Below are 72089 nucleotides of genomic sequence, written 5' to 3'. Positions count from 1 at the left end.
ATCAACCCCCAATAAACCATTGATCTGTATTGGCCTTGGGTCCTCATCTGTTCCTAAATTAATGACTTCTAGAGGATCCTGGACTTCTGGTGGTGGCTTATCTGGTTCTGTACATAAAAATTTGACCAGCTCCGGGCTCTCGGGCAAGTCGTCTAGCCCATCCAGATCATATATGCACTCGGCCATTCGAATGGCCCCATCCAGTTCTTCACTGCAAGATTCCTCCTTGCTTTCATGTTGGCTGGTTGAAGTTTCCTCCTGCCATTCACGCTCTTCTCTGTCCAAGAGCTCCATTTCTTGTCTTCTTCCCTTCCCGTATATCAGCAGTCTTTTAATCAGGGATCTAACTGCCATTACCTGATCTCTCTTCTTTTGTCCACTCATTGATGGTGTAGGGGATTTGGGAGGATACAAGGTCTATCCCACTCCTCTCTAGTAAGGAGCATTCCTTGTTCTAAAAGCTTTTGGGCCGTCACCTTGGTAGGGCGGCCGTTCTCGTCAGCTCCTGAACACTTCAAGATTCCTACATTGGGGTTGTAGAAACTTGCTTCTGCAATATTGGCTGTGGGGAGAAATGGCCGTGATTCGGCCTCTACCATCTCCCAAAAGCCTGGTCCTTCTACGCCTGCCTCATGATAGACAACCACTTGTTGATGAAGAGTGGATGGTATAGCCAAACCTTGGTGGATCCAATCTCTTCCGAGTAAGGCCCCATAAGTGGAGGTGCAGTCCACCACAAAGAACGCCAGCATTATCTTTTTAGATCCCAGATCCACCTCTAGAGGCAATATTCCATGAGTCTTAGTGATAGCGCCTGAGAAGCTAGAGACTGTGAGGTCTGTGGGAATAAGATCATCCGTACCTCTTCCCATTTTCTTCATCTGCTTGGCCGGTAACACATTAACAGCTGTTCCTCCATCAATTAGAATTCTTTTGAAGGGCACACCTTCCAAGTGGGCTGTAACGTATATAGGTTTCAGATGATTGGCCAACGAGCTGTTCGGGCGGCTAAACACCATCTCGTCCGTGTAAATCCTTAGAGGACCACCTTTGGATGCTTCTGAGGATTCAGCCTTGCCTGAGCTTTCTTCTTCAACCACCTCTATATTGACATGTGCCATCATTGGCTCAGTTGTCAAGTAATCACCTTCCATAGTAGCGGGTTGATCAGGTCTGGCACCAAACGTGGCGGACAACACATATGTCATGTTGATATGGAAATTATTAGGCTCGGGCGGACCTTCTTTATTGTCCCCAATCTGGTCCATAAATTCATCCAACCAGGCCATCGCATCAGCTGGAAGTAATGGTTCTAGTGCCCCCTCCTGTTGCTGTTGATTCATGCCCGCATACAGTGTTTGTTTTGGGACTTCACCAAAAGGATCCACCAATGGCAGAGAAGGTGGTCTCCTTTCAGATGAAATATTTTCAGCATGGTTAGGACCTGGCTTCCACCCAGGAGTTGGCATCATGATTAGATCTTCTTGAGGTCTCCTCAAGATCCTGTACTTCCCGGGGTGTTGGCTTTGCGTCACGTGATTCCCCTCGCCTTCCGTCTTGTTGTCGGCTTTTTCCACCTCTTTCTTACTTCTCCAACGGAGCTGACCACTTCCTCCAGATGCTGTTTTCTCCAGCTTTTGATTTTTGGAGGCTTCAGATGTTGTGGGGGTCTTTAAGGAATTCATGTAGGCTTTGTGCTGCCTTTGAACCCTCCTGATCATAGAGGCTCCCATTGGTTTAGCAGGTTGTCTGTTCTTCCCGACTACATACCATTTTCGCCCGAGGTGGGCAGTATTTCCTTTTCTACTAGGATTGACATGCTATCAATCTTCTTGATTTCCCTCCCCCTCTGGCCACATTGAGGATGATCTACACTCCGTCGTATTTTGGCTTCCATGTCTTCCGCTTCATCAGAAACCTCATGGTTTCGAAATACCTCTGACAAAGCTTTGGGTTGGGAATCACCTCCTAGTCGTTGAAAGACGCTTCGGGAAGTGTCTTTTTTCGTTGCCTGCTTAATCTTTTCGCGGCTTCTTTTCTGACGTCTTATTCCTTTCTCCTGATTAATTCACGGCCAATGAGTACTCCAGCCGGGGGAATTTCAAGCTCACACTCGCACTGGCACTTACTGCACATGACCATCCCCTTGATTATGGCTGCTTTAGGATATTCGGGTGTTTTAATCACCCCTCCTGTAGGTTTTTCAGCCAATCTCTTCTCTTCTGGTTCCTTTTGTTGGAAATGTGCCCTAAAACCAATCATATGATGATACTTTACGAACATTTCACATGTTAAACTAATCTAGTTTAATATAAAGGGCAAAGATTATTGTTTGAGCCGTCTCATATAAATGTTATATGCTTAAACGATAAAGTCCAAGGAGTATGTGATTGGGAGAATGCGATCTAATGAAGTTAGATTCATGAGACCATTCTTTCGTAGACACATCCTAAATGTTCCTGATCATAGGATTGCCAATTGGGCATTGACAGTCCGTCAAGATCGGTACGTGCTATGTCTTCTCTCAGGGAGAGTGACTAGTCTCGAGTCATTGGTGTGTGTGACATCAAGACAAGTACGTAGGTGCTCAATAGGGAATGAGTTCACTGAACGCGATCAACGAAGAGTTCTCATACTCATGTCACATGAGAACTCATGGTTGGGATAATGCAAAGTAGTCCTTTGACCTGAGCCATCATAGTTGTCTTGTGGTTAAGTCCTTGATCTTTGATTATGTCAAAGTCACTCCATCAGGAGGGTGTCCACGGCATCGTTGGGGTTAAGCCACTTAGCCATGGAGGCAAGTGAATGCGCAACAAGGGATCTCTAACCTTCAAACTGTTTGAGGGAGAATACTCTATGATATGATTTAGAATCTCTGGCCAGAGTATGAATGGGATTTGGGAATGCGTTCCGAATCACATTCAAGGAAATCATATAAGCACACGAATCACATTGGATAGTAGACATGAATAAATAAACTATCAAACCAAACAATGTGGTCAAGAGTATTGTATTAGAGAAAGACCGTATTGCATTTGTAATCCCAAACTGAATAGGTTTTCTCTACCTCTTCTGATTAGCTTGGGTAACCATGATATGCTGCAAGGTGTCACTCATGGTTTGTGGAAGCCCTAAACGTGTGTAATCGCTAAAGGGAGAATTGAAAGTAAGTTTCAATTCACAATCGATATAAAATGGTTTTAATCGCCCACTGCCTCGCTAAAAGGAACCTAATGGATCGCACACCATAAGAGGTTGAGATTGGAGATTAAACGGAGATGAGTAAGAATGATTAAATGGTTTAATCATTTATTTATGGTAAGGATTAATTAATATGTTAATTAATCAAACGAATAAGTTCGTTAAAAGACCTCGGGATAGTTTTGGACGTTTAGGCCCAATGGGCTTCGAACGTCAAGCCCATTGACTTAAGTTGTATGACAACTTAATGAATAATGATTCACTAAGACCCAAAAGCCCAAACAACACCCCATGGCCGGCCATTTAGAGGAAGGGTAGTGAACTTGCTTTAATTACAAGTTTGCCACTCAAATGAATAAAGGTATAAATATGACTTTATAGCCTTTTATTCATTAGGGTTTTCTTTTAGAGAAAATTGGTGAGAACTTGTCTCTCCATTTTCTCTCTAGGAGGCCGGCCCCTTGGGGGGTGCATCTTGCAATCCCACTACTCCAAGGTCACTCATTTCTTCTCCAATCTCTCCTTGGTGAAGAGACTTAGAGGTTCCCTACTTTGGGAACTTGGAGAAACCTATTCTTCCATCCAAAAATATAGTTTTAGATGCAAGGAATGAAGGCCCTCTCTTTGGGTGATTAGCCTTTGCTTATGCAAAGAGGAATCTACAAAGGTATAAATCTCAACTCACTTTGTTTTGAGTTGAGTTTTGGTTCACCAATCTACTAGGCTTTGAATTTCTTGGTTAATGTTTTGTTTTTAAGTGCATGCTAGCATGATTCCGCCTTTAATTGTTAATTGCATGCTTATTGATGTTGCTTAAATGAACATGTTTTCACAAAATATTCCTTCAAGTGGTATCAGAGCCTAGGTCTAGTAGTTGGTGAATCCTTTTGGGTTTTGTAGTTCATAGTTTGTGATTTAAAAGTTGTAATATGTTACAAGCTTTATTCTTGTTTCTTTGAATGTAAATTTTGTTAGAAAATTTGCCATCTCAAATGTTGTAGATGTAGTTCATATGAGCATGAATATTGGAGCTAAAATTTGGTGCCATGACTTTGGGGATTTTCGGCCAAATCCAAAGGGTGGATTTTTGGGTTCTTGTTTGACTTGTTAAAAGTGTTTTCAAGTGACTTTTGGAACCCCTATGTACCCTAGTTTGGTTAGATGTTATTTCCCTAAAGTTTGAATGGTTTTGGAATGTTTTTGGGTGAAAAATGTTCATGGAAAATTTTGAGTTTTTTCATGAGTGTTCTTCATTGTTCTTGACATTTTTGCCAAGAACAAAAAGGTTTGTGTTTTGATTCAAAGTTTTGATTTATTTCATAAAGTCTTTGTTTTGTGTTTTATCAAATGTTTTAATGTGATAGAAATTGTGTAAGGTGATGGAAATGGTGATAGGTGTGTAAGAAGTACTTCTCTTACACACACATCACTTGCATGACTTTAAGTCACATTCCACTTGCATGAATTTATGTCACAAATTCCACTTGCAAGGCTTTATGAAATTGTTGAAAAAATTTCTAAAATTTTGTGGACTTATCTCCACTCCCTTTCCCTCTCTAAAACCGGCCCTCCCTCAAGTGGGAGTACTTTTGGGTCTTTTATGCAATTACATAAAGTTTTGATACTTTTGTGTATTTGCACTTTGGCCCAAAAGTTTACGTTTTTACGTTTAGGTCCAAAAACGCTAAAGGACAAATTGTTTTGCTCCTTTAATGAAGTTTTTGCATTGATTAAATTTTGGGTTCTAGTGTAATTACATGAAGTAGTGGACATTTGTGTCTTTACAAAGTGACCCCAAAAGTTTTGCAATATAGCCCAAAAGTTGAGGTTAATTGCTTTATGGCCCAAAAGTTGTGGTTATTGCATATTGGCCCAAATTAGATAGAGAACAAAATTGTTTTGTCTCTTTAAATGAGAATTGGATTTTCATTTTGTTTAGCTCCATTTAAATCAATTTTATGGATACAAAAACCAAATGAAAATGTTGCATTCAATTTAATTAGTTAAAGTGTTAATTAATTAAAGGGTGATTATGAACCTAAGCCTAATATAATTGAGCTATGTGAAAGGCCGTTTCAAATTTGTTTGAACCATGGGAATGTGTAGATTAATTTTGGTTCTAATTTGATTTGATCAAATGTTGTAAAAGGGCTTAAGCTCTTCTTTACTTTAAAGTAATTTATTTTATGCAAATGTTGTAATGAGCATAAGCTCACCTTTACTTTGAAGTACTTCTTTCTTGCTTTATTTGATATGCATGAAAATGAAGTAGTTGGGTCCAACGCCCCTAAGACAACACGCCTTAATGTGATTAAACGCGTAACTAAAATCAATCACCATCCCTAGACCGAGATTCAACACAAGGCTCGTGTTGAATCTAAACAAAGGTTCATAGTCATCCTAAGGCCCTAAGGCAACTATATTGTCCATCAAATGAATGCAAAGGTTATGTTAGTAGTATCATATACTCTTGCTTTAAAAACCGTTTTATAAGCATAGTGGGAGTATTATATACAACTAAAAACAATCATATGGACCAATAGTTGTAATAGGACCAAAATAGTTTTAATAGAGATTAAAATGAATATTTATATGTGATGAGACCTAAAACCCTCAACCAAACCAATATTAAGTTGAAAAGCGTGAGAGTGCTTTGAACATTCTTTCGTGGCCTTCCACCGTGGTAGGCTTCAATCGTTTGTGACTCATACAAAGTATTCGTCCAGTTCTGGGGTTGCAAAGTATGTGCTTACATTCAGGAGAAGCCTATAAACATATGATGAAGTGAAAGTAGGCAACGAGTATGGCCAATATGGAGTTCTTCTGAGGCCATTCTTGAACCCCTACTTGAACTAGCATGGTGGGAATGACTTAACTAAGTGCAATGGTGCCAATATGGAGTTCTTCTGAGGCATCATTCTCTAGAGGCCAAATAAGATGGGTACTTGCATTAGTTGCAAATGAGTAAGCGTACTCTCTCATTATTATTGTTGCTAGCCAATATGGAGTTCTTCTGAGGTGGGCTTGGTAATGGTGAGCCTCCCATAACCTACTAAGAGTTTCATCCAAAACTCTCGAATTCCAATGAGGGATATGGAATTTGCCAAAAATAGTGGGTGGTGCTATTTGATTTAAAGACCCGAATCAAATGGCTTAAAATCAATCAATTTATATTCGTTATGTATTTGTTTACCAATATATTTGCAAACGTTATCCAACACTTGACAAAGAAAAGCCGAATGCTTTAGTTTCCGGACTTGGTAACACAATCCCAAAGATTGTCTTAATGGATTGTATATGTACCTAAATAGTCTCATCCTCACAATCTTCCTAATGATAATGTATCATTGGAAGAACATGTTAGAAAAGTCTATCATGAAGAGAACAGCACAAACCACCAATGCTTATTCCTTCGTTATATGAACAAAGGAACTTACGAAGATTAGCATAATGACAAGGACACTTTTAGTGTTATTAGTTCTTCACTTACAAATCGTTGTATGAAGAAATAATAGTTGCTTTGAACAACCCTTAGTCAATGCAAACACTAGTGCTTGTTTCTTTGTTAAATGAACAAAGAACTTGAGAAGAAAGCACAAAGGCATGGACACTTTATGTGCCATGATTCTTCACTTACAAATTGTTGTATGAAGAAATGAGAGTTGCTTTGAATAACTCTTGAAAGTTTGTAATTATGTTTAGAACATAATGGTTGGTTGACAAAAATAGTGCATCAACATGGACTTATGATGATTTTAAATCATTGAGTGTTGAAGTGTTAGAACACTTCTAGAGACGGGAACTAGGCAAGGACTTCACCTTTGTGTCCCTATCCTAATCGTTCACTAAGTTTATTGTAAACTATGTAGTGTACAATAAACACATGCTCTCCAAAATGTTTGATGTGTATAACACAATTGAAATAAGTTTCAAGAGAGATAGTGGGAGTTTAGGGACCTTGACTATGGTAGTCAAAGGAGAAGTCAAATGAAGAAAGCGAATTAACTCCAAGGGAACAAACTTTCTTTATGAAAGGATGGACATTGGAAGGGGTATTTGCAAGAAATGTCTTGCAAATGTCAAGAACACACCTTTCGAAGGTGTTGTAAATTGTTCTTGAATAGTTCAAAACAGTTGGTTCTTCTACTTGAATGTTTGATTCCGTATTAGTAACTATGTTTTACAATCGTTGTAAAAGTGTGGCTAATAAGAAGTAGAAGATTAATGAGAGAAGAGAAAGTACTTCACATTCGGAAAGTGAATAAAATATAGATTTCTGCGAAAGCAGATGGTACTTACTTCCTCATATGAACTACCAAAGAAATTGGAAAAACCAAAGATTGTCTTTACATTCCAATTTTAAGGAATTTAATTCCGTCACTATAGTAGAGATGGATGAATGTTTTGTTTGACAAAACATTGTTCTTTATTAATCAATGATTAGATTATTGTAATCTAATTAATAATCTCTATAGTAGAGATGATATGGTAGTGTTAACTGTTTAGAATATAATGATGCTTAAAAACCCAAAAGGTTGCAAGGTAGTGACTAATCCCAACTAATTTGTGATTCCTCTAAAAACATAAGTTATGAGTGGGTGAAAGATAGATACTTTGGATCGTTAGATCCGGATCCAATACCTTCTTATTAAAATTGTATAGAGGCGAAATGTTCGAATCTTTATTCTTTTGGAAAGAAGAAAGAATCACAAAGTTGTTGAGGTTAATTCACTTAGATGTTAGTGGCACTTGTCCACAACATAATACTACTCATGTTGTATGACATTCACCGAAGATCACTCTCGGTTGGACTATAGTTTATTTTGAATAAACACAAGTTCGAATACTTTGCAAAAGGTTTCAAAGAATTCAAGAAATGTAAGTTGATGAGTAAGACATCTAAAGTATTTACATCCTTAGATTTGATCCAAGGAATGGTAACACTTTAGAATAGTTTTCTTGAAAGATATCAAGGAAAATAGCATCATAAGATAATGAATTTTCTCCTTTAGGAGAAGAACGAACTCGAATAAGATTTAGTTCGTTAGATGTTATCTATTACCCATATATAGGATATATACTTCTAAAACAATATGATTGTCAATTAGAAGATCTTCCAAATTTTTCATGACTCCATAAGATGTAGTTGGAAAGAAAGACAAATCTTAAGCATGTTAAGATTTGGGGTTGTGAGCTAATAAGCAATATTTGTTTGATAACAATCTTGTGGGATATCCTTAAATTAACTTTTGGATATCGCTTCTATAAACCAACTAACAAATATTGTTTTGTTGGGTAGTTCATTGTAATCCTACAATGTGATTTGCCTAAGAGCAAATGAACGATTGATAGAACTCAAAGAATGGTTCTTTGAGAGACAAGAAAGTAATCAACAAATATAACAACCTAGTTCCTATACCATAAGCTCCAAGGTAGTCGAGAAGGATTTATAAACCGTCTCAGTTGAATGGTTTGAACTTTATGACTATGTCATAGAGTTGCACCTCTTAATTCGAAAGAAATAAGAATGAAAATCCTTATGACTACATTGAGTGCATATACGATATATACTCATGGGAATGGTAAAGTACCATTTGACCCGAAATAATGAAACCTTCATAAGCTAATTGGTAGCTTAAGGTGACTACAATCAAATAGAATGGTTGACTTTGAAGGAACCATTTTTGACGTAGTCTTAGTTTCAATTAATTTGAATATTGCTAGCTACAACTAAATGGTGATTCAATGTTTGGACATAATATGGGTTTCCGAAACCATTATTAAGATAGTCTTGATAATATATGTCTAAAACTATGAATCACAAGACATATAAGTTGTAGAGATCCATCCATCATGGATCTTAGCAAGCTAGTGGGAGCTATAAGCGTCTTATGAGAGAAAGGTCAAATCGTTTGATTTCTCATAAAGATGTAAATGAATCTTTTGTTTACTAGTTTTACAAAAGATTAGTGGGAGTTAATCATATTCCTAAATTTGTATATATATATATATAAATATATATGTGATATATATGAATATATGTATGATATATTAATTTTGGAAATGAAAAGAATATTTCTTCGTTAAAGTTATGACTTTAAGCATTCTATAACAATAGAATGTATATGGGAGACATGGTCTATATACATGGGATGGAAATCTATAATGATATATTTTAGGATATAATTGGATTATATCAATCCCTAATAATAGACAAAAGATGCTAGGAAGTTTCTCATATGATGATAAACTTCAATTAGAAGGATGACTCTAGTGTGACTAGCAAGTTGCCCTTCTCAAAGGGAACGTAGTCTTTGACTCCCAAAGAAATAATGCGTAAATAGAATCCTTTATGCATACGCATAAAGGTGATTTATGTATTTCATATTGTATGAAAAACATTGATATGAGTTGTACCTAGAACAGGTACAAGATGATATCAGTGCAAGCCCAGGATCAGAACCATGGCAACTGTCAAGTGAGTCCTTAAGTATTTAAGAAATACTAAGGGATAAATTCCTCAAAGATCGAGGAAGAATTAGAGTAACGTAAAGGAAGCGTAAATGTATTAGATTATGAATCTAATCCATCATTGGATGTTTCTTCATTATGAATGAAGAGATAAACATATATCTCTTTATTATGACTAAAGAGATATTTGGATGGAAACATTAAAGTAATGACTTTAGTGTGTTCCATTATGAATGCAAGATATATTGCCATATAGAAGTTTGCAACAATGTTGTTTGGATGGGAAAGTTCATTTATGAACTCTCTATTCGGTTCCAACCAGAAAGTGTATCTAGTGTATCGACACTATGACACTAATGGGGCGATAGCTCAAGCCAGGGAATCAAGGTCTCATCAAGGTCCGAACTCATATGAGAGACTGAACCACATGATTGAGAATCATGTATAATGGTGACGTCGTTATTCTCAAGGTTGCTTCTATGGATAACATATAGATATCCATTGTCTAGGCCTACTACTCAGCCATTTATGAAATGACTACAGAAGAGGTATCATCACTGATGACCAAGCTGATTGGCTCTAGTGCAAGTGGGAGATTGTTGGAAATGTGCCCTAAAACCAATCATATGATGATACTTTACGAACATTTCACATGTTAAACTAATCTAGTTTAATATAAAGGGCAAAGATTATTGTTTGAGCCGTCTCATATAAATGTTATATGCTTAAACGATAAAGTCCAAGGAGTATGTGATTGGGAGAATGCGATCTAATGAAGTTAGATTCATGAGACCATTCTTTCGTAGACACATCCTAAATGTTCCTGATCATAGGATTGCCAATTGGGCATTGACAGTCCGTCAAGATCGGTACGTGCTATGTCTTCTCTCAGGGAGAGTGACTAGTCTCGAGTCATTGGTGTGTGTGACATCAAGACAAGTACGTAGGTGCTCAATAGGGAATGAGTTCACTGAACGCGATCAACGAAGAGTTCTCATACTCATGTCACATGAGAACTCATGGTTGGGATAATGCAAAGTAGTCCTTTGACCTGAGCCATCATAGTTGTCTTGTGGTTAAGTCCTTGATCTTTGATTATGTCAAAGTCACTCCATCAGGAGGGTGTCCACGGCATCGTTGGGGTTAAGCCACTTAGCCATGGAGGCAAGTGAATGCGCAACAAGGGATCTCTAACCTTCAAACTGTTTGAGGGAGAATACTCTATGATATGATTTAGAATCTCTGGCCAGAGTATGAATGGGATTTGGGAATGCGTTCCGAATCACATTCAAGGAAATCATATAAGCACACGAATCACATTGGATAGTAGACATGAATAAATAAACTATCAAACCAAACAATGTGGTCAAGAGTATTGTATTAGAGAAAGACCGTATTGCATTTGTAATCCCAAACTGAATAGGTTTTCTCTACCTCTTCTGATTAGCTTGGGTAACCATGATATGCTGCAAGGTGTCACTCATGGTTTGTGGAAGCCCTAAACGTGTGTAATCGCTAAAGGGAGAATTGAAAGTAAGTTTCAATTCACAATCGATATAAAATGGTTTTAATCGCCCACTGCCTCGCTAAAAGGAACCTAATGGATCGCACACCATAAGAGGTTGAGATTGGAGATTAAACGGAGATGAGTAAGAATGATTAAATGGTTTAATCATTTATTTATGGTAAGGATTAATTAATATGTTAATTAATCAAACGAATAAGTTCGTTAAAAGACCTCGGGATAGTTTTGGACGTTTAGGCCCAATGGGCTTCGAACGTCAAGCCCATTGACTTAAGTTGTATGACAACTTAATGAATAATGATTCACTAAGACCCAAAAGCCCAAACAACACCCCATGGCCGGCCATTTAGAGGAAGGGTAGTGAACTTGCTTTAATTACAAGTTTGCCACTCAAATGAATAAAGGTATAAATATGACTTTATAGCCTTTTATTCATTAGGGTTTTCTTTTAGAGAAAATTGGTGAGAACTTGTCTCTCCATTTTCTCTCTAGGAGGCCGGCCCCTTGGGGGGTGCATCTTGCAATCCCACTACTCCAAGGTCACTCATTTCTTCTCCAATCTCTCCTTGGTGAAGAGACTTAGAGGTTCCCTACTTTGGGAACTTGGAGAAACCTATTCTTCCATCCAAAAATATAGTTTTAGATGCAAGGAATGAAGGCCCTCTCTTTGGGTGATTAGCCTTTGCTTATGCAAAGAGGAATCTACAAAGGTATAAATCTCAACTCACTTTGTTTTGAGTTGAGTTTTGGTTCACCAATCTACTAGGCTTTGAATTTCTTGGTTAATGTTTTGTTTTTAAGTGCATGCTAGCATGATTCCGCCTTTAATTGTTAATTGCATGCTTATTGATGTTGCTTAAATGAACATGTTTTCACAAAATATTCCTTCACCTTTGTAATTCTTTCTTTTCCTTTCTCAGCCCATGTCATATTGATCATATTTACAGGGACTTCTGAAAAGGGAACTGCAGGTTTGTCTACCACCAGCTTTTCAGGCGGGCTGGTTTTAAGTCTCTTTCCCTCGGGAGGGACCAGGTCTGTTTCTTCTCTGAAGCCTGTGGAAGCTTTCTCCAACCTTTGCAACATTTGTAGTAACATAGTTTGTAAGCCTTCTGGCATCTTGACATATATCTTCTGATCAGGGGAGTCCCACTGGGCGTGCCAAAACTATGTTCGTGGCAGGAATTTCCGTCGGGGATGTTTCCTGGCTGACGAGCACACAGCTCCCCTGGAGGTTGGCGCCGGTTGAGGGCTGCTGTCGGGCTTCTACTTCGCTGTCGGGCAAGTCTCGTCGGGCAAGACTCTTCGGGCAAGGCTGAAAGAGAAGGACATCGTTAACTTTGAGATGTGCCTTTGTGGGGCCTTAGGTGTAGGCCTTGAGGCTCACAATCAAGGTTAACATTTAGGTGCTCAGGCGTGCCACTGCCATCTTTAGCATGGCAGATGTAAAATAGCAGTCGTGCTTTAGTTGTATGTATGTATGTATCCAAGAAACCGTGTTAGTTATAACAAGTGCCTTTGTGGGGCCTTAGGTGTAGGCCTTAAGGCTTCTCATAAATAACTAAACCAGTGCTCGAACGCATCATATTCATTCTCGTGATTGTAGGAGTTTTCAAACTATTATACTTCTGATTACCCGAATCCAAGAAGTAGGATGAACCCAAATAGGTGCCTTTGTGGGGCCTTAGGTGTAGGCCTTGAGGCTTCCCATCATAGTTCATTCTTATAATTAGACTCTTTAGGTCGCTGAACGGAATGAATCCAAATGGATGCCTTTGTGGGGCCTTAGGTGTAGGCCTTGAGGCTTTCTATTAGAATCCATCCATGCTCAAGCGTTCTATGATAATCATGGCATAATAGAAAGAAAACTAGAAGGTAGGTTGATTACTTGCGCCCCAAGTAACTTCAGACTTCTCGTTTATCAAGGACTGTCGTGGATGGGTTAAGTCCACATAAGGTTCTTTTTTATGCCTTGAGGCCAAGGACTTTTAACTGATCAGATTTACATGCCCGAGGGCTTAGGACTTAGATCTGGTTTGAACACTGACGATATATTCAAATCGGATTCAAGTACTGAGAAAGCCTCTTAATAATCATGTTGCTAGAAATAACTTGCATATAACTGGAAGTATACAACATATTGAAAAGACAAAACTAAAGCAAAGAAGGTCGGGCAAGGTTAAACCTTATCGGGTAAGGTTGCTCATCTTGCAGGTCCCTATCTTTGTAGTTTTGTCAAATGTCTGAAAGCTTAGAGGGGTAGAGAGAGAGAGATTACAAAAGATGAATCGATACTACAGCAAGGTTGAACAAGGTAGCAGAGCTATTAAAAAAGGTTGAAGAGAGGGTTATCCCGAAAAGGATGGAGGTTTATCCCGAAAGGGATGAAGGTTGACTACAGCTTTGTTTTGAAGGCAAATCTGGCTTTGAGCAGAGTTTGTGCTTGCATTTGTTTATTTGATTGAGTGTCCTTAATCCTTGATTTTCTTTCTTCTTATATAGACAACTCGGCTTGGCCTTTGATAGCAGCAGCTTTGCCCGAATGCGGTTTGAGGGTGATGACTCATCAGCTATTTTACATGTAATGCCACCATAAAGTACTTTATGGGCTGTGTAGCTGACCAGCCTACACCACTTGGCCTTTGGGTAGGTAAGCAAGTGGTCTTCATGAGCTGCATCAAGTCAGAAAAGGCCTTCTCCTGCCTTCTGGGCTTCGGCTATCTTCCCTTTCGGGCCTCCTTTTGAGCCAACTCCTTTCTTGAGCCCAAAGTTCAAGTTTTGATCCAAACAACTTGGAAATGTTTTTGCCAACCTGTCGATTTTTGTGCCCATTGTTGACAGATGCATCACATCTTATTAATCTCCTTTTTGCTAGTTTGATGGGATTTGGATTCTCTCTTGAGCTTAGGAGGTTGAGCCTCCTAAGAAAAGCATATGGATCATTGGATTTTGATTCAACGATTATAATTATTATAATTTTTAGAGGACATTTCTATTTATAGCCATTGAATCAAAATTCAACGGCTCGTATGCTTTGCGCAAGAGGCTCAACCTCTTAAGCTCAGAGAGGATTCAAATCCAGTTTGATGGCACTCTGGATGTTGCATTGTTCACTGTCAATAATTGTTGATTTTTTTTAAGTGATATATTTATTAATAAGATATATAGAAAAAAATTACTTATATAGGGGAAATATATTCATGTCATACATTTTAATTTTTTCAATTTGACATTAGAACTTGTCAAATAATAGAAAAAATTACTTATATAGGGGAAATATATTCAAGTCAAACATTTTAATTTTCTCAATTTGACATCAGAACTTGTCAAATAATAGAAAAAATTACTTATATAGGGGAAATATATTCATATCAAACATTTTGACATAACATATTGCTAAACTGTTAATCCACTGAAGGGTACATATAATCGTGCATGCTAGTTATTAGGCACTGATAATGCTTCATCTCATTTTGCGTCACTAATGTAAATGAATATCAATTGTTCTTTGTTTCAATGATGACTTATTGATTAGTATATAGTTTAACATATGTGTGACCATGTGAGCCTTATATTTTGACATGTACCAATAATCTATTGCAACTTGCAAGTTTAAGATGGCCAAAATGCAGATATTTTAAGCAAAAACATACATGTTCTGCAATTTGCAAGTCAATCAAGGGCTAATGAGATGGATGACCTTTGACATCCATTATAATTCATCACATAAGTAATATTTATATTAAGTTGCCTTACTCGTTATGTATACTAACAATTATCAAAATGTGAATTATTGGACAATTATGGCCCACAAAACTCCTACTTATAATTCCCAGATGACAGGTCAAAGCTTTCATCGCTTCTGATCGCAAACTATACGATTTTTTTAAACATTTACGGGTCGGTTGCTCGAAATGTTTGATGGATACACACAAAATATAATTTATTATGCAACACTTAACCTTTCAATTGCTCATAGGGTTCTCTGAGGTTGTTGTTTTTTATTTTTTTATTTTCCTAAAGGGGCTTTGGACAACGCGATTTGGTATTGTTTTATTGGAATTTGTTGGCCATGCGTCGGAGGGATCTGTAAATGTGGCCCTTATTGTTTGTTTAAGAGATACGAAAAAACAGTTGTGTTTTGGCGGCCATGGCATATTATAAGAGCTTTTTTGTATTTTGATAAGAACTGTCTATGATAAGTCCATGCATGGATTTGTCAGATCCTACAAGTGAAAGATAATGAATGTTGCCCGATATCTTTGTTAGTTGGTCTTCCATCGATAAATCCAATAATTCCACGTCATCTGAATTGATATGTATTTCTTGAATAAGAAAACAATGAAACATATAATTCCACTTATATTTTTTTATATCATTATATATATATACACACACACACACATAGATATGTCTTCAAACATATGAAATGAAAAGCGCATGCAGGTTATCCAAGATAAATAAGGGCTTGTGATTGAGTAGAATAATTAAAAAGGGGAGAATAATGGTGGATGATGGTTTATAATTTAATTAACAAGGCATTATAGACTTAAACGGATTAGCACTTGTCATATTTGGATTCATTTACAATCTAACTATTGGATCCAAACGGTATTTAGATTATCAGATCTAACTTCTGATTCACATACGATATTCATCAAATTCGAATCTTTATCGATGTTCATTTATTTCGAAATTCGAATCATTATGTCTAAGCTCCCTTAATCGTAATCACTCCTAATCGGTATTGCTACAAATCTCTCTAACCTCTTGGTATTGTGTAGTGTGCCCCTTGACATGCGTGACCTCTTGGTTACGTTGACATGCTTGTGCTATATACGTCCTTAATGATTTCTTAATAAATTCTTATTACCTTAAAAAACAAAAAAACAAAAAAAGTCAGTTACGCAAAGTATAATATTTATGAAGTAATAATTTGGATCATAATAATTATTATCGGACTGGATCAACTTAATCCATTTATAATCGGATTTTCGAACCGCTTGAATAAAACCATTTGAGTAGTTAGGTTTCGGTTTCGGTTTCGGTTTTGAGTTTTACACTAAATGGATAAAACCAAAACCAAACAAAAACAAACCGCTCGAACTGATTTTATTTGGATAGTTTGAATGATTCAGACGGTTTTTCTTGCACATCCTTAATTCCTTTTGCATAAGCACATGACCAGCCAGTTTGTGCATTTCTAAATGCATCTCAAACATTCACATCTAAAAATAGAAAATATATATGATACAAGAAGAGCACACTTACAAGGGCTAGGACATCGTGCATACTATTGTAACCAAATTTGAATCATCTTCCCGTCGATTATAGTAGTTTATAATATCATTAGAATCATCTTCCCGTAGATTATAGTAGTTTATAATATCATTAATAAAATTTAAAACCAATCTAATAATGGAAACCCATCCATAATGAATGTATTACAATAAACCTCTTACTTCCCCCATTTTGCATGGATAGGTATAGACAGTAGGAGTTGACTACTGACATTACCAAAACAATTGGAGCACAGAATAAAACAAATGAATTATATGCATGGGAGATGAGGCTTCTAGTTTTAGGTCAAATACATATATATTACCAACAATTGAATGCATGTTCCTGCAAGAGTTGCATATATCATTCAACCATATGATATGCAAATACAAGGAGAAGGCTTCCTTATCTGTATAAAGCAGGCATTTTGTATTCACAAATGCAATCAAATGATCCTAATCACTTCAAATAAACAATTCTCGCATGAGATCATAACCTAACCAGCAAACTCCACAGTATAGCGAGTCTACGCTGAAGAATACATCAAGTCTACAAAGAAATCGGAAGAAATCAAACCTAATTTCATAAGCTTCTGTGAGGAAATAAGTATCTTTCACCGCTAATGTAGGTGTATTCTAGTGTTCAATTTCTAACTGCTGGTGGTCCCACTTCTTTGAACTGGTTTGTAAAGCACAACTGAAACAAATTTTGAACGAAAGCGATGAGTGAACCCAAGTGCGACCACAGAGCGCGGGGTCTCCCGGTTCTCAATGTAAAGATGGTTGAGTGTCACATTTTGCGGTGCTGGAAGGGTTCCGGCAGTGTCTGCACTTGCTGGGTAGCTAAGTAATGTCTGTTGCAGATGTGGAGGGACAAGAGGTGGATCCCGTGCCTCGTCTTCATTCCCAGGGTACACGTTGTTGTAACTTGCATCGGGTGATCTTAAAACTTCGAATCCTGCAACAGTTGCTTCATCCTGCACATAAAGTTTTAAGGTTGCCCTATTTTATTTGAGTAGAAAATAAAAACATTAAGGTTCCGAAGGCTTACATAATCATCACCAAATGAGTTGTTCATTTTGAAACGGGAACTAGCAGACACAAGATCATCAACAGAGGAAGTTTATAGACTAATAACCTGAAAGAAAGTAGTTTACTTCCATGAGAATCATAGATACACAGAGGAAGGTTATGAACAAATAGGAGTATAATTGCACACCAAGAAGAAAGCCAGGAAATTCTACCGTTTACTGCAAAATGTTAAAATCCAGGACAAACAACACAATGGCTATGGAACCCATGTATATTACCCAATTTTCACTTTCTGATACCAAGGAAATTCAATCTGATATAGCTATAAAGAAAATTAGAAATCCCAATTTGCATAGTCAAAATCCTTTCAGCTTTATATACAACATGGTGTTAATCTCTGAACCATATAATTTATTTTACTTTAAATGGAGCCACAACAAAATGAAACTAATGGATAATTTTGTAAATTATAACAAGATAATAAGACTTGCTCTGCGTCATTTACCATACAACTTCTTTTCCGATTCCAACTTATCACAAGGCAAAAGAATAGGAAGCTGGAAACCAAATCTCGGAGAAAAACAATCACTAAAATTATAGAGATGTAACCAGGAAGCCTCAGTTACTTAATGAGGATTAAACAAGTCAGAGATAGAGTGATAAGGGGAGGTGTGGGTTGGGGGTGGGGGCGGTCCTAGGATACGGAGTGTTGAGGGGCGGGGGCAGTCCTAGGATATGGAGTGTTGAGGGGTGGGGACGTTGCTGGAAAAGAGAAGCGTTAGGTTGGTGTTTTTTTATTAAGTTTTAGTTTTATTTAATCATAGATAAAAAAGAATGTGCCCTTCAAAAATATAGTTTAGGACATAAAAGCTAACAGAACTAATGGAACGGACCAACATCAACTGGAATCAAGTTGAAGGATCAGAGTAAACTACTATTCGAGTTCAAGGACGAAAATGCAACTGAAGGTATAAATCAGGAACCATAGCTACAACTCTGCTGTCAACTTCTTTACATAAATATAAGGTAAGTTATAAAGTACAATAATAAAGACTTTTCTATAATAATAAACCACAATAATATGTGCATCATTTCTTCCATCCAGAAGTGGAGAATGCCTAAATTAAACAAATAAAGCAAGGCACATGTGTCCATCATTTGAATAGCATGAATTATGAATACATATAAGATTTATGGATAGATAGGGTTTAGAAATTAAGTTTTGAGGAACAGGATAAAGGATTTAAAGGAATAACCCAATGCCTCAAGGTATCTTGTCCGATTAGTAAAAGAAGGATGAAAACAAAATTAGAGGACATATAAATAAAACTTTGGTGATCACACCCATGGTTTACTTGGCTCAAGAAACCAGGGAAAGAGGGGAATTATGCCCCCCAGAGGAGCTTTACCTCTTATGAAGGAATTTTCTTTGTTGAACTCTGAAACTTTGAAACAAAACAGACCGCTGGCATTGGTACACAATCACACCCACATTTGCAATGGTAGTTACAATTTCGAACTTGTGGAAATTTCTATAGCCATAAATCCTAATTTATGAAAGACCAAATTTGGAAACAAATCCGAACTGAAGAAAGAACCCCAAGGTCACTAGGACATCCCATCCAAGCAAATACCAGATAAAAAGAAAAGTGAAACAACTGCATATTAAAAGTTTCTTTGTGTTAAAAGAAAGAAAAGAACAGTAAAATCCCCTTTTCAGTAAGGTTTCTCATCATCAGACTTAACCCAAATCAACACTTGAATCTATCCATTTCTCACCCTCTAAAAGTCTTCAAAGGATGCAGCGATGGACTTCGCTCATCACTGGCACTGCTTCTGAAATAGTGAGGAAGGGAAAAACTTTAATCTTGCTACATAGAATATTCTACAAAAGAAATCACCACACATAGGCCTTCTCCAGAATGCGCAAATTTTGAAAAGACAGTGTATGAAAACTCAGAAAATCATACAGATAAAAAATGAAATGAACTGGAATCAGATTCCAGTCATGAAGAGTCTGCTGTGGCCCCACTATTTCTGAGCTGATTCAACTTCATAATTTTGTCTGCAAAGACTGAAGGTGCATGTCTCTTTCAGCTGTTTGGCTTGACTGGCAAGCTGCTATCTCTTAGTTTTGTTGTGGGAGAGCCTCATAGTTGGTTTTCATCATTTTTATTTTTTATTTTTTTGTAGTGGTCTCCTTAAACATTGCTTCTGTTTTGTAATTTTGTTCCGTTTGTTTGTAATAAAACGTCTCATTCTCAATAAAAGACAGAAGGTGCATAGATGCCAACTTTCAAGAGCTTAGCCCAACTATAAATGTTACATACAAAATTTCAATAAACAAATAACTGTAAGAGTTGATCATAAAAACATTCTTCCCTTAGTCAGATAAAAAGTCTTAAACAAATCTCTCACTAGCTTCTTATATCGCCCAGGTACAAAGCATTTCTGTGTTGTTTTAGACAAAATTCATTGATGCGCAGTAGGCATTGCCTCAAACGTGCACTTTAGCAACACATATTCATTTAAAAATAAGTATATAAGGCCTAGTTTCAGCATTGAGAAAGCTTTAGTTCAATTAGAAAACTCTTAAGCAGTTAAGAAAGGGAAAAGCATTTACTTTTTCTACTTCTTTTGAGATACAATAAAGCAGTTCTTTATAAAATAGATACAGAAGAAACTAGACTAGACATTCAGTGGTTGCATTAAGCTAACACAAGTAGATCGCAATAGAAGGAATGAAGGATGCAGAAAAAATGATGGAAAGTTCATAGAGTTATACAGGGACCTTGACAAAGAGAGCGCACACAATACTCAAACAAACACACAGGTACACTTAACCAAATAATATTGATAAGCAATACACTACACAAAAATCTACACAGATTTCCATATGAAATCTTCTAGCTGACTGCATCACATTGTATATCCTGCCATTTTCCCTTTCATATTTTATTATACTCTTCATTACCAAGTTACCAATGATGAAAGACTCAACATTAAGAAAGCAAAACAAAACTTATGGAGCAATTATTCTAAACTATTACCCCAAACCCTCCACTTAAATCATCTTTATAGCGTAAATATATGACAAAACACACAGACAGTAAGCTCATAAACAACAAGGTATTCACTACAATCTAGAATTCTTGGTGCACACTAAATACAAAAATTTTGAAAGTCCTAAAACTTCAAGGCCAAACATCTAACACAATTTACAATTGAAAAGACATCTTTGAGCCGAAATGAATGCAGAACAAACACACAAACTCACACACAACCGCCAAAAATAGAATTCCTTGAACTAAAGCTAACCTAAACATCCTCAGGAATAGATGCTTTTCTCTAAGGATGGAAACCATTTTGACGTGGCGTTTTCAAGGGTATGCATGCGAAATCGAATAATGGCATTTCCTTTTCTAGTTCCGCCATACTAGCATTCATCGGCATCTATTGTTACAAATTGAAAGATGAATCTTATTCTTCCTCTTGTTTTAACTATTTTAACATCTACGTCATACATTATTTCTTATATATGAATTGCAAAAACGAAAGAGGAACCCTCCTGCTGGGTTTATATCTCAATACTATCAAAGGGGGAAAATCCATAAGATTAATCGACCACACCAAATATCAATATGCTAAAATTACATTTCCAATAAGAGACTTACCTGATTGGACTAAAGCTCCAACCTTTAATCACCAATCTATAGCTTCTCAGTGCCACTTTCCTCTTGAAACCAATATGCAGAACAATCAATCCACAATAAGTATTTTTGCAGGCCCAACACTTAATCTGAAAAAATCAGGCAAACCCAGACAGAATCAAAGGCAACCCATCAGATATTTTACCAAAACCGAACTACCCAATAATCTAAAGGCTGCAAATTTCATGGTTAAATCCTCAAAGTAAATGAAAAAACATTAAAGCAGAGCAAACCCAGTTTGGGAATAAGTTCAATTCAGTCGCATAAAAGAAGACCCACAATGGGATTTCGAGGTAAAAGCAAACTAGAAAGCATCCAAGAAAATCTTTACCAGGCGAACAGAGAAAAGATTGAAACTTTATAGTGGAAAAGTTTGAAAAGCGGGGCGGGGGCTGTTGGTTGGAGGAAATGGCTGCAGGAAATCCAGCTCGAGGGACTTTCTTCCAGGAGGTTCCGCTAGGAAAAACAAAAATTTCAAAACAAAACAGAAACATGCTTTTCTTGGTTTTTTCTCTCCTATTTTTAATACGAAAAGAGAAATTACACTACAAAACTTCTTACGATGGCTATTCTCACTATCTTATTTATTATTATTAAAGTTTAAATTTTAAAATTTGTGTAGTAAATAGATACAAATGTCAAACTTTAATTACCACCAATTGAGGTGGTGAGCAAAATGCACCCTCGGACTTCACCCCAAAATTTAGAAGAAAGATAATGCTAAAAAAACTATATATTTAAATCATATTTTACAATCCATATAACGTGATTGTTGACAATTAAATTATTGATTATTAATAAGAATTTAAGTTTGATTATTTCGCAACTTTTGTTCATTTCTTCGTTCCTTTTTCTATTTTGCAATATAAGAAATATCCCCATATTCTAAATAACACAGCTTTGAAACTTTTCATAATTGCAAATCCAAAAATTCAAAGTGTTAGTGTCTAAGGAGTCTCCTATAGCCCATTACGTGGTGTTCCGATTAGCAGCTTAGGAGGCTCAAGCTGTATTAAGCACGGTCACGACAAGCATGTTATGGACACTGAAACATGGCCCTATGATCCGGAAGTTTCAACACACCATTCGACTTCTAAAAAATTATACAACGTAAGGGTTGTGAATTTTTCAAACTTGGGCTATATACCATTCAAGGGAATAATTGAATGAGCGATTCGAAAATTATCCGAGTGATGTCTCTAAACTTCAATCTCGAGTACAATTACTTCTATCCCGGACCAGCGTACTAAGTCAAGTGCATTATGCAGCACCCTGTGTCTAATGTAGTTTCGAATGAGGCATCCAGACTAGAAAATTCTCAAGAGGAATTTTATTCCAATGGAGCTTGGAAGTGCCTTAACTAAGCTAGCTTTGTGTAGTCCGATCAAAATCGCCTAGGTACGATGCATAGGGTATGACAAAAGGATTCCAAGGGTGTTTCCAACCCACATGTAAGCGGCCAAGTTCCTAATGAACTTTTGTTTAAGATTCACTAGGGACGAACACACAGTTCGAACTAAGAAGGAATCCCTTTCTTGGTAGCACATTGCAACTATTAAAATCCATAAACCCAAAATAGGTCAAGGTGAACAAACAAATGGGCATAAAGCCATGATGAAAAGAAGTTCATAACTACACTAAGAATCGAAGACCATTCCAGGTACATCCTAGCATTTTCTTATCCTTAATTCAATCAATGCATTAAAGCAAGTTCGGAGTAAGGTGGTACTCTGATTATTGCAATCAAAATCTTTATAAACATAAAGTTTGGGAAGAAATTTTTTTTCGAACAAGGGCATCTTAGAGCTTTGTTCCGGCCTACAAGCTTACTAGTGTTTCTCTCTGTTACTTACTACTCCGTAGTTATTCTACTTCAAAAAGATTGTCTAATTGAACTATATTCCACAACGTGAAAGTAAAAAATTGGAAAGTCCTAAGTAATATACCTTAACATGCTTAAAGATATGAGTATAACTACTTAACAAAAGAAATAATATGTAGGGAATCTAGTGAGATTAAATATAAATTCAAAAGCAACCTAAGTCTCGTGACTCGGGCAAAGTGTTCATTTTTAGGAAAAGACAAGCGCCCTACTTGGTAGAAAATTGTCTAAAAACACTGAAAGTAAAACCTACGACAACGTTCCTCCATCCGAGTCAATCTCCACAACAACAACTTTTCCTTTCATCGCGGCAACTAGGTCTTCTGGGGCATTGATATTAACAGATGGCATGACTTTTAGATCTTCCCTAAGATCGAAGCTGGACCCAGTATCATCGGAATTCCAATTCTGAGATTTCATCCTCCAGGTGAGTAGGGAAAGGAAAGGTGGCCTTCTACACTTCGGCCATTATAGGGCGAGTAACTCAACCATCCTTATGCTCCTGCCATGCATAGTCGGTAACATACCCTCGATCGTAGCACTCAGAGTATCTTAATTCGATGCTTCCTGGACAGTTGAATGAATCTTCACTAGCTCCGTCTCATTCTTGTCCTTTGTTTGCTAGAGTGCTTAGGCATGCGCATTCTCCTTCAACTCCGGCTAGCGGCGTAATATCTCTAATTCTAATTGGAGAATGGTGCAATCCACATCCAAGGAACTTTGTTCTGCTACTAACAACACCCGCTCCGCCTCGGCCATGTCTCTCTCCAATACCTATTCCTCCTCAACTCTTGCTATAGCTATAATTCCTCGATGATTATAGACAACGTAGCCTTAAGGTCATTCACCTTAATCTCCTCAAAGGTAGCCTGATCAATCAACTTGTTCATTTCCACCTTGTGGGCTTCTGTTACAGTTTACTGGTTCGCAAACACCTTTACCAACTCTGCAGACCTCTCTTGCAGTTGTCTCTCGAATTGGGCCTTGCCTTCCTTATAGTTATAGGCCACTTTGAGCTAGCGAATTTTCTCCGTTAGCTTAGAAAATCTGATTTTGTCCATACATAAGCCTATTTGTTACAAGTGTAAGAGAATTACGCAAGCATGTAGAAAACTAAGTTTCACAAAAAAAGAAATGAAGAAATGGATAACCACATATTGGCTCTCATGTAATTCATGATAAAGTCCTTGAAGGATGAGCGAACTTCTCTGAAGTCTGTCGGAACAACGACTGCTCGGAGCAACACTTGAGCATGTTTTGTGTTGTGAAGTCTACTAGCATTAGCAAGAAGTGCAATGCAATCCTTCTAAGCGGGCTTAATGAATATAGGAGGCTGGATTGATCGTTCAACAACGAGCACAGCTGTAGAAGAAGAACCCCTCACTCCAACAAAAGTAGAGGATGACCTAGCCAAGCTTCTTATCAGGCGATGTAGAGGAATTAGAGCAGGATGAGGTCTAGGAATAAGAATTTCATTTGGAATTGAAGATGTAATAAATTGTTGTTGTTATTGCTGATGTTGAGGCTACTCATGTTGTTGTTGTAGTAACTGTTCTTGTAGCTGTATTGGTGATTGTCGAGATAGATGATCTTTTTATTGATGTTTCTGCTGTTCTGCAGCTTTGCAAACCAGGTTCACATAGGGGTCAATAAACCCCCACACATCCGCTCAGAGAAGTTCAATCTACCTTCTTGATATTTTCCTTTCTCTACAAAATTCCAGAATCTCTTCCTTTAGTAGACTTTCTCTTTTAGAGTGCCTCCACTTCAAACTTTTTCACGGCAACGTCAGACCTCTTTCTCTTCTTGACGTTATTAGGGCTTATCCATAATGGCTGAATTAGACCTGTAAACGGGTCGGGTTGAACCCGACCCGTTAAGTTAACGGGTTATCCGAACTCAATCCGTTAAGTTAACGGGTCACCCGACCCGTTAAGCTAATGAGTCACCCGTTAACAATTATTATTATTTTTTTTTGCATAAAGTTTATTTTTTATTATTAAGACTTTACTAAAATTACTAAAATATCCTTAACTAACGGGTGTTAACGAGTCTAACGGGTTGACCCAAAGTGACCCGTTATTTAACGGATTGTTAACGGGTTCACCCGTTAGCGACCCGACCCATTAAACATCCATCCAAATACAAATATTAACGGGTTTGGTCGGATCGGGTTGACGGGTTGGGTCCAAAATGCCAGGCCTAGGCTGAATGATTGAAAATTTGGAGTAGTGTCTACAATGGCATTATGGCAATGCTCTCTAAGTTAATCATGAGCAATCAACCACCTACAATTGCGGTGCTCCGCATGGATGACCTTGAAAGCTCGATCGATTAACTCCGGTTGCCAGAGTCCAATATTCTTCATGTCATTGCTTAGCTGAAGATTAATCGAATAAGTGTTCCTAACACGAATGGTAGTAATGTCGCACTTCTAGTTTCCATAGACGACAAAGACATCCTTGTTAGACTTGGCAATTTTTTACACGACATATAAACGACATGAAAATAACGAGTTTCAGGTCAACACTATAACTAATCGGGTTGTTATCGGGTCACCTGACAACGACCCATTAATAACGGGTCCTTATCAGGTTTACACAAGGGTGATACGCAGGTTACCGTTTCGACATGTTAAGAAAAAAGTTACTTTGATGATTTTGATTTTTTAAACTACTAAGAAAAACTTATATATGTGTATATTGTATGTATTATTGTAATATTATTCTATATAAATTTTTTTTTAAAAATTAAGTTTTATTTGTTTTCTTATTTTTATAGTATACTATAGGCAAAGAGTGAGACTAAAAAAATTATAAAACACATTTATGTACTAAAAAAAATTATAAAACACATTTTAAATAAAAAATATCAAGTAATTAAAAATACCAAACACATTAAAAAATTTATAATAATTAATTTACAATTGCGAAAAATGTAAAATAAAATATGTAAACACTCATGATTGCATCATCTAAGCTTTGAGGATGACTATATTGTAGTTGGAATTTTTAAAACCATACAAACCCTGAGAAATAGTATTTTAAGGGAGTTCAAAATGAATTTTATTCATAATTATTAATGTACAAGTTTGAAAAATATAAAAGACAAATTGTTTTTGTTTTTAATGTTTTGAAGTAATATTTATGTGACAACGTGGTACGAATATACTAGTTTAGTATTATGTTTTTCAATTTTTTGTTTTTTGGTCAAATTATGTTTTTCATTTTCATTATTTATTGATATAAAATATATTTTCCTTAATGCGTAACAGGTCAGGTCATATTACTTGATAATTTTAACAAGTCGATTTCGAGTCGGGTCATATTACCGGTTTACTTTAATGGGTGTTACACGACACAACATGACATGAATGTCAGGTCTAATCCTTGTACCAGCTCTTATCGTATTGAGGAAAATCAGTAATATAAGTTGGCCACATAAGGCTAAGCTTGATTGGAAGAATTAATGGCCATCTGAACTTTTTCGCTTGGAATTGAGCATGCAAAATTTTTGAAGCCCCAAGTCTACTCCATACCATTCATTCAGTAGCTCAAGGCAAGTGATGATCCGATTAGACGCAGGAGTCAGATTACAGAGGCCAATGTTGTCATGATTCCCTTCATAAGAGCAAATAAAGAAAACTTCAGACCTAAGTCCAAATACTAGGGGTGGATGTACAAGGACGCTTAGGATATGAAGATTCAGGCAAAGTTGGCAGAGTATTATAGTCGGCCTCTGACCAGACTTTGCATCCATTTAGAAGATTCCAACCCATGGGAATCGACAATATCTCATTCTTTTTTGCCACTTCCTAACCATTTGAGGGTCTTAGAGTGAATCATAGTTAGCAGCAGGGGCATGAAGAACACTTAAAGAAGCAACATCTTCTCGATTCAAAGTGGGTTTTCTTAAAAAAAAAAGAAAAAGAAATTGAGGTGTGAAGTTTCATACGAAGAAGGCAATAGCAATGGAGAAATTTCTTAGCTAAAGGTTAGGGCTTGGATACTTTGAAAAGTGAAAAGGACAAAAAAAAAATTGAAGATATTTGTGCAATATATTTTGGAATCATCTTACCTTGAATCCAGATCATCTTACCTTGGTATCAACTTGTCACTTCCTAACCATTTGAGGGTCTTAGAGTGAATCATAGTTAGTAGCAGGGGCATGAAGAACACTCAAAGAAGCAACATCTTCTCGATTCAAAGTGGGTTTTCTAAAAAAAGAAAAAGAAATTGAGGTGTGAAGTTTCATACGAAGAAGGCAAGAGCAATGGAGAAATTTCTTAGCTAAAGGTTAGGGCTTGGATACTTTGAAAAGTGAAAAGGACAAAAAAAAATCAAAGATATTTGTGCAATATATTTTGGAATCATCTTACCTTGAATCCAGATCATCTTACCTCGATATCAACAAATCTGACGACCAAAATTAATTAGGAAGATAAAGACAGTTCCTCGTTCTCCGTGCACATACAACTATGATATTTACATCATTGTGACATTTATGGCACAACTTTCAAGATTGCATGTCTGAATCCAGAACGTCTCAACTATTTTGTAAGGATTATGAGGCTGAATTACCACATGTCAAGAAGAATTCAAAACGGTATGTATTCTGATTTACTCAAAAGCGTGGTCTTTTGATAGTTATCCATCCTCAAGGGGAACAACCCTTTAAGATACATGGTTATGGACATAGATTTAAAAATCGATAATCGTTTTTTTCATATCACGATATTTCGTGAGTATTCACTTAATTTTCGTTAATATATCGCGATAATATCGATATTATCGCGATATTATGGATATTATCGCGATATTATATATAATATCGTGAGATGAACCTAAAAATATTTGAAAAATTCTGAAAAGTCTCAAACATGCACATAAAGGGGTTCGAACCCCTCCCATCTAACTCCTTCAGCGACTTGACCACCATACCACTTACGTTTTTATGAAAACATGCTAAACTATTTATATATATGGTTTTGTTTTGAATTCTTTTTGCAAGAAACAAATTTGCACATATTCCAAATTTTTTGTGGTATTATATTTTAAATTGTGTCAATTAATTACTTAGTCAATGGCATGTGGTTTTTAATTTTTCTATTTTTTATTTGGTCACTTACATGTATGGTTGGAAAAAATTCCCGAAAATCCCAAACCAAACCGAAAAAGTCCCAAACCAAAACCATCCCGAAAAATACCGAAATTTTCGATATGGGATTGGTTTCCAAATCCCATTTGTTTGGTAATCCTGAAATCCCGAAAAATACCGAAGTATTCGGTTTCCTATTGACTTTTGGGTTTCGGTTCTTGAAAGTCATTGCTATGGTTGCTGACTACTCTTCACAATACACTTACTCTACACATAGTGATGATGAAGATAGTGAAAATTTTGAACCTCATAGGAACTCTATGTGGTACTTAGTCACTCATGTATCTTACCATGCAATGTATAAAGTGTAAAATATTGTACTAATTCATTATATATAAACGATTATGGTGTGTTTAAACTTCTTTCATTAATTATTATATATTTTCTACACTCACAATGTTTGCCAGCTCGCTATATAATCAACTTAAATCAGTTAAATTCATCATGCAATGCATTTCCTTCCAATTTTTTATGATAAATTAATAGATAATTGACTAAATAAACATCCTGTAAAGTTTCAATAAAAATTTCCAAGTTTTTCTTACAATTTCCGTGGTTTCCATGTAATTTTTATCGATATCGATATTATCCCGATATTTCCATCGATATTTCCGTGTTTTCGGACTACCGATATTACCGATATTTTCTTCCTTGGTTATGGACAATTGTGGGACTATTGATTTTTTAGGACCAAGTAAGGCGGATCGAAATAAGAATACCTCAAAGGTCTAGTCATGGGCTTAACATTTCCCATCTTAGAGTTGCATAGATGAATTAGCAATGCTAACATCATTCTGTTCCGGGCAGTGGGTGAAGTTCGTCGACTTCGTTGACCATGCCTGTTCCGCAAGATACGGAAACCTGATTCGGTATGGAATCAACCAAGTTTCCTATATTCTTGAAGATTCCTACAATCTAGGGATTTGACGTACACCACAAGTAATTGCACTCCTAAGAGGATACAATATCTACTCCCAGATATCCTCCGTGATTCTCACGGTTTAATACGAATTGTATATCCTAAAAAGGACTCTATCTCGATGGGTATAAATACACCATTTATAGTTAGTAAAGCAATTATCACATGTTGTGGTTGGCTCATATTTTGAGCTGGCAACAATGAAGTGACCTGTGTTTGCTTTCGGTGGAAATATCACATGGTATGGGCTGCATTGAAAGTTGCAAACAAGTGCTGCAAAGTAAAAGCAAAAGTGGGTTTGCTTTTGACTTTGGGAGCATTATGCAAGAAATGTGATGATGGCTTGGCCTTTATTTAATGCAAGGAAATACTTGCATTAGGTATGCTTGCCGAGGGAGAAGGCTTGCATTAAAAAGCATCCAAGGTGGAGAGAGCATTCGGCTCTCCCATGGGAAAGGTTGAACATGGGTTGAGAGAAAATTAAGAGAGCTAGAGTGAAAAGTATTCTAGTGAAAGAACTCTTGGGGTAGAGTGAGGCTCTTGGAAAATTCAATGAGTGAGTGTACAAGGGATTTGGGATTGAGTTATGTCGATTTAACTCATGTGTACTTGTACTGTTATTCTCATAATGAAGAGCAATATCTCTTCGGGGACGTAGGCAGGTTTTTTTCGAACCTTGTAAATTTCTTGGTGTCTTTATTTCTTGTATTTTATTCTATTCAACTGAGTGTGATTTGGTGAGGTTGTAATCTGAATCCCGTTTCCGCACTAACGAACGGGCCAAGGCTCAACATCACATACTATATTCTTTTGCATACTACTTGAGTTCCAAATATTTTTTACTAACTTTACCATCAGAGAGCCTTTGGCCGGCACCCTACCAGTGTTAAGGTTGCTTACGATTGTTTGCTAGTTTACAAGTAGTTGAGTTTGTGTATCTCCATCCTCGCGACGACGTATGAATTTGGTTCCAACATTGATGTTTGTGGATGATTATTCCAAAATGACCTAGGTTTACTTTCTAAGACAGAAATAAGAAGTTTTCTCAATATTCAAGAGGTTTCAAACTACGATAAAGTCAATTTGGTCTTAGAAGAGACAGACGCGGAAGGGGGAGTATACATCATCTAAGTTTGCACCATTTGAGGAGTTAAATATTGTAGTCTACTTAATAAATAGACATTCAACAACGGTGGTGGAAGGTAAGACACTATTTGAGTCATGAAGTGGCAGAAAACATTGAAGAACCATTTGAGAGTGTTTGGTTTAATCTACTTTGCTTATGCTCCTAGGAGATAAGACAAAAACTTGATGAGTCAAGTGAAGATGCATTTTTTTAGGCTATGGCTCACAAAAAAAGGGTATAGACTCTTACAATTTGAAGAAAAAAGAAATTTGTCATTTGTAGAGATGTTCTCTTTAGTGAAAAATCTCTAAGAGGAATATGTACCAATCAGATTTGAAAAAGAAAATCCACAAAATAAAATGGAAATTGAGGAAGTCCACAAACACATGTATCAGACAAACATTAGTGATTAAATACTATGTAATAGATAAGTATGTGATATGTTAGCATGAAAACTAGAAAGGATAAATTATAAGGAAAACTAATGAAAAGGGCTTGAAAACTATGAGTTTTAACGATAAGGACAAAATAAAGGGAAAATGAATAGTACCAGGATTGACTTTTTAGTATAAAAATGTGGTTTTTCGTTAAAGTGAACAGTACCAGGAGCTTTTCGTTAAAGTTCACTAAATTATAACTTCATTGACACTTTCACCCTGAAAGCACAAGTCTTATTGAATTACAGTAATACCAAGAAGAATGCATATGCTCATGGAGTCAAAACCGATAATAAATCTTCATCAGAAGGATTTCCATATCCTTTGTTTTGGTTAGTTCTTCCAGCGTACCTATCAATCGCACCAATACCTATACCAGCTTCTCTACACCCCTTCATCTTAATTAGGTGGCACGAGTAATGGTATCATCACCACCGAATGGGCTCAAACATGTAGCTCCATTAGATTCTTGTTCATCTTTTTCGTCATCATGTTCTTCACCTTCCTTTTCACCAATTGTCTCTATAAATTCTTACACCAAAAGCATCATCTATCAAGCCACGTCTTCCACCTTGAGTGTCACACATTTCCTTGGCAAAAGAAGAAGTATCACCACTCACAACATCTTCATAAATGACTTTCTCAACATTAAATCCTTTAGTATCAAGAATATGGACTACGATTGTGAATCAAAGTTTGCGGCTTCATTGTCCAGGTGAGTTGGCATAATCCATGCATGAATTGGATCATTGCCATTGTCCTCATTAGGTTAGCCTATAATTTCAAGAAAGTCTGTGGAATCATTTTTTGCAACCCATCTTCGACAACTTCATCTCGTAGCTTAAGCTTCATATTGATATAGCAATAAACAACCGTTTCTAATTGCTACAAAAAAATATATTAATCAATTTGATTAGTGATTAGACGACGAGTCCATGAAAAGTTTGGTTGATACAAGCAGTCATGTAGGTGACTTGCAATATATGAACAATTTGGTTGTGTGGTTCGAACAAATTCAATTCATTTTTTTTTTTTGGCAAATCGGGGATGTAACTTCTTGTTGATTTTTAATATTAGTACATTTTGATTTACAATTAGTTAACTCACTATATTTTAGCCACTTAATACTATGGTATAATGATATTCTTCTTCACTTGTAAGCGAAAGGCATTAGGTTCGATTCTCACCAAAAGCAAATTTGAACCACATTCAAATTTGAACCATATTATTGCTAGCTCATTGTGAGACTTAATCCACCCCATTATTGTAGATAATATTGTTTGTTAAAAGAAAAAAAAAACTCACTGTATTTTAGGAAAAACTCAAATTATAATAAATGTTTATTCAATTTGTTATTTTAAGGTTGAATGAGTTATTATTAATTCGTACTTACGAATTTATCCTTTGAGATAAATCTGATCATCCAAATGAGATTCCTACCAGTCAAATCTGCAACAAAAATGGTCATGTAGCTACATATTGTTTTCAACTCTTTGCACCCATTTGATTTTTTACTAAACTATTAATATCTCTTTAAACCCTAATTTACTACCTAATATACCCCCATAAACCCAATTCAATATGTGGATTTATTTTTACACTCATAAACGCAATTAACAAACAAATACACATTTCAAAATTCAGAAGAATTATAAGTCCTTCGGGCAAAATGTTTACTTACATCTGTGACCATGGCCTGAAGAGCTTGAGCAAGAAGGGAGAAGACTATATATTCACAGAAGAATCAGAATACCCACACTGATGAGAGAAAACGTTATGGAAAAACAAGGCTTGTTTTGTTTTTATATTTCTTCCTAAAAAAATACTACATCAGGTGATTAAATGAGCTATAGCCCCACCTACATGTCCAATTCAACCTTTTAATTTAGCTACAAATTTACACAACCCCTCAACCTTTTAAATCGTAAATACTAATTTAGTACATGAAATTTTAAGAATGTACATATTAAAGACTTGGAGCTTATTTTTGTCTTCCACTCGAGAATCATTCTCGAGGGGTTTTAAGTGGTAAGTTTCGTGCATTGATACACAAATTGAGGTCCATGGGTGTCGAGAAATGCTTCGATATTTTAATCATCTTCAAGATCCACAATATCATTAGTGGCTACATTCTCTATGAGAGCTATGAGAGCTATTTGGGTTTATTGATAAATTTGAGTCTTATTATTAATTTCATTTTGTACTTAATAGTAATTATGCAATAGGGTAAAATAGACAATTAACATTTAAAATTTAAGTTGGGTGTAAAAAGAGGTTACATGGGTTTAAATAAATATATAATATTTAAAAGTAAAGACCCATTCACAGATACTTGTGAAATCAAATCCGTTCGAGCTGGGGAAGCCGAAGTCTCTGATAGTAATTGCACCTAAGCATAATATTGGGACCCATTAGTAAAACTTAGCTAAAACGATAAAATTTGGAAAGAAAAAAAAAGATTGGGGATTTGGAATCGGGATGTCGAAATACACTAAGAAATGTCCCAGGCATTTTTCGTAAAAAGTCAACGGTCAATCCTAAAAAGTCAACCAAACCGCCTCGATGGTCAACTATATTAAAACTTTGGAATTTCACTAAATGGATGCCAAAAATGGACTTGGGACCTCGAAATTAGCTTATAAGGGTTTTTGAGAAAATTTCGTAAAAGTCAACACATGAATATTCCAAGAAAATTCCTGGAATATTCCAAAATCCAAATAAAATTGGTCGGGTCGAATTTGAGTTAGATCCTCTTTTTTCGGTAGGGTCGACCCGATCCCAGGCACGGGTCCGATAGCTGGTTTTTGGAAAATTTGACCGGAGAACAAAACGAGGTCCGATTAGCTTGATTTTTCAACTATTTTTCACATTTTACCTACCAAATTGAAGCTTAAGAGGAAATGAATGAAATTATACCAGCATTTGGTCCTGTTATGGCCGGAAAAAGCCTACGATACTCTCGAGTCCATTGGAAAAATCAGGGAAAAATTCTCGTTGTGTTTCTATGTTCAAACATCACAAAAAATCCTTAAAACTACTAGAAACTCACACCACATCGCGATCCACAAAGATTTTGGGTGGTTTCCGAACTTACCAACGTCGAAGAAGCTGTGAACTCACCGGATTCTCGTTGGCGTTCATGTGCAGCTAGCACAGAGGGAGAAAGAACACTGGGAGTTTAGGATTAGAAGGAAAAAGGGGAAATGCAAGGCGTGGTGGTGGTAAGGTTCGCTGGAGCATCGACACATGATGGTGTTGGTGCACACGGTGGAGAGATGGGGCGAGATAAAGTACATAGAGAAAGTCTTTGAAAGAGAGCTGAGAGAGATGGGAGATCGAGTGGTCCTAGAGAGTTGAGGATGAGTGACACGTGGCAAGAGAGGAGATGAGAGCTTGTATCGATATGGGCCCCATGGGCCAGAAAATTATTAAAACTCTAAAATATCCTACTAGAAAACATTAAAACAATAATATAATAATCATGAAAAATGTATAAAATATAAAATAGTAATTTTTATAAAACTTTTTTCGGATTCATAGTTCTGTAAAACCTAAATCATAACTTCGATTTTGATTCTGCTTGCGCCTACGGATTCATACCGTTGAGAACTTTGAGAATACGGTAAAATAATAGCTCCTACGCGTCACAAAATGATGGTCAATGAAAGCCAACAATCTCATCTCTAGGGGCATTTTCGTCAATTCACTATTTTAAAATAATAAAAACGTAAAATTAGGGACGGATTGTTACAATAGAACTAAAGCATAAACCAAGAGGAAAATTTGAAAAGAAATAGAGTAGGAGGAAAGAGAAAAAAAATGGTTGTGAGATGAATCTAGGTGTAGTACACTAATCAGGAATAAATTAATTATGAGAACTTTAAATATAATTATGTGATAAGAAATTATACTCAAGACTTATCAAGTGGCAAATTTTGAATGGTTGGTAGTGCGGTACTCTAATTTCTATTTTATTTGTCCTGATGCGTACGTAGTGTTGTATTTGTTATATGGATAATAGATAGTTAAAAATGTCTCTCTTATTTGAAGCTTAGGTGGTCTAATATTTTGTATGTCACTACGAGAGAACTTTTTAAAACAAAATGTGATGAGAATAATACGAATATTACCTCCTTAGTAGAATACATTACAACAAAGAAATTGTTATTAGTTAAATGAAAAGGAAAATAAATAAAAAATTGGAAACCAGTTTAAAAAATAAATAATCAATGTTGTTTTTCAAAAATGCAAAATTTATTAATTGACACACCTAATAAACATAAGACTGTAAAATTGGGATGAAAATGGTGCCAGAAAATATAATCTAACTCATCATATCAAATATGGAAAATTTGTTTTTGTTTACGGTTGGTCAATTGATTTAATTTGAAAATAAAGTTGTTTGCTAAAATACACCAACACTTTTGGGTTCAAACCAATTCTATATTTAAAATTTATATCGTACTTGTCATTTCATGCTAAAAATACAAGTTAACTCCAATCAAAACAAAGGTGCAAACCTACAACAAAATAGCAATGGATTAAAGTCAAGAAGACCATCAATTAGAAGTATCATATCATGCATATCATGTGGGGGAGGTGAGATGCTTGTTGATTTTGGGGTTTATTGTTTGAGTGTCACATACATTTGGAACTTTATGGCTTTGAAAATCCAATGGTTCACACCACCGTCGCCTAATTAGTATAGTAATATACGTATATGCCTAAAAAGTTAAATAAACCAAAACTTAAGAGGCACACTGCCACCACACCATTTTCTTCTTAGTGGCCCCTGTCCATCGACCAAGCTTTAAGTTCCAAAAGTCACGCAAGTGCTTATAGGACCAAACCCTAGTTAGGTACCCCAAGACTTTTGTGTTGAGTACCAGCACACTGCCGTGTCTGCCGGTGGCCCTTCCGCACAATTTCCTTGTGCTTTATCACTTGCAAGCAGTGTGCTTCCCATGTGACACCCATCCTCTACCTCTCCCTCATGGGTCAGATCATCCCCACATCTCTTCACCTATCTCTATCACTCGATTACCGTAATCAAATAGGGATATCCCAAACTGCAAACTCGGGACCCCATATTTAATGGAGTCCGAAGAGTATGACACTACCTGCAGCTAACTTGTTTCGTTTATAACTTGATAGATTGAAGATGATCGATCGTTACTAATTAACAACCGCAATGTTATCCATGGAGTTCACCCTAGCTATCTCTAACACTGATATTATTGAAAATTATGAAGCAGCAAATGTTTGTAATGATATGTACACGTTATTTTATGTGAGAGATTAGAGAAACAAATGTTTTTAAAGATACAAAAACTTCATTTTTGTGATGATATGCGTAGAATATTTACATATTGTATTGTATGATCTATGTATTGAGTAGAACTGTAGAAGTATCCAAAATATCTTGATTATTATTCCACTTGCATTAATTAAGATAGTCTCCAATCTCCATGGTTTCGACGATCCAAAGACTTGTTCTATAATTTCATAAACCCATGCATTCCTAATTTAGAGTAGTTCTCAATATAGTGCAAAGTTTTTTCTTTTTGTGATAAGTATGATTAAATTTGTCTTAGGATCGGATAAATAAATAAATAAATAAATATATATATATATATATATATATATATATATATATATATATATATTAAGAAACAATATTATCTACACTAAGGGGGGTGGGGGAGTGAGCTAAGTCTCACAATGGACTTACAATAATGTGGTTCAAATTCACCTTTGGCGAGAATCAAATCTAAGATCACTTACTTACAAATGAAGAGGAATATCACTAGACCGTAGTACTAAGTGGCTAGGAACATATATTTTAAGACTAGCTTATTTGTATAAAGAAATGAGAAATTTTTTTTTGAACTTGTATAATTTCATTCTACACCCAATCTAAACTTTAAATGTGAATTGATTGTTTTGATCTAATGTATAATTATCATCAAGTATTGAATGAAATTAACACCAAAATCAAAATTTTCAATAATTAAACTCTTACCATCCCGCAACCTCTTTCTCCTACATTGTATTATGCTAAAACCCTCAATCCATCTACCTCCTCCTATAGTAACCAAAGCCTAAGATGCTATCATAGAGAAAAAGAAGCCATTCTTTAATGGATGAATGATGATCTTAAAGTATTGGATCCTCTAAATAATATATATGAATTGATATATCACTGTTTTTTAATTTGATTTCACTTATTTTTGTTTAGGATTTAGTAGCAGTTGTGTACTACGTGCGAAAATTGTGCCCGGTGTGGTAAAGGAAGGTGAAAATCGAGGTCTTGGAGCAGTTGTTTAGGGTCTTTTAAAGAAGAAGAAGAAGAAAAAAGCCTTTATAGATTCGTATGAACAACCAAGACCCCGAAAAGGTTCTTTGCATTTAAAAATAATAATCTATAGATTCGTAAGAAAATAACTCTTAAAATGGTACATTTTTTGAACAACTAACATGGATAATAATCCCTCTATTATGAGCAACAATTCTACTCAACCTGGGAGTTTCTTTGAAGGTCTAGGTCTAAAAAGAAATTATGATGGCAGAGTGGGACACCTAGGGTCACAATAGCTAGGGAAAAAGATAAAAGCTGGAAGCAGCTCGAAGGCCAATAAGGCTGGTAAAATGAGCCGTTTTATTGGAATGCCTCTCAGGGAACAATGGTCTGTGGTGGAAAAAGCAATCCTAGCAGAGGAAGAGCTCCAAGATGTCCCAGTGATAAAGGATGATAACATATAGGATTATCTGGATGGAGCAACAAAAGTGGAAATGAAGGTGCTTAAGGCGAGAAAAGCGGGGGAAACAAACCTAGGGTGGTGGCGGCTAGCCTCAAATAGCTGCAAAATCACCATGATCTACCTATTATGGAACTGTTATGGTCTTGGGTCAGACACGGTAATTCAAGCCCTTCATGGACTAATCAGGAAACATAGACCCTCTATGGTATTTCTATCAGAGACAAAAATGAAATGCCACAGACTAGAAGGTATAAGAAGGAGAATGGGGTATAGCCAGGGATTCAATGTCTCGCCAATTGGTGTGGTAGGCCGGTTGAGCTTATGGTGGCACGAGCCAAGGGAGATTCAGGTGGCTTTCTCAACAAAGAACATCATACATACTACCATGAGAGAATCGGGGAATGATGAATGGATCAAAGCGTCATGGGTGTATGGCAACCCATATTAGGCGGAAAAGAGAGAGTTATAGGACCGGCTTTATAAGGTTTTGCAGCCCACAGAGAACCTCTGTTTTTGCGGATGGGATATGAATGAATTTTTGTAGGATCATGAAAAAAGCGGTGGACAAGATGACTTCTATACCCGTCCCTGCCTCTTACACGAGTTCATGTCAAAAATGAAACTCCTCGACTTGGGTTTCTGTGGACCGCAATATACCTAGAGAGGAACCAGAAACAATAGCCTAGTCCAAGAAAGGCTTGACCATGGCCTCGTCAACGTCAGCTAACAAACTCATTGGCCGCTGACGTCAATCACTCACGTATTGTTTGAGGCTCTGATCATTGCCCAATTATTGTCAATATGAATTCGACTCAGGCGAAAAGGAGAAAGCTATTTAAATTTGAGGCTTTTTGGCCCTCGGATGAGGGATGCATGAAGGTGATCGAGAAAAGCTGGAGGGTCAGGGGTGGGAGGAGTCAGGTGGATAGGTAGGTAGGTCGTCTAAACTCATGTAAGGGGAATTTGAGAAATTGGAGCAAACAGAGATTCCGTGGGGATATGGAGGTGATTAAGTCCCATAATTCTCGGTTGGAACAGTTGCAAAACAACTGGGAAAATTATGTGGAAGAGATCAAAACCTTCACAGTGGCCATTGATATACTAGAACAGAAGATTGTGCTATTTTGGCGCCAAAGGTCCTGTGTGAAATGATTAAGGGAGGGTGACTACAACTCCTAATTTTTCCATCAAACTACCACCCAATGCCTATGCTTCAACAAGATTGAGAAGCTTCAAGATTGACTTGGGGTATGGTGCGAAGATGATGCTAGTATTAATCGGATTGTCAATGAACACTTCACTAATCTATTTACTACTGGGGGTCGGCGGGAGTGGGAGTCGGTGATTGAATGCGTCCACCCAACTGTCTCGGATGAGATGAACTCTCACCTCACAAGACTGGTAACTTTGGAAGAGATAAAGGAAGTTGTGTTTCAGATGGGTGGGATGAAGGCGCTGGGTCGAATGGTTTCCAGGGGGTTTTCTACCATTCATATTGGGATATAATTATGGAAGACGGTATTAGGCTAATTCACGACTTTGCAAGTGGAATGGGGAGCCCCAAAAATCTTAATTCCACTCACATCGTTCTCATCCCGAAGTCGGCCAACCCTACATCGATGAGTTAGTTCCACCCTATTAGCCTATGTAATTACTCTTACAAAATATGTTCAAAGATGTTGGCAAACACGTTGATACCATGGCTGCCCAGGATTATCTCTCCTTACCAAAATGCCTTTGTGGAAGGAAGACAAATCCAAGACAATATTCTTGTGGCACATGAGGTATTCTATTTTCTAAAACTCAGGAAGGTTAAAACTAAACTCAAGCTCGCATTGAAGATTGATATAAACAAGGCCTATGATTGTATTGAGTAGGACTTCCTAGAAGTTGTCATGGTTCGGATGGGGTTCCACCATTGGTGGATTGATATGGTGATGGGGTGTGTGTCCACGGTCAATTTCTCGATCCTCATAAATGGTCAACCTGGGAAACGTTTCAAGCCATCTTGGGGCCTCCGACAGGGAGATCATTTATCTTCGTACATGTTCCTTATTGTCACAGATGTAATATCGAAATTAATCCATAGGGTAGTTAAGGATGGATTTATTGAACGAATCATGATTAGCCATAACGGACCACCCTTATCCCACTTATTGTTCACCTACGACACTCTCATCTTCCTCCGAGCGTTTCTAGTGAACTGTCAAAACATGGGGCAGCTTTTGAATGCCTATTGTCAGGTATCGGGTCATGAAGTAAGTATGCAGAAATCCTCTATTTTCTTTAGGGCTAATACCCTAACTGGCCTCCGTGATGAAGTCTACAATATTATGGGTATGCCGTAGGTGGATAACCCGGGGAATTATATGGGCATTCCAACGGTTTGGGGAAAATTGAAAAGGGAGGCCCTAACGTACGTTAAGGATCGGGTGATGGCAAAAATCCAAGGGTGGAAACATGGCTGCCTCTTTCAAGCCGATAAAGAAGTGTTAATCAAAGCGGTTACCCAAGCAATCCCCGCTTATCCTATGAATGTTTTCTGCTTCCTCGAAAATATATGCAATGATAATGATGTTATGATTGCTAATTTCTGGTGGGGACAAAAAAAGGGCGAACGGAAGATCCAATGGGTAAGTTGGCAGGCTTTGGGTTTACCGAAGCAAGAGGGGGTATGGGATTTCGGAACCTGAAGGATTTTAATCTTTCTTTATTGGCAAAACAATGCTGGCGTCAATTACATGAGCCTAAGTCTTTGTGGGCCCGAGTTATTAAAGACAGATATTTCCCTAATTGCTCATTCTTTGATGCTTGTAAGAAGGGGAGGGCCTTTTGGGCATGGACTAGCCTCCTTGCAGGGAGAGAAATTATTGCAAATGGCTCACACTGGTAGATTATGGGTGGTGATCATGTTCGTGTTTGGGCGGATCGTTGGGTTCTGACCTTGTGGACGGGACACCCTAGTCCGACCCCGGGTATTGTGATAGACCTCACAATGCAAGTATCCTCCTTAATTGACACTCAATCTCGGACATGGCAGTTGGAAGCAGTTGAAGGGCAGGTGGCTCAGGGTGATAGACCGGCAATTATGGATACTCCGATTGGCGCCCTCGAGCAAAGGCATCAATTGATTTGGCGGTATGATATAAGGGGTCGTTATACGGTTAAATCGGGGTATCATTGGACCCACGACCTTAACCGTCGGATGCGAGCTCTTCACCTTTTTCATCTATGGTTATTGACTTGGGTGTCTGGAAAAGACTATGGTCTATGCCTAAGGGGGCCTAGCTATAAAGGTGAATCTCTTCCAACACAGGTGCGCTCTTTCCCCAATCTGCCTCATTTGCTCTTAGCAGGAGGAGTCCATTGAGCATGTCTTACTCTTATGCCCTTGGGTGGATTGAGTTTGGTTTGCGGGCGCTCTAGACTTGAGAATTGTGAAACCCTCAATCACTACTATATCTACATGGCTCGAAGGTGTATGGAGCAATCATCCGGGGCAGAAGGATGATAGGAGGAAAACATTAACCTATATGGTGTTTACGTGTTGGTTCATTTGGAAGGCTCGGTGCGTGGCGGTCTTCAACTCTAAACAACCATCCTCGGCGAAAACTATACTTGTTGCTTCAATGGCTACCTCATCCTTCCTTGAGGCTTGCACGGGTCATGGAAATACATGAAGAACAGTGACTGATGGGCACACTGCTTCTCCTAGATGGTCTCTGTCAGAGAATGATGTGGTTAAAGTGAATGCGGATGCCAGCTGAAAGGGATTAAACCAGGGCTGCCATATCGGCGTTGTTATTAAAGACTCCGCCTACCATTGCTTAGCTGTGAGAAGAAGAGAAAATTAGGCCCCCCAGTGTGTTGGTAACAGAGGCGAATGGGATTTTGGAGGGCTGTGTAACGGCAAAACTAAGGGGTTTCGAGAATATCGTGGTGGAGTCAAACTTGAAGGAACTCATTTCTTGGTTGAACAGAAGCATTGATCAAGGAAACTGGGAGGTCTTTCTGACCCTGTTTGAGATTCGAAGAGCTGGTGCGAAGTTCAGGTCCTATGATTGGTCTTGGTTGCAGAGAACAACAAATGGAGCAGCGGATTTTGTGACGTCGCATGTGGGGGCGGAGATGTGCGACTTAATCTAGGTTCAACAACCCCCATCTTCGTTTGTTCAAATTCTAAACAAGGATGGCCTACTTTGCCCTCCAACTTAGTTTTTTGTTTCGATGGGACTAAGGTGACATGGGGAAGCCTCCGTGTCTCAGCCTCTACATTTGTCTTGTTTAGTCTGTTGGTGTTGGTCTGTGGTGGCCTTCTGCTCCTCTGTTGGCTTTGGCCCTGGTTATGATATTCTCCAGTTTTCCAAAAAATAAAAAAATAACAAAAATAAAAAATTATGCATTCAAATATAAACCATAAATATTTTGGGAATCATGTACATTCTAATTGCTGAAAGATATTGCAAATGAAAGCCAATATAGTTTCTCAGTTTTAGCAACTAAGACTGCAGCCATGCGAGTTGTTTAATTGCTGTTTTCCATGGAGTACAGGCTTCAAAACTGATTCTCACGTGTTTTTGTTTTATAGGGATGAGAGTTGGGTTTGCTGTATTCACGTTCTCTCTCTACTTCAACGACTTTGTAACTTTCAGAACATTTTTCATTGTCTAACCACGTTTATTTTTGCTTTGCGTTAGATTTTGGTTTTTTATTTTTTAACTGGGTGTAAAAACAAATTTACATATTAGATTGATTTTGTAAAGAAAGTTTAGATAACAAATTTAAGTTTTAAAAAAATATTGATAATTTAATTAAAATAATATGAACATATATAAAGTAAGCTGTATGTAGAGAAAGATTGTACGAGTACATGATTGCATGACCCAATTGCAGCAGTAGAAGAATGGCGATATCTAAAGTATAGATGTGGCCAATTGAGATCCTTTAAATGTCTATCATCTCTTTATGGCATGCAGCCAACCAAGTACCAAAATTCAACCCGATAGAAAATTCAGAACCAGTGAAAATGCAGCCTGCTTGTGGCCCTTGGGATGGAAATATAATATCTGATTGTATCATTGCAGCGCACACTTTTTCTTTAGGCTGTGAGAGCAATGATATGAAGAAGAAATTTTATCCTATAAACTCAAATCTCATGATGGGATGAATCTCAAACTTTCGTTTAAAAAGCATAAAGTAAAATCATTGATTTCCATTTATCGTGAATCATAGTTTTCACATTAGTCGTACGTGACCGTTTAATAAAAATCTTAATGACATTGATGTTGGGTACATTTTGGAACAAATCGGATTCGGAAGAACTTTAGTTATTGTATTAGCAATAAGTTCTTAACATCAACTTGAATCATTTTACCCAAGCTCCGTTTAAATTATCTGTTTGGTGTACATGACTACCCAAAACTATCAGTTTGGATGGTCATTGCCCAAAAGAAGGAATGAAATATGAACAGTGGATTGCACCCATGATGGCTACTTTTTGCAAACATATATTTTTTTTTTAAGTTTGATGATGAATAAAGAATAAAAGAAAAGCAAAATCTGTAGCGCCACATCAGCATGTACGGACACGGCCACGAGGACTTCAGGGGGGAGACCTGATGGGAGGAGGGAATATTCAACCGTGTCACTTTACACGGGACTTAATTGTTTTCGTATTTTCTTGTTCAGGCATTAAAACGATGATTCAGTTTTGTTTTCAGTTTTGTTGCACACTTTTCTTTTATTTTTCTAATCAAAGTAGTAAAATCAAACAGATGCTCTGTAAGTGATCTTTTACTACAGTGATAGAAAATGTTGAGCTTTTACATAAAGACGTGGATTCGAATCTTGTTGGTAGCTAATCTAACATAATTTATCGTTTGAAAAAAATAAAAAAAACAGATACTCTCAATTTTTTTTCAGTAAATAAAAAGGTTTGGGGAGAGAGGAGACTACCCCCTGGGCTAGAATATAATAGAAACCTCTTTGAGGACTTAAAGAGCTTAACCCCTTTTTGGTTTTACAAATTGCCTACTAAGATGGATTGCAGTTACCGAAACTCAAATCTAAGTCTTAATCTAACGAAGAGTACGATACTTACTAACTCAACTAATCTTTATTGACAAACAAATGATCTCATTCATATTACTAGAAGTATATATATAATGTACGCAGTAGAAAGGCCACATGATGGAAGCCGTCTAAAACCTAAACCCTGTACAAGCTAGAACTATACAGTACTCTTACCATACATGAGACTTTAAGCTTCACACTCTTCTGTTTTTTATACGAAATCTCAATTTCATTGGTTTTAAAGCAGGTTATGTATGAGTCTCAACCGGCCATGTGCTTTACGCAGTTAAGTTTAAACTATCCACATAGGTTAGGCTCTAAAGGTTGTGACACATAAGTGGGTGTGCGAGGATGAAAAAAAAAATGTCTAACGTCACATTAGACTATTAAAAAAATTTCCATAAACTTAAGGGCATATTTACTTAGCATAAATGGGAAGTAAGGAAAAGGAATCAGATCAACTAAACACTCCCCTCCCCCCACTAGTTTATTTGGTCCATGATTTGAGGTATTTGATCAAAGATTTCATATATACTAAAAACCTAGAAGGAGAAGAAGAAACTGGAAAAAGAAGATGATATAGTGAGGCACAAAGAAGAAGATTCCGCAAGGCAAATATTAAATCCTAACTAAGAAAAAGGTTTATGAAGAAAATGAAGAATAAAGGAAGAGGCATAACCTAACTTGGAGATACATAGGAAATAATTTGATTCCAACAATTATCCTGCTAGTTAAGGCAATTTTTTTAAGGGTGGGATTAGCCTCACAATGGACTAGCAATAATGTGGTTCAAATTCGTCTTTAGTGAGAATCGAACCTAAAACCTCTCACTTACAAGTGAAGATGAATATCATTAGACCATAGTATTAAGTGGTAGCAATTTTATTCTTTAAACCTCAAATAGTCAAAACTCATCACAAATCTTAATCTTAAAATCAAGGAATAATAGTCACTTAGTACTACGTACGGACTGGTAGTATTCCTCTTTACTAGTAAGTGAGAGGTCTTAGGTTCGATTCTTGCCAAAGCAAAATTTGAACCACATTATTACTAACACATTATGAGACTTAGCCCACTCTTTCACCCCTTAGTATATAGACAATATGGTTCGAAAAAAAATAAAGGGATAATAGGGCTTACTTATAAGTAATTATAGAGGTAAATTGGGTTTGAAAGTGGGTCACAAAATTAGATTCATATCAAGTTTCTCCTTTTTTAATAAACACAAAAGAACTCAAAAATCAAAACGATTTCAAGCTTGATTCTTTGGAAGCAACCTCAACTTCTTTCAGTTAACATGATTTCGTTTAGCGTAAGTACTTTGAGACCCTTCAATTAATGTAATCAACCAAAGAAATTGACAATGATATAAAAAGACTGATAATGAGTGGTGCATTAGACGATACCCTCATCTCCCAACACCCAAAATAAAGTTAGGGTTTTTAGTGAAGATGGCGATGTGTAACTGCGGCCCCATTGGCTCAGTACTGTACACTCAGCATCTACCAAGCAAAATGCAAAAATTGTAAAAACTTGGAGAAAAGTCTAGGCTCACCAATGTTCCTTATATGTAACTCCAACAAACCGTACTTTCGTTTTACAATCCGTGGTTCATGAGCTTCCTAACTCTGATAAATCTCACGCGCACACACAGGGGGCCAAACGCATGGGTCTTCTCTATAGTGTTAGATCTCAAGCATATATGAGCTCTTTTTCTGTTTTTATTCTCTGCTTTATCACGAATTTCGTATTCTATTCCTTTTCTCTCTAATCTCAAGGTATTAGTTCTAATTTTCTCCTCCTTTTCAACCTTATTTTCTACTTTACACACTGGATACCAACTGGATTTTCTTCTGAATATGACTATGTCTGTGGCATCTGAAATGGATTTTTCTTTTTATATAAAAAAATTAATTAATAAAATTGTGTTTTTGTGGGAATGGATCGATCCTTTGTAAAAACCTGAGCTGCATATCAAATCTGTGAATTATATACAAAATATTGTATCAGTACTCATTGTTATTATTAAATAGTACCTTAAAAGAAGAATAGGGTTTTGTTTTGTGCTTGGGTTAGATTCTTCTCGGGTACCACTCTTCACGTTAGCATATTGCTCGAGGATTGGTTTTATTCCTCCACTATTTTCCTTTCTGAATGTCCTCAAATTTTTCTTTCTAAATATATGTATTCTGCGTATCATTTTCTTGTTAGAATTTACAGTATTTGACTCAAATGCATGGAGGAAATGAATAGATTGACAGTCGTTGTTTGTGGGCGTGGCATCATCAAGATTCACACATGCAAGTAACTGCTAAAGTTCTTTGAAAGTGAGAATCTTGATGATGCTGCATCTGCAATAAACCACTATATACAACAGAGAGGAGACTCCACAGTCCACAGTTTTACCTTTTTCACTTCAATGATTTAATTGGTATGCTTTCTATCTACTGTTTCAGGTAAGGGTATTTTTTTTTTTTAAATTATTCTTCTTCTTAGTTTTAGAAATTTTTTTATTTTTGTTAACAGATGGAGCCCATATATATCCATCAGTAGTGTTTTCAGGTGTTATATTTATGGCCTCATTGACTTGGCACTGCTGACTGTTGGTAGATCTGTGATTATTCTTCTGAGAAAAGCTTGACTGGGGTACAAGGGTTACCTGAGCAAGTCTGTTTATGCATAGAGAGAGAGAGATGAGACATTGTCTATGGTACTGGGATGAGAAAGATGAGTGTTGATCAACCTTGACGATGCTGCAAAGCTTTAAAGCATTTTGAAAAAGGTAAATATTTTCAAACCATTTATATATTTTTAATTTTCCTAATTTGTTTGGTTGGTTTTCAGATCCAGCCATGGACTGTAATCCAAAAAACTGATTTCTAATCTTTTCCAAAAATAGGGAATACATTCCAATAACAAAGTTGTTTGGTAGAATGGTTACTAAAAACAACAATCTTAAAAATGCTAAAAGGAGTCCATCATTAGAACTCACAATCAATATTTTTAAAGGGAATTGATTATCAAACTTTGTTTTGATCATGATTATCATTAATTTTACACTCCTTTGCTTAATTGTCTCTTAACTGTCTTTTAATTTATTCAATTCAGTCGTTTAGAAAACAGAGAGGAGTATAAATCACTCCCCCTTTGGAAATACGAAGCAAATATTGTTAGATTTCAAAGTTGGGTTAAGGTCTCTTCAATATAAAGATGTTTGTTTTCAAACATGAAAATAGTTTCTCAAATTTGTTACTAAACAAATTTTAAAACTTTAAAAGTTCTGAATGCAATTAAAATCTTCAAATTGTATCCTCTTATTACTTTTGAATCGTTAACCAAATAACAAGCTTGGTTTTTTTCCTTTCTATTGCTGAGAAATAGAAATGTGTGAAAGAAGTTTTAGATTGTCTATATGTGTGTTGTTTTTTTTTTCCCACCTGTTTTGGGTGGTGGGTTGATGCAATTTGATTCAAAGATTTGTTAATTGCTTTTTGAACAATATTTCAAGTGGTTTCGATCTCTTGCTGTTGAGTATATCATTGAAAATTGGAATCGGATTGCTTCGGTATTCAAAATCTTGGTGGGAACTTGTCTCACTTTGTCACATTCTCACTGCCATTCTTGTCTTTGCCTTTACACTTATTTGTGGACCAACCAAAAAGTGAGTCGTCCTCCAACTTGAACCTTTGAGATGTAATTAGAATAATACTACACTTATCACCTATTTGTATCATTATTTATATCATCTTTCTAATAAAGGAAGAACCCGATAACACATATGGGTCTCATTAGAAAAATGATATAAATAGGTAGTAAGAGTAGTATTTTTTAGGGAACTTTAACGAAAAGCACCCGGTACTGTTCACTTTAACGAAAAACCACATTTTTACACTAAAAAGTCAATCCTGGTACTATTCACTTTACCCTTTATTTTGTCCTTATCATTAAAACTCAAAGTTTTCAAGCACTTTTCATTAGTTTTCCTTATTTTTTATGTATAATTAACCTCACTCCCCTCTCATTCATCACTCCTCTCAAGGAAATAATATTCAGTACTCCAACTATTTTCTCACTTCTTCAATAACAGTAACATCCGGTGCTTCACCTTTGATTCACATATTATTGGATCTCAATTAGGCTATGCAATAAGTACTATAAGAACATGAAGATATATCTTTAGTCATATGCAAGTATCTTCTCTTTGACGGCAATACCTATTTGTAGGAATTTTTTATTTTCTGATAATGAAGAAAAGCTTATGAATCACCTCTATCATCAGGTACAACATTTAGGGTTAATTATGCATACATGTCGATATCAATATTCATACATGTATCGAATAAATTCGAGTGATCCGAACTTAAGATTTCCAGTTGCAATGATATGACAACTTGTTTATAAAGCAGTGAACTATAATGCTAGGACCACTGATGTCCAATTCTCACTGTTGAGGTAGGAGTTGATCTTCCCTTAATGCCGAGATCTTTAAACTATTTTAGACAGATCACCAAACCGTAAGAATTCGGAATAAAAATGTACTTAAACCAAACCAATCTTATAGCGAAATATATTTGTGTATGAGTTAGATAAAAAGTATATATGAAGTATAACTACCTCACTCTGGCTTATTTAGAGAACTTGCATATAAAACAAATGTTAATGCATTTTGTTTCAACCATTTTCTCTCTTTCTTCCATTTCGTACAAAACACACTTTACAAGATTTCACAAACACATTCTTTATTACATTTACATATATATATGTTAACTTCGATGTTTAAGACTTGAATCTAGTCGTTGGTGTTAGTTTTTGCTCAAGATAATGAGTCTTAAGTAATTAATAATCATACACAAGTTAACATTCCGATTGTTCACAGAACTCTGGTCACTGCTCTCTTAATTGTGATTTAAACCATCCATTAATTACACAACTTATTTTAATTGTGATTTGGAGAGGTTTTAAAATGCATGTATGGGGCTGCTATATACTTTAGCATCCACTAGTAGAATAAAGTTAATAGACGACATGTTTTACACGACAGATTAAAAACGGTCTTAGTGTTTTAAAGAACAACGGGTTTTATAATACCGTCGTACATTAGTGATAGTTTATGGTTTATCCTTTGTGATCATTTCATTCACACTTCTTACCCTTTATCTTGGGACTTTTATAGATTACTATTATGTTCCCTATAGTCCTATTACTCCTCTGAGTGTGACTACTGACCTCTCATGTTCCCTATTGTCCTATTACTCCTTTGAGTGTGACTACTGACCTCTATATTTTTTATTTTATTTTTTTTAGAACGGAATATAACATAGACCGGGCAAAGATGTCAAAGTATTACAGAAGGCCTACCCCGAGGCAAACAAACAACATAAGCTACTGGGAAAGAGTAGTGTGAGAAGGTAACAAGGAAGAGAGACGCCGCATCTAATGCTAAAAGCATCCCTCCTCACACTACCAGATCATCTAAGGGGGACAAGGAAGGCCATCATTACACAAAACATGCACCAGGAAAGATGTCGGTCTATCGACCCAAATAACATCACATACATCCCTACAACGCCGCTACGCCAAAAGGTCTGTAGCCGAGTTGGCCAATCTTGGAACCCAAGACCAACAGCAGTGTTGAAAAGCCTCCCATCCTGTAGCAATTCACAAGTATGGGAAAAGCTTCCCAACTGCCCAACTTTGCCCTATCTCGAAGGTAAGAGATAGATTCAGAGGAGTTAGATTCAATAATTACTTAATTCTAGCCCCTATTAATCCCCAACTTATGGCTGGTTTGGTATTGCTGTGCTTTGAAAAAAAATTGTTTCTGCTGCGCTGTGAGAATAAGCAATTGTGAAATAAAGCAGCAGAGTGTTTGGTAAACTTTTTTGTAAAAGTGCTTTTGAAAAGAAAAAAAAGCAATATTATAGTGTTTGATAAACTTTTATGTAAAACAGATGTGAAAAAAAGTTGGTTTTTCAAAGCTGGGTTTTGCAGCTTTGTGTTTTTGGCTTTTTTTCACCCAAAACTGTGAAAAAAAACTGAAGCTGAATGTTTACCAAACATAAAAAAAGCTCCTAGCTAGCTTTTTTTTATAGCCATTTTTTTCAGAATCACCTCAGTACCAAACCAGGGCTTAGGGTTGGTTTGGTATTGTTGTGCTTTGAAAAAAAAGTTGTTTCTGCTGTGCTGTGAGAATAAACGGCTGTGAAATAAAGCTGTAGAGTGTTTGGTAAACTTTTTTGTAAAAATGCTTTTGAAAAAAAAAAAGTAGTATTATAGTGTTTGGTAAACTTTTATGTAAAACAGATGTGAAAAAAAGTCGGTTTTTCAAAGCTGGGTTTTGCAGCTTCTTGTTTTTGGCTTTTTTTCACCCAAAACTGTGAAAAAAAAACTGAAGCTGAATGTTTCACCCAAAGTAGTATTATAGTGTTTGGGAGCTTTTTTTTATACCAGCTTTTTTCAGAATCACCTCGGTACTAAACCAGGCCTTACAACCATACACGATAGCCAAAGCCTCTGCCATTTCTTATTTATACTGCTATGAATCATGCATGCACTTATATCCCATATACGTTCGTGCATTGTTCTTTTGCTTGACTAAACAATTAAGTTATATATGTAGATGCTTGGGTAAAAACAAAAACTCTCAAATGTATACATGGTCTCATTAATTAAGTTATATATATGTTGTATGGAAAAATATGTTGTGTCACCTTCTATAACATTTATTTGTGTTTACAGCACTCATCACGTGATGAGTTTTGTAGACACAAAAATATATATGATCAGTTGTAAAAGATTTATTATGGAGTCCGAAAGTAACATCTCTCAAAGATATATGCATGAGATCACAAATAACCTCTCTAAAAGATATGTGCATGAGATCACAAAAACTCTATCTCTAAGAGATGTACATTGGCACTTAAGTTAACAGGATATAGTACATATTATCTGTCTTTATATATGTGTTTTTTTCTGTAATGAGGTTAAAATAAAATTACAGTACGTACTTCATAGAGGAAATGTCCCAAAGGCAGGCGGAACTGGATCCTCTCCTGAGCTTAGGATGGGAATCCTCCTCAGCAGCCTATTCGGGTTGTTGAAATTTGATTCAACGACTTCAAACAAGGAATCCATCTACAAGTTATAATACTTTCAATCGTTGAATTAAGTTTAAGTGGTCCAGATAAACTGCTCATGAGGATTCCCATCCTGAGCTCAGGAGATGATCCAGTTCCAAAGCAGGCAGTAGTGGTCTCCATGGTCGTACAAAGTGGTCCAACTGATGCCAGCCACTGGGTGTACATGTGGCAGACATGCAAGTGAAGGACCATATCTTTGGGTCGCATGCATGAGATCTCCTTCGACAACAAAATCCAATATTTTTGCCAAGACAGGAAATTGGTGTTCCAAATGTTCAGCTTCCTTTTTATCCAGAAAAAAAAATAAAGAAAATATGCGTTAGGATTTAGGAGACAACAAAAACTATAGTGAACAACAAAACATCTAAATATAAATGAAAGAACGCCTGCATCTAGGGCTGGGTTCGGTTCAAAACGGTTCGGTTTTTTGTCAAAACCGAAACCGAACCGAAATTTCGGTTCGGTTCGGTTCGGTCCATTTTTTTTTCGGTTTTTTTTCGGTTCGGTTTTTTTCGGTTTCGGTTTTTTCCGGTTCGGTTTCGGTTTTTTTCGGTTTTTTTTTTTTTTTTTTTTTTTTTTTTTTTTGGGAAAAATGAAAACAAAATTGAAATCTAAAATTTTAACATCTCCAACACAATTATAACATAAGCATTCTAACACAATAAACAAAATTTATATGAAAAATGCACACATCTTTAAAATACAAAGTACAAGCCTATCATTCCTAAACATGAAGTCGTTTAATTACCATACCTGTTTCACCATCAACTGCATGAACACTATCAGTAATTTATTTGAAGGACCACAAAGCCATTATCTGGACGTCTAGTATTCAAAGGATAATCTAAAATTGAACACCACCCAGTTAATTTGAGACAATACAGATGCATATAACCAGTTTTCTCTAAAGTGATATAAGTATATCTTCTATAAATCATGTCAACAAGAACAAGCCTGGATGTTCAATTCTATTTGTTCTCTGAGAAATCAATACCAACTTCATATATTGTCCAGATCCGTTTACAATTTAAACTCTAATACTCATACATAATGTAGTCAAGAAACAATATGCTCTATTGATGCTAGGTTTGATGGAAATCTTCCTTCAGCACCAAAAACGTTATCCATAATAAAACGCTACTCAGAGAATTGCAATGCCTATGCTACTTTTCAGAACACGTTACCAATGAATCTTTGGTCTTTTCCATCATGACTTAGCAAGTCCAAGAGTCCATAACCTAAATGAAAATACATGTTTAACAAGATTTTTACCACTAAAAGAACAACATATGATTTACAACCTTCAACAACATGTCAAATTTGCAGGGCCATAGTTTCACTTAAGGAAATACAAGAGTCGGCAGAGAAATTCAAAGATAACAGGTAATCACATATCATGGAAGCTCTGATTCCCAGAGAAATATACTTATCTCCATCCTCTTTCAAATTATACATAAAAGTAGGCTATCTATCGTCACTACACCTTGCCAAACCATAAAGCTGCTGATTTCCTCCAATAGCCGAGCTTCCACATATATTACCAGCTTGACAGATTACCCCAAAAACAAAATGATAAGTCAAACATGATCAAATTGTTCCCAAATTAAGACGAAGAAAGAAACTGCAAAAGTAGCTCAAAAAAATCCAACTGGGTAACAAGTAAGCAAAAGTTCCCAACTCAAATTTAGCATGCAATTAAAAATGAATGAGCAAAAAAAATTCAGAAGTACAAAAAAAGACAATTACTTTCTATTTCCCTAACCTCAAATTTCTCCCCTGAGCAAATTTAACATACAATTAACTGATTAAGCAAAAAAAAATGAATGAGCAAAAAAAATTGTAAAGAAGTGGGAAAGAACACAGAACACCTTGATTTTTGTGTACTTTTCGTAGAGTTTGGAGTAGAGAGCTTCCGTCTGCGAACGAACAAGAAGAAGCTCACGGCGAGACTAACCTTTTGCAGTCGAGACTCGAAACGGCAAGAAGAAGCTCACGGCGAGATGAAGGACTGACGGCGAGGGCGAGGTGTGAGAGATTGAGAGTGAGATGGGTCGCCCCGTCGTGGGTCGCCTGAGATTCAAGACCGAGAGAGACAGAGAGTTTGAGAGAGACAGAGAGTGATTGAAGTTGAAGACCGAGAGAGAGAGAGAGGAGGCTAACCTTTTGCTATCGAGTCTCGAAACGGCGAGATGAGAAACTGATGGAGAGGGCGAGGTGTGAGAGATTGAGAGTGAGAAGGGTCGCGCTGTCGCGGGTTGCCTGAGAGATTGAGAGAGACAGAGCGATTGAAGACCGAGCGAGAGAGACAGGAAGCTCAGGCGGCGCGAGAGGGTTACTGGGTTAGGGTTCATAGAGGGAGTCTGGAGGCAGGGAACAAGAGAGAGAAGAGGGGAATGAAAAATAAAAAAGTTAGGGTTAAAGGATTTTGTTGATTTCTCAACAAAATTAAAAAACAATCTCATAAATCCTAAAGGCATGAGGGTTCGAACCCATTGCCACCAGTGTGAAAATTTTCGCTTAAACCAACTTGGCAACAAGTTCTGTTTTGTTATGATTGTATGCCTAAACTATTTATAATATTGAAAAAAAAAATTAAATATATATATATCGGTTCGGTTCGGTTCGGTTCAGTTTTCGAACCTCAAAAACCGAAACCGAACCGGTCAGATTCGGTTCGGTTCGGTTTGACAGTTTCGGTTCGGTTTTTTTCGACCTCGGTTCGGTTCGGTTGTCGGTTTTTTTCGGTTTTCGGTTTTTTGAACCCACCCCTACCTGCATCTTAATCCTAATTTAACCTCAACAAACTAAAAAGGCAGAAAAGCAAAAACTTATCAAACAACAAGTACCGTAGTGGTGGATCCAAGATGTAACACAAGCACACACCATTTTCCCCTTCTTACCCACCAATTACTTGTTCTTCTTAGATTTTTTGTCAAACAGCTTACCCCGTGATAGTTCTACTAAAAAAATAGAAAACTTCATTTTAATCCTTAAAAAATATGAGTTTTAGATTTTAACCTTGTGTAAGATTAAAATCCAATTTTAGTCCCTAGTACATTTAATCATATCATTTATTAGTTATATTTTGATGTTTTATTTTTTTATTTTTATTTTAATTTATCAATTACATTTAAATTTAATTTTTATTTCATTAATCATAATATATTTTAATGTCTACATTTAGGTAACTAATTCTTTTATAATATATATTCCGATAACAATTTTGTATGTTATTCATTTAGGTACATTAATATATTTGAATATTTCGATATATCCATTGGTACAAACATATAGTTACATTGATTCAATATAATGTATTTCGTTACGTATATTTTGGTACACATATTTGAGTATTGACTTTTAGGTACATTAATTCAATATATTATATTTCGGTAAATACATTTAGGTACGTACATTTTGGTACATACATTTCGGTATTGATATTTAGGTACATACATTTCGGTATTGAAATTTAGGTACATACATTTCGGTACGTACATTTTGGTACATACATTTCTGTATTGACATTTAGGTACATTAATTCAATAATACATTTCGGTACATACATTTAGGTTCATTATAATATATTTCGGTACAATAATGTAGGTACAAATATTTCGGTACAAAAAAAGTCAATTTTATATATTTCGGCATGGTTATTTCTGTACACTTATGTATTTATATATTTTTGTATCACAAATGTCTTTTAATATTTTCTCATTTACGTTCATTTATAATTAAAAAACTAAATATGTGCATATTAATAAAATTAAAATTTAATATGGAGAGATTAAATAAAAATACACATTAAATAACAAAAATTGAATGTAAATTTTGATAAAAGCACTATTCAAGGGATTAAATTGAATATTTAATCTAGCACCAGGTTTTTTTTAATCTTTTGTAAGGACTAATGTTCAAAAACCTCCTAAAAAAATACCTCCATGGAAATTCTAGAACATCAAGAGTAGCAAGCAACGGGTGAGTAGGCGAAATAATCTTCACTCGCACATTGGACTCTCACTCTTATTCTTTCTCTATTCTCCTTTTCCACTTCCTTGTTTATAGACGTCGTGGATGTCGATGTTTATGTAAAAGAAGCGCCAGAGATAGTGCTATCAAGTGCGCCAACGCCTCTGACTAGAGGCCTAATGTTGTCAATAGAGGGGGAACCTCCTCTCATCACCAGTTGGCCATATCTATATACATGATGAGTTCATGAGCATGGTTTTCCTTCACTAACAATGCTAAAGATGGGCAGACCTATCCATGACGTACCCTTTTTTTTTTTTTTTTTGACATTTCTCTATATTTTTTGACATTTCTCTATATTTTAGCCATGGAAGATTTTTCTGATAGTCCAAAGACGACGGTGCTTCTTATAACCACTAATCACTTCATTTTTTTTTTTTTCTCTTTCTAGTCAATTGAGAGGACACATACAAATTCAAATTCGGGAGAAAGAAACCCTTGCAAACAAGTCGCCTTTCTAGTAATCTGGAAGATGAATTTGTGTGTGGCAACCTGGTAACTCTAACTTAAAGTTCGTGGATCGTCTCCATGCAGACTCTCGAACTATATATGAGCTGCACATGTTAACTAGTTGGAAAAGGGGGTAGGTGTTAAAGTTTCAGGGCCACAATTCACTTATAATCATATTATTATCTCTACTTAATCATCTGTAATAGATACGAGATTTTTATGCAAAATGTCTCAGTAAAATAAAAATAGAACATTTGTGATATAAATTGTGATTTGTTACGTAAAATAGCTCCTACGAGACTATTCACTACTAGAAATACAAGTTATAAGCCGACAAAGCAAAATTTTGTCGGCACAAGAGTCCTTTCTTGACGAAAATTTTAATTTATCGGCCAAATACTCACGCCAGACCCAATTTACAACGCCAATCTTAACCGAGAAAATTAGAATGTTAGCCAACAATCATTTTGTAGTCGTAAATTCAATGCCCTGACGAATTTTATTTTGACATGTAAACTTTGGCGGGAACTTTTCCCGCTGTATTGAAATATTAGCCGACAATGTGAGGCAACAAACTATTTCATCGGCAAATTGATAAGAGATGCAACAAAGTGTGTCATCAGCAAAGTGATCATAACTCTACGTGATAAGAACAAACTTATCAAATTCCCAAGGCAATCCTAACCTATTTTGTCGGTTCACATCCCCCAATTGCTCATGATCTCCCTCCCATATTCTTCCTAATCCTATTTGCTCATGATCTCCCTCCCATATTATTTCTATTCCTATTTTATTGGTTCACATCCCCCAATAGCTATGATCTCCCTCCCATATCCTTCACTCTCAACGCGCCATCCAATTTCACTTTCGTAAGAATTCCTATTTATCTTGTAACAACTTGGCGGGGTTTTTCCAACTCAGAAACAATTTTGACGATCCTAAATCCCTAAATTTATATATTAGGGTTCTCGTACTCTTAATTGATTCTCATCCACGTCTCTGCCTCTATCATCTCTCTCGCTTTTCTCGCTCTCACGATCATCTCCATCATTTTGCAGAAGCAGCAACCAAGCTTAACGGTGAGAATATAACCAAACGATTTAATATATTGCTTAATTATAGTTTGGTTCAAGACCTTTAGGCTACCATTACTTTTTGTTCTAATTTTTTCTTGGTCAGGGCATGTTATTGTTCAGCTCTTGTAACTAAGGGTGCACTACAAATTGAAGTAAATTTTTTTATTTGGATTTTTTATGCGTCAATGTCTTTGATTTTTATTCTTACTAATGAATTCCAATGTACTGCATATATGTATTTACATTTAACTTAAACATGGTTCTTTTTTTCTTTTCTTTTCTTTTTTTTTTTTTTTTTGTAGATGACAATGATTAGCCAAAAAAGGAAACGACCTCTTGTGTCAACAAGAATCCTGCCTCTACCATCCCAGTCACGGTCTACATATGCTATCAGAGATGTTCCTCCTACTTTTCGTCAAGAGAGGAATAGGCCTGATATTTTGAGGCAGACTTATCTTTCTCACACACAATCGCATTCTATGGGTGGTGCAACCAGGAGTGATATGCTCCTCAGTTAAAGCCAAGAAACATTGATCCTCCACGACCTTGGCTGGAAAACACCATACCTTCTTCGCCCTGTACTCGTTCCCAAACCATAAGTGGTGCGAGCAGGACCTCTTCTTATCAACATCGAGACGCAGCAGGATCCCAGCTTGATGATACTCATAATGATTTACCTACTGAAGCACCTACTAGAAAGAGGAGTGCAGTTCGTCGTCGACACCGAAGTAAGAAATTAAAAAAACTAATGTTATATACCATGATGAACAATGTCATTACGTTACACCAATTATCATTGCATATTAATGCATTTTTACTTTTCCATTGTAGGTGTTAATGGTTCTATACCAAACTGACCAGATGAAATACCAATGTGTGGGGCATGTCGGTTGGTTAAAACCAATCATATTGTTCGTATTTCACAAGAAAAGATCAAGGTCGTTATTGATCCAGTGCATAGGCGAGCAACTGGTAAAGTTGTTCATAGCTTGTTGGCACAGGATATGGGACTGCCCAATGAACACGATCTATTGGAAAAGAATGTTTGACATGTCAAAGTCAAACCTCATCTCGGACATCACTATGAGTAGAACCATTAATTTAAGACATATACTTTGTAATAATATCTATAATGACTTGAATTTTACTTTATAAACATAATGTATTTTCTTTTAGTTTTGGTTTGAATTTTATTGGATTAAAATCACAACTCATTTTTAACTATCTCAGGTGAACTTCGACTTGGACACCAATATTAAAGAACATTATGATTATGTTGATAGACTCATGTCTAGACGATACAAGGAGTTCAAGTATGAGTTACATGCATAATTTTTAGAGTGGGCATCAACTGAGGAGGCATTGGCCAATCCTCAAATAGAAATTAACTCAAGACATGGGGAACCTAGATAGTGGGAGTTTTTATGCAAACATTTTCAGTCAGAGAAGTTTCTGGTATTGTTTTAGTTGATTCATGCATGCATTTAGTCTTAATTTTTTGTTAAGTATATGACACTAGCTAAGAAACTGTTATTGTGTTGTGAAATATAGAAACAATCAAAGGCTAACAAAAAAATCGAGCCCAAAAGAAACATTAACGGTTCTACTCAAAGTGATCTCCAAGACAAGGTCTGACTTCGACTCGTCAGACATTCTTTTCCAATATGTCGTGTTCATTGGGCAATGTTGGTAAATAATAGCCCCCATATCATGTGCCAACAAGCTATGAACAACTTTATCAATTGCTCACCTATGCACTAGGACAATAACAACCATGATCTTTGCTTGCATAATACGAACAATATGATTAGTTTTAACCAACCAACATGCGCATTGGTCTTCATCTAGTAAGTTTGGTACAAAACCATTAACACCTACAATGGAAAAGCAAAAGGGCATTAATATGCAATGATAATTGGTGTAACGTAATGACATTGGTCATCATGGTATATCACATTAGTTTTTTTAATTTCTTACTCCCGTGTCAACGACGAACTGCACTCCTCTTTCTAGTAGGTGCTTCAGTAGGTAAATCATTATAAGTATCATCAAGCTGGGATCCTACTATGTCTCGATGGTGATAAGAAGTTTCCCTAGTACCAATTACGGGTTGAGATTGTGTGATGAAGAGAGGTCTTGCTCGCACCACTTATGGTCTGGGAACAAATACAGGGCGAATAAGGTATGGTGTTATCCCACCAAGGTCGTGGAGGATCAATGTTTCTTGGCTCTAACTGAGGAGCATCACTCCTGGTCTCACCACCCATAGAATGAGATTGTGTGCGAGAAAGATAAGTTTGCCTTAAAATATCAGGTCTATTCCTCTTTTGACGAAAAGTATGAGGAGCAGCTCTGATGGCAGATGTAGACCGTGACTAGGATGGCAGAAGTGGGATTCTTGTTGACACAAGAGGTCGTTTCTTTTTTTGGCTAATCATTAGCATCTACAAAAAAAAAAAACCAAGTTTAAGTTAAATGTAAATACATATATGCAGTGCATTGGAATTCATTGGTAAGAATAAAAATCAAAGACATTGATGCATAAAACATCCAAATCAAAAACTTTACTTCAATTTGTAGTGCACCCTATGTTACAAGAGCCAAACAATAACATGCCCTGACCAAGAAAAAATCAGAACAAAAAATAATGGTAGCCTAAAGGTCTTGAACCAAACTATAATTAAGCAATATATTAAATAGTTTGGTTATATTCTCACCGTTAAGCTTGGTTGCTTGTGGTTGTTATTTCTGCAAAATTATGGAGATGATCGTGAGAGCGAGAGAAGCGAGAAAAATGATAGAGGCAGAGACGTGGATGAGAGTCAATTGAGTGCAAGAACCCTAATATATAAACCTAAGGATTTAGGATCATCAAAATTGTTTCTGAGCAGGAAAGACCCTGTCGAGTTGTTACAAGATAAATAGGAATTCTTATGAAAGTGAAATCGGATGGCGCGCTGAGAGCATTGAATATAGGAGGGAGATCATGAGCAATTGTGGGATGTGAACCAACAAAATAGGAATAGAAATAATATGGAAGGGAGATCATGAGCAATTGGAGGATGTGAACCGACAAAATAGGATTAGGAAGAATATGGGAAGGAGATCATGAGCAATTGGGGGATGTGAACCGACAAAATAGGTTAGGATTGCCTTGGAAATTTGATAAGTTTGTTCTTATCACGTAGAGTTATTATCACTTTGCCAATGACACACTTTGTTGCCTCTTTTATCAGTGTGCCGATGAAATACTTTGTTGCCTCACATCGTCGGCTAATATTTCAATACAGCGGGAAAAGCTTCTGCCAGAGTTTACCCGTCAAAACAAAATTCGTTAGGGCATCGAATTTACGCCTACAAAATAATCGTCGGCTAACATTCTAATTTTCTCGGCCAAAATTGGCATTGTAAATTGGTTCTAGCGCGAATATTTAGCCGACAAATTAAAATTTTCGTCGAGCAAGGACTCTTGTGCCGAAAAAAATTTGCTATGTCGGCTTATCATTTATCGGCAAAATTATAATTTCTAGTAGTGATTCCAATGGAAGAATGTAAAACATCCACTTTCACTAGAGAATACAAATAAAAATATGAAATTATATATTTTTTAACATCTTAGAAGGTGACCCCATTAGGGCAACTCCAGTGCAAAGATGCAAATTGACCTTTTACCCTCCGGTGACATATTTTTTAGAATATTCCAATATGAAAATGTGTTTGATTTTACTCTCCATATATCTCTACATGTAACTTGTTTATGGTAGTTAATACAAGGGTAATGTTAGGAAATCAAAATTTTAAATCAAATTATGTGTCACAAATAGGAAATAAGCACGTTAATTAACGTTTAAATAATAATACAATCATCAACAATTAACCATATCATTTGGTTTGCAAATTTGGTTTAAAAAATTTGGTCTCCCTAGCATTATCCTTAGTACAAATATGAACAAGTAGAAACTTATTACGTTTTGTGAAAACCTTTGACAATCATGCAAACCCTAGGAGTATGGTATTTGTGGGACCATGATTTTTCAGGGTCGAAGTCAGGCGAATCGAAATACTAGCACCTCAGTGGTCCAGTCATGGACTCAACAGATTCTGCAACAATGCCACCACCATCTAATTCTGGAGCAGTGGGCGAAGTCCGACGACTTTGTTAAGATTAATCATGCTTGCTTCATAAGATACGAAAACATGATCCAATAAGCAATCAGCTAGGCTTCCTATATTCTTGGAATCCTTACAATCTAAAGATTGGCGCTCTGCAAGTAATCATATCCTAAGAGGATTCAATATCTACTCCTAGATATCCTTGGGATTCTCCCGATTTAATAGATTCTATATCCTAAAAGGACTCTATTTTGACTGGTATAAATACCCCCTTCTAGGAGTCATCTCTAGTAACACAATTATCGCATACTTTCTTGCCTACTGCTTGAGTTTCATATATTTGCTTACTAACTTGATCGTTGAAGAGCCTTTGGTCGGCACACCCTAGTCTTGGGCTGCTTATGGTTGTTTATTTTTATTGTTTTAGGTTATCGAGTTCGTGCATCTCTACCCTTCATGACGGTACGCGAATTTGGCTCCAATAATTGGTGCTTTCATTGAGAATTGGCTCATATTTCTCTCGATCAAATCACTATACCACAAGTATGCCTACAGAAGAAAGCTCTATTAACCCAAACGTTGACACGGTGACAGGAGACAATCCAATCCCTAGAGCCTTCATCACTCTCGCTGGGAATAATTTGATTCCCGACGTATTCGCAACTCCTGGTCTGAGTAACCAAACCCATAATGCTACAATCATCACAGAGAACGACGAAGCTCCTGCGACTGGACCTCCCCACACCATGGAACAGATTTGGGAGGCTTTGCTAAGATCAACGCCTTTGTTGATGAATTACAAAGAACCTATACAACATCTCAGGCAGAGAACCATGCAAACTTCATGGATATTGAGAAACGGATGAAAGCTTTGGAAAACTTAAGCAGAACCAATTCTTGATTTCTTCTTTTAAACTTAATATTTTATAAAAATCGAATGTTAATGCATAGTTGAAATTTATAATCAAATTCATCTTCACTATGCGTTAACATTTAACTATTCATAGTGGAGATTTTAAAATGACGATGTGTGAGTTTCAGGAGGCAAGGTAGGATCAAAAATGAGTTTCGTAGGATAAAGTGAAATCAAAATCGAGTTCCAAGGAGTGTAACTAAAATAATCCTATGGTATTACATTTTTACCCATCCATATCAACAATTTAGTGACTATTTGACAAAAGAAACAGAAACATGGCAAAGTGAGTATAATAAATAGTAGTAACTTTTGAGTTACATAGAGTAAAGTGAAAATAAAATTGAGTTCCAGGTAACGAAATAAAACTAAGCCAAATTTTACTCCGTCTTTCAAGTAACACTGTAAAAGATGCCAAAGGAAGGACAAGTAGATAGAGAGATGCATGGAGTGGAATATTCCAAGGAATGTCTCTTTTATTTTATGTATTTCTAATGTCTTGATTTCCTCACAAACAAAGTCTGCATCTTTGCTTCAAGTCCATCTCTCAAATCTTATTTCTTTGAAATTTTGGATTACACTCAGCCTCAGCTGAAACTTGAAGAAGTGGTGTGCAAAAAGGAATTGGTAAACAAATATGCCAAGTGAGTTGCTAAAGCTACGTTTTTTACTTTCTTTTCTCGATTTGTGAGTTATTTTCTAATTCTTCCGCATCATACTTGTTGCTTGATGCTTGCATGGTCGGAATTGGGACCTAGCCACACATACCCCAACGCCTAAGGGACGTCAAAACACAACTAACTAAGACGAAACTGATATCATGATCCCACGTCTCTGGAACCTCTAACGCAAGCTCGGGACGGTTGCACATGTGTCACCATGCTCAAGACCGAGCTTGCAATCGGACGTCCAGGACCATACCTAGACCTGAAGACTCAACATCTGAGATCGGACTAATGACCTGAGGCCCAATAGTAGACTTGGTACATGGAGATTCGTCACTCAATACCGTACCTGGTGACACAAGGAGATGATACCCGAGACAACGGTGAGTACGAGTTGCCCCCAAGAATCCGACGCATGGTACAAGAGCTAGGGATTGATGCCCTTGACCGTGCCCAGGTATCCGAATCCTTAGGTCGAACCCAAGCATCAGACACCTAGAAGAGAACTGTCTTGGTGCCCGATGCCTGAGACCGGGCTCGGGAACTTGTCACCCATTAGCAGACTAGAAGACGCAATTCCTCCCCTTTCTGGCCTCAGCTACTTGAACAGAGATTGAACAAACAGCCGGTTTGATCCCTGCTAGAAAGAATCACGAAAAGCAAGTCGGTAATCAACCATAGATAGCGGTAGCATACAACTCAAAAATCTCGAGCTCATTCTATGCATCCCATACTGAAACTAGTCGTAAATCATGTTCTCATTCTACCATAGATTCATAGCATTCCATTCCAACAGCCTAAATAGATTACTGTACAGATAGGGAAGGATTAAGTTAACTAAATACGCTAAAAAGGCGGGCTACACAGAGAGAGGAAGAAAAGAACAGTGATGAAGCACTAAGCTCCATCAAAATTCTTGTGTTAGCACTGAGGGGCTCCCGAAAGTATGGGACCCCCAACTAATGACCCATGCCTTCCCAAGGCGGGAATGCTAAGGGAGCGGCGTTTTCTAAATTTCATGTTGCCAGAGCACGGTATTGGAAGCTCATTCTTCTCAATAAACAAAGAAGAGTATGAGCATAATGGTTCAGAAAATGACTCGGATCTAGTTCTACGGAAGAGATCCAGGTTCTGGCGATACTTATCCCCTTCTTTATCGGCTGATTGATCCTCCAGAACAGGGAAAATTTTATGATTGGCTCCCCGATCATCATTTCCCAACCAGTATCCATTCTCCTGCACATCCTGCATTGCTAGGTCATCGTACTCATCATCCGTTTTTGTAGACTCCTCGTCCACCGACCCTATCTGCACAATAGTAAAAAGTTTAAACAATTAATTCATGAAAAAGTAAAATCCAAACTCTCATCTGATCAAACCAGGATTAAATAAGTTTAAATATCCGAAGTTTCCCATATAAATATCCTCATTTAAGATCAGAAGTTTTGTATCATATAAACATATACATATACATTTATACATGTAAGGACCTTTATTATGACGTAAATATAGCAACGATCATAATATATTTGATGTGAGTTGATGAATTTTCAATTTTTGTCCAGACCTCTTAGGGTTCGAATATAACCTAATAAGAATTTCTAACAAACCAACTCATACCTCTTCATACAACTGTCTGTCTCCATCATCACTTAGTTCTTCATCACTGCCTGCTTCAGCCTCTTCATCAACCTCTTCGTCACTTCCATGCACTGAATTGTCCACTTTCAGCTGAAGGGTAGGAAAACAATGAGAAATCCAAGAAGAAAAGACTAAACCGAACTGATCATTTGAATCTTACTTGTCATTACAGTTAAACTGTTGACCTATGTCACTAATTTCTACGATGACTCATCCGCTGATTTAAATAACTTGTTAAGCAAATCTCAACTTGCACAGTGTAAAATACCTAACTTAAGAAAACTGATATAGGAGAGACTTGGAAAATTCAAATTGGTGCTATAAGTACCTGTTTGGCGGGTCCCTCAGACATCCGTGGCGAGCTGCAGCAGGAAGAGGGAATACTTCTTCCAATCTCAGTTCCCTCACCCCTCGACTCATCTACACTTCCAGCACAACTTGGACCACCATCACTGGGCCAAGCACTGATCCCATAGAGACCAAACTGAAGATTCACTTGCTCTGCAGTTCCAATCTCCATCTCAGTCCCATGGCAATATAGAGGCTTCCCATTACTATCAACTGAATCAACAGGCCAGGCCTTTGCCACAGATCCATCGGTATTTACAAGAGCCATCAGATGCCTAGACGAACCTTTTCTCTGGATCAACTGAAACATCCCCTTAGAACTCAAAGAATTGGCTGCACACTGGTTCCTGTACTCCTCATCCACTACAGTAACTGTGTTTCTTGTGGGATCATAAAGTTGCTCCCCTGCTTCACGCCTACGGAGGCAGCTAAAGACCGTTGCATGGATAGCTGCCACACTCTTGTCAACATTTGTATTGTTAATTTTGGGGACAAGATGCTTGTCAGCTCGCTTACAGAGATATTCTTGGATTGTCCTGATGTTACGAATATACTTCACATACTTGTTCTTTGTTGGGTCCAGTGTCATATACTTTGCACGGACAGCAAACCGTTCCATGTGTTTGTCCTCATTTGTGATGTATATCATGAATGGAATGATAGAAGGGTGTTTCTTCATAAGCCCCATCTGGAATAAAAATAATTATTTTGAGAGGGAGAGGCAACTAAATATAACATCGAAACAACATAGGGAAATATCATTATAGATACATACCACAAAATTAAGGCTCAAGTGAACACCTTCCACAATAACTGATTCTCTTCGTTCCTCCCACGCAGTGATAAGTCGATCAAGACTGTCAATCACCATCTCACTTTGAGCCTTAAATCCTTCAACAGCCAACTGCTTTGCACTGATTAATTCAGCAGTACTCAAACTGATGTCTGACAATCGCGTATCAGATTTCCCAGAGGAAGAGCCATCATGCATTCCATCTTTGGGAAGTGAGCATGGAGTTCCAGCCAATTTTTTGGCTTTCTTTTTAGTTTTGGATTCTGCAACAGCCACTGGATCCAGACACTCCCCTGCATGATAGGTTGAAGCCCATAGCAGAGGGTTTTCTTTTTCATCTACAAAGCTCCTCATCATGTGCCGAATTGAGTCGGTAGATATCACAGTTGTAATTCCCAACCTGCTACCCTGCAAGACTTTATGGATTACACTCAAAACGAATATATACCCATAACAGAAAATAAAACTTCCATCATACAACACTTAAATGCTACAGACAATAAAAAGACGTAGTAAAAGCACATCATTATAACACTTAAAGACTACAGAAAACCCAAAAGGAAATAATGAAAACAAATAACTAGTGAATTCAAATACCAGCAATGAGGACAAAGTAGATTTTCCACAGCCACTAGTGCCACACAACAATACAATCACGGATTCCTTCCTTTCCCTGATTCTGCAAGGAGATAATTATCCAAATAAAAATTAGGAAACAAACAGAAATTCTAACTCAAATGATTGCAAACAAAATTGATAATGACTCCACATCACAAGGCCATACAGCAAGACAGAATATTTCCTTTCAAAATCCCAATATTTACAATGATGTTCATCTTCCTATTCCAGCTGCATTACTAAAACCCCTCCATAAATAATCTAGAACTCGAATGATTGGTGCACCACAAAACTAACCAATTATTATGCCACTGGTCCACAAAAAAAAAAAGAGTTCAAAAATATCATTGTTACTATACAGGTTCCAAAAGATTTCGGACAAATCTTACAGTAGTGTTACCGTAGAAATTTCCACTGTTACGACTTTTAAAAACATGTGTTTCCATATTTTATTCAAATGCATAATGTTGACACGGCATGTGAATAAATAGTCACAACATAAGCAGAGATTGCCGGGAAAAGGTAAACTATTCACAGAAAGCAGTTTGTATATTGCTTCATGTATGTAAGTTCCATTTATTTCCAGTAAAGATAAAAGACTCTTCCGTACCTGCATGCCAAAGCTAAGTCTGCCTGCTGGTTAGGACCAACATACTTGTACTCAGCCTGGGCATCACAAACAACATTTAAGAAGGTTTTTCTCCTAACCACAACAGTCGTGCGTGCTTTGTACAATTCAAATGGTATACTCTTGCTTCTGTCATCTTTCCCTGAACCCAAATGGTTGCAAGCCTCAGCTTTACCGGGGGGAACATTTTCTGTTCCTTCCGGAAGCAAGACATTAGATGAACTCTCATTTCTTATCGATTCAAAAACCCGTTGGCTAATCTGATCAAAGAAAAATATGTCTGCCATTAGTGGTTAAATTTCTAAAGTAAAATAAAACATGGGAATCAGTCAAGTAAGAAAAAAACCTTTCAATACACCATCATCAGAAGACTATTCTAATAATGAACCAAATGACCCACATGAACCCTAGTTACATAAAAATAAAGACCATACCTACATCATAAGTTCATAACATAATAAGGAAATCACTTTGTAAAGAACTAAACTAAAGCGCCACTTGTTTAGTGGTATTCCTCTTCACTTGTAAGTGAGAGGTCTTACGTTCAATTCTCGCCAAAGGCAACTTTGAACCACATTATTGCTAGCCCATTGTGAGGCTAAACAACACCCCCCCCTCCCCCCGCCTCTCTCCCTCTTAGTGTAGATAACATCGTTTGTTCAAAAAAAAAAACTACAGCACCAAAGCTATTGTACAATACTGTTTACAAACTAACTACTGGAACAAAAAGCTGATTAGGGATAAAAATTTAATGATCCAATCAGTTAATGTAGACATCGCTAAAACAATGCGTTCTTGAATGATGTCAAAACATAAAGCTCCATAGCCGAACAAATAAACCATATACAAGATTAATGGAAAGTGAATATACTAATATATTAAGACAAACACACCCAAAAGGATCTGCTCTGCACATTTCAACGCTTTAAAAAGCATGATCCATGAGATACCCACAGCAAGAAGAAACAAATGATAAAACAGCATGGATTATATTTCAAACCAAAATAGAACATTTTTCAATCAAACCATTTACCCTCTCGCCTATTCCACTGTTTGCACAACACTCAGCACGTACGCACAAAGTTCAAGGGAGTTCTCACACACAACAAACCTAAATGGAACTCCTATTCAGTTAAAATGGTTTCCGCTCTCGCTTATTCCACACCACTTGGTACATAACCAAAGTTCAAGGGATTTCTCGCAAAAAACAAACCCTGCCCACTTTTACATCCAGATTGAATAAACCAGGAAATACATATGAAAAATGAGGGGTCGTTCTAAACCAGGAAATTTCGAAATTAAAATTCATCTAGAATTGACATTAAACACCCTTATAAACCTCAACAGAGATTATTGGTCAAAACAGAGAGATCCATCAACTAACAAAGTCGACTGTTAAAATGTAACTGCCCAAAGAACCAAAACTGAAGGAAAAAATAAAAAGTAAATAGAGAACAGGATGAGAAGATCATAAGTTAAGATGGTTCAGAAACAACAGTAATCAAATGAGGCCAGAAGAATAATTTTTCACAGGTCAAGTTGAAGGCGATGCAAGAACAACATAACGGTCACAGCCCACCTTTTTAAGAGCAAATTAATCTGAGATAATGAAATTCTACCCCAAACTATGACTCATAAGGATGACTTTATAGAACGCCAATTGTACAACCAAGACAAATTCACTGACCAAACGTCTTCCGATAAGCCTTCGTTGACTCGAAACTTAAATAATTCTTTCACCTAGAACACGCAACACCACCATGTAACATTCAAGACTTCAAAAATTGCAAAATTCATCAAAATTTCAGAGCACATTACATGCAAACCCAGATCAGCCCCCAAAACCAATAAATTCAATAACAAATCCACAACAAAAACACAACCCAAAAGCCTAAAAGTTCTAAAATTTCACAGAAATTCGAAATTCAAAAACTTTTTCGATACCTTGAAGGCGTGGCGGGGCTTGCAGCCCATGAGTTGCAGACAGCTTTGCAAAACAGGACGAGTATACCGAAAGGACTCCTTCCCTTTCTCTCTCTTGTCCCCATCGTCCACCACCACTATGTACAGAACCTTCGCCGCCTCAGCCATCTCTGCAAAAACTCAAAAAATAAAAAAATTAATTTCAAATTACCGAAAACAAAATCACCAAAATCGAAATGCTTATATCAAAATTCAAAATTTGACACGGCAATGATGAACCCGTGACGATGTGAAGTTGCGAGCACGTGCAAAACATGAAAGGGATGTGTACAGAGAAAACTGGATGCAATGCCGATGAGAGAGAGAATTGAAGGCAATGTGAAGGGAGAAAGAACCGAAGGCAATGTGAGGGGAGAGAGAGAGCGCGGGGGGGACCTGGAAGCCGGTGATTTGGAAGAACGAGGAGGAAGACGACGAGAGCTGTGTTACCAGTGTGACCTGGAAGCCGGTGATTTGGAAGAACGAGGAGGAAGACGACGAGAGCTGTGTTACCAGTGTGATGAGGGTTTGGGATGACGATGCGCCATTTTCAAGAGCGCGATCTCGGCGTTTTACTGTGTCTCTCAAGGACGCACACTTTCTCTCTCTAAAAACTCCAAAACCTTTGTCTGTCGACTCTCCACTCACCACTCACCACTCACCACCACTCACCACTTTGCGAGGTGGAATGACGATACTGGGCTCCGGTCGTTGCGAGAATTTCTAGTTCTTCGCGTCGACATTTATAGGGTGGGAGCGTGGGCCCGGGAGCGGAGGTCTCGAGCAGGTGTGAAAAGGGTTTATTTGGGGAATGGTGGGGTGATTTGCGGAGACGAGGGTGTTATTGGGGTGGAGGACATGGTCCACAAGGACAAAATTGGAAAAGGACTTCACACAAATTTTTTAATTTTGAATTCTTTTTTTCAGTTTGTGTTTTTTTTTTCTTTTAGTAGTAGTAGAAAGAGAGAGAATTGAAATTATTTTTTTTTCTAATTTTAAGTTTTTTGAAAATTTCGTTTAGTAACTGCGCTTAGTTTTCGATCGAAAACTGAAAGCTAAAAACTAAAAGTAAAATTTTAAAACTGAAAAAAAAATTAAAACTACAATGGTTATCAAATGATCCGTTTAAAATTAATTTTGGTTTCTAATTTTAATTTCCCAACTTTCTAAACTGATAATATTTCTTCAATTTTTTTTTTTTTTTTTCAAAAAACCTTGTCAAAACTGTTAATCCATCCAGTGAAAGCAACGCAACCGAAAACGTGCAGTTAAACGTAATTGAACTTGTTTCCCAAAAAAGAAAGGAAAATAGTCATTGGTCTGCAAACTTATCTCAAATTACCATTTGTGAAGTATTTGAAAAGAAAAAGTAACAAAGTTGAAGCCCACAAAAACATCGGGCATGAAAGTGGAGTAAAATATCAGACCAATTGCTAGTTGGTCACAATAATTCTTGATTATTTTAGAAGAGGCAGCTTTTACTTGTCAAACGAGAAATGTGAAGGAGATTTTTTCAAAAGTTCGTCTTTATGGATTTTATGTCATTTCATATTTTAGTATAATATTTTATAATGTAAATATAAGAATTAACGTTAAATTATGAAATTGTAGAAAGTTTATAAAGAATCTCACTTTGAAAGAGTTTGATTAGCGTTTCTCTTTGTCAAACTGTGATACTTTGACTGAAAAATTACAAGTCATTTTATGATCTTCAAACACTTTATAGGGGTTTTTTTTTTTTTTTAATGGAGCACTTTATAGGGTTAAGCAAGGAAGATTACCTCATAGAAAAGGAATTGAAGCAAAACCATAGCTGTTTTATTGTAATACTAAGAAATCAATATATACCAAAAAAACATTTGAGATAATATTTAAGAGGTTTTCCATCCAAGAAAATTTAAGAAAATATAAAATATCAACTTAATCACACAAATTGTCACTGTATCAATGAATTTGAGAACGAGACAAGCTCAAAAAAAAAAGCAAAAGAACACGTCTAATAAGGGAATTAACATAGTAATAATATTTACGTTTCCTGTGAGTGGACTGTCAAAGAATCTTAACCCAATAAATTAGAAAATCTTAAACCGTTATCTTAATAATAGAGGAAAACTAATGAAAATGGCTTGAAAACTTAGAATTTTAATGATAAGGACAAAATAAAGGGTGAAGTGAATAGTACCAGGATTAAATTTTTAGTGTAAAAATATGATTTTTCGTTAAAGTGAACAGTACCGGATGTTTTTCGTTAAAGCTCTCTAATAATAGTCATATCATAAGACCACTTCAAACTCCTAAACAATAAAAAAAGAAAATGATTAGACCAAAACCGGTAAACGTGCCAAACTGCCAACCAACTTAACTCAAGTAACATTTGACAAATCAAAATTTTGTTATAGGTGCGTATTATTTAAACGGAACCGGATTCCCTCATGAGTATAGGGTAGGGATCCTTCTAATCAGATTATCTAAGTCATTGAAATTTAATCCAACGGTTATAATAATTATAATTTTTAAAGGATTCTCATATTTATAGCCGTTTTATCAAATTTCAATGGTCCAGATGATCCGATAAGGAGGATCGTCACCTTATGCTCAAAAGGAGATCCGGTTTCTATATAAACTCTATTAAATTTGTAAAAAATATATGATTACAATTTTATACTAAACAGGCAAAAAAAAAACAAGGCCTTTGACGAAACGTGCAGACGCCGCGGAATACCAAATTTTTTTTATTTTATTTTTAGTAGAAGATATGTTATGAAATTAAAGGGTGAAATATATAAATAATAAAAGGCAAAAACAGTGGAAGAAAACAACAAAAAAGGATAGAAAGAAAAAAACACGGTCGTGAGTGGTGGCACGGTGGTCAAGAAGGGAAGCTTTTACTGCAAACTTTGGCGGGTGCATCTTGGAATTCAAAAGTTCCAGCGCCACATGCGCGCCTTGTTGTGTTCTACTTCCATTCGATCTCTTTGATTCCGCTGTTTTTTGTGTCCTCCTTTTAACGAATAACTTTATATATGTTAATCAACGGTGATTTGGAATTTTTATAAGGGAGTTTTAACGAAAATTCGCAGTACTGTTTATTTTAATGAAAAATCATATTTTTACACTAAAAATCAAACATGATACTATTTATTTTATTCTTTATTTTATCCTTATCATTAAAACTCAAAGTTTTTAAACATTTTTCATTAGTTTTCCTTTTTTATAATTATGTGGGTGCATAGTGGGAAAACAATTTTGCAATCCTAATTTTTTTCTTTCTCTAGCATTTGAAATATCATATCTTGCAAAGTGTTGAAAATGAATCTTATGTTGATGGGATAAGAGATCTTACATAGGCTTATAAGTAAATTGGGTTCTTCTCATATTGTCAATTGATTTTATGATGGAACATCAACTTTCTTCGTAGTATTAGAGCAAGCTATTCTCTCAACACTTTGCATGGCCGAATTACTGGTCAGCAATCTGCTTCCTTAAGTTGGAATTTCGAAAAGTTGTCCTAGCTCCAACTTAAGGGTATTAAATGAACGATTGGGCCTTCAAAAAGACTGGTGTTGGCTCCAGTTATTGAATACCGACTGAGAAGATTGGGCCTTTGAAAAGATTGGCATTGACACCAATATAGTGACTTGACCAATGAGGCGACGCGTTGGAGAACAGAGGCCCACATCAAGCATCTGACAATATAATACACAATTAATATATGAGAGTTTCCACCCCTAATATCACCAATGCCTTTTTGTAATAAAACTTAGTACCTAGTTATATGTGATTAAGTTGAGACAATATCAATTGCAGTGAACAATTTGCTTCACAAAGAATCCAACTCCTCCAACATGAGTTGTTGGATTTCTTATTTCGTGTGGGCTTCATTCATGGTTAGTACGTAAATGAATACTTTCAAAATCAGAAATCGGGATTTAACTCCTTATATTAACTATGTTATGAATTAGCAAACACACCATTGATTCTTCTACCAAATTTCTTTTTGTATGTTACACCAAATATCAAAGTTGTTAATCCTTTCATATAATTAAAAGGGTGGAAAAAGGAGAATCGGACCTTGAGAAGTTTAGAATGACAACTAGTCTAACAAACTTATTTATAAACTTTAGACAACAACAGGA

General features: G+C 36.5%; 2 protein-coding genes, 2 long non-coding RNA genes and 1 pseudogene across 8 annotated transcripts; 1 reads left to right on the top strand and 4 right to left on the bottom strand.

The window, feature by feature from the left end:
• Positions 1-16779: 16779 nt before the first annotated feature.
• On the bottom strand, positions 16780-21720 carry LOC126590140 (SNF1-related protein kinase regulatory subunit beta-3). Of its 2 annotated transcripts, XM_050255667.1 has the most exons (5): positions 21553-21720; positions 21186-21310; positions 19291-19347; positions 17531-17617; positions 16780-17456 (listed from the first exon to the last, which is right to left on the bottom strand). In XM_050255667.1, the coding sequence occupies exons 4-5, from the start codon at positions 17555-17557 to the stop codon at positions 17130-17132; spliced, it is 354 nt and encodes a 117-aa protein (XP_050111624.1). In that variant the 5' UTR covers positions 17558-17617; positions 19291-19347; positions 21186-21310; positions 21553-21720; the 3' UTR covers positions 16780-17129. The 2 variants fall into 2 exon arrangements, with proteins under 2 accessions (XP_050111624.1, XP_050111623.1); XM_050255666.1 differs by lacking the exon at positions 19291-19347.
• A 23314-nt stretch (positions 21721-45034) lies between these two features.
• LOC126588272 (uncharacterized) lies at positions 45035-57447 on the top strand (annotated as a pseudogene).
• LOC126588273 (uncharacterized) lies at positions 52008-52874 on the bottom strand. The gene is made up of 2 exons (XR_007611389.1): positions 52669-52874; positions 52008-52630 (listed from the first exon to the last, which is right to left on the bottom strand). It is a non-coding gene; the product is annotated as an uncharacterized LOC126588273 (long non-coding RNA).
• Positions 57448-57503: 56 nt separating the features above from the next.
• LOC126588274 (uncharacterized) lies at positions 57504-59081 on the bottom strand. Its single transcript, XR_007611390.1, has 3 exons — positions 58990-59081; positions 58250-58716; positions 57504-58146 (listed from the first exon to the last, which is right to left on the bottom strand). It is a non-coding gene; the product is annotated as an uncharacterized LOC126588274 (long non-coding RNA).
• Positions 59082-62703: 3622 nt separating this feature from the next.
• Positions 62704-68760, bottom strand: LOC126590521 (P-loop NTPase domain-containing protein LPA1 homolog 1-like). Of its 4 annotated transcripts, XM_050255961.1 has the most exons (9): positions 68413-68760; positions 68310-68349; positions 67936-68084; positions 65974-66251; positions 65343-65424; positions 64728-65153; positions 63933-64640; positions 63584-63694; positions 62704-63271 (listed from the first exon to the last, which is right to left on the bottom strand). In XM_050255961.1, exons 3-9 carry the CDS (start codon positions 68080-68082, stop codon positions 62885-62887), a joined length of 2139 nt encoding a protein of 712 aa, XP_050111918.1. In that variant the 5' UTR covers positions 68083-68084; positions 68310-68349; positions 68413-68760; the 3' UTR covers positions 62704-62884. The 4 variants fall into 4 exon arrangements, with proteins under 4 accessions (XP_050111918.1, XP_050111917.1, XP_050111915.1 ...); XM_050255960.1 differs by having other exon boundaries at positions 68310-68760; XM_050255958.1 differs by lacking the exon at positions 68310-68349 and having other exon boundaries at positions 68350-68760.
• Positions 68761-72089: the final 3329 nt, after the last annotated feature.

Source organism: Malus sylvestris, chromosome 11, assembly GCF_916048215.2.
Source record: "Malus sylvestris chromosome 11, drMalSylv7.2, whole genome shotgun sequence".
NCBI classification, from domain to species: Eukaryota; Viridiplantae; Streptophyta; class Magnoliopsida; order Rosales; family Rosaceae; genus Malus; species Malus sylvestris.
Note: the sequence above shows the minus strand (reverse complement) of the source record. Positions and strands in the feature narration are given on the sequence as shown.

Bases quoted from the DNA above. Each gene is read 5' to 3' on its own strand.
- LOC126590140 (XM_050255667.1), bottom strand. From the start codon at position 17,557: ATGAACAACTCATTTGGTGATGATTAT. The intron at 17,457-17,530 runs GTAAGCCTTCGG...CTTTATGTGCAG, and splicing joins ACTCATTTGGTGATGATTAT to GATGAAGCAACTGTTGCAGG.
- LOC126590521 (XM_050255960.1), bottom strand. From the start codon at position 68,082: ATGGCTGAGGCGGCGAAGGTTCTGTACATAGTGGTGGTGGACGATGGG. The intron at 66,252-67,935 runs GTATCGAAAAAG...TTCTTTGATCAG, and splicing joins AGCCCCGCCACGCCTTCAAG to ATTAGCCAACGGGTTTTTGA. The intron at 65,425-65,973 runs GTACGGAAGAGT...ATCTCCTTGCAG, and splicing joins GACTTAGCTTTGGCATGCAG to AATCAGGGAAAGGAAGGAAT.